The sequence below is a fragment of the Nomascus leucogenys genome, chromosome X, assembly GCF_006542625.1.
Source record: "Nomascus leucogenys isolate Asia chromosome X, Asia_NLE_v1, whole genome shotgun sequence".
In the NCBI taxonomy this organism is placed as follows: Eukaryota; Metazoa; Chordata; class Mammalia; order Primates; family Hylobatidae; genus Nomascus; species Nomascus leucogenys.
Genome location: NC_044406.1, coordinates 43,422,714 through 43,494,802, shown reverse-complemented (window position 1 = coordinate 43,494,802; position 72,089 = coordinate 43,422,714). Strand labels below are relative to the sequence as shown.

The 72,089-nt window shown below is 42.5% G+C and overlaps 2 protein-coding genes across 7 annotated transcripts; one reads left to right on the top strand and one right to left on the bottom strand.

The window, feature by feature from the left end:
• Positions 1-18,157: 18,157 nt before the first annotated feature.
• On the bottom strand, positions 18,158-50,405 carry ZNF182 (zinc finger protein 182). Of its 6 annotated transcripts, none has more exons than XM_012498752.2 (6): positions 50,251-50,405; positions 49,845-50,039; positions 48,908-48,966; positions 26,614-26,740; positions 26,278-26,367; positions 18,158-21,105 (listed from the first exon to the last, which is right to left on the bottom strand). In XM_012498752.2, exons 3-6 carry the CDS (start codon positions 48,920-48,922, stop codon positions 19,475-19,477), a joined length of 1,863 nt encoding a protein of 620 aa, XP_012354206.1. In that variant the 5' UTR covers positions 48,923-48,966; positions 49,845-50,039; positions 50,251-50,405; the 3' UTR covers positions 18,158-19,474. The 6 variants fall into 6 exon arrangements, with proteins under 6 accessions (XP_012354206.1, XP_003271103.1, XP_030663124.1 ...); XM_003271055.2 differs by having other exon boundaries at positions 50,256-50,383; XM_030807264.1 differs by having other exon boundaries at positions 48,908-48,961; positions 50,251-50,328.
• Positions 50,406-50,692: 287 nt separating this feature from the next.
• On the top strand, positions 50,693-56,096 carry SPACA5B (sperm acrosome associated 5B). Its single transcript, XM_003271059.3, has 5 exons — positions 50,693-50,774; positions 54,000-54,230; positions 54,659-54,817; positions 55,648-55,726; positions 55,831-56,096. The coding sequence occupies exons 2-5, from the start codon at positions 54,086-54,088 to the stop codon at positions 55,925-55,927; spliced, it is 480 nt and encodes a 159-aa protein (XP_003271107.1). The 5' UTR covers positions 50,693-50,774; positions 54,000-54,085; the 3' UTR covers positions 55,928-56,096.
• The last annotated feature ends 15,993 nt before the right edge of the window (positions 56,097-72,089 follow it).

Below are 72,089 nucleotides of genomic sequence, written 5' to 3'. Positions count from 1 at the left end.
TGCTGAAGGTGAGGCTGCCTTGGAAGCAGAGGCCTGCCATAGCTGTCCCCTCACCCTGGCTCGTTATTGTGTTGTTGCACTGATTTATCAGAGCACATCCGATTTGGGATCCTCTTGTCCCTTAGGGCTCCATACAACCCAGGATGGTGAATTTTACATGTCAACTTGCCTGGGCCACAGGGTGCCCAGACATTGCATAAAACTGTTCTGGGTGTGGCTGTGAGTGTGTTTCTGGGTGAGATTAACCTTTCCCTGGAAGGCTGAGTGAAGCTGAACTCCCTCCCAGATGTGGGGGGCCCCACCCAGCCAGTTGAAGGCCTGAGGAGAGCATGAGTCAGAGGGGACTCCTCCTGCCTGAGTGCTGGGGCTGGGACATCAGTTTATTCCCGCCTTGGAGCATGAACTAAAACGTCAGCTCTTCCTTGGCCTCAAGCCTGCTGGCCATCACACTGGACCTGCACCACCCGCTCTCCTGGGCTCCCAGCTTGCCAACTACAGGTCTTGGGACTTGTGGGCCTCTGGGCCCATGTGGGCCAATTCCTTATAATAAATCCTGCATATCTCCACATAGACGTAGATGTATTGCCTCCTATTGGTTCTGTTGCTCTGCAGAACCCTGACTAATAGATGACCTCTTCCGTGCATCTCAGGGTTCCCGCTCAACTGGGGGCCTGGCTGGTGGTGGTTTATTTGCACTACGAGGGGGCGGCCTTGCCGGTGATGTTCCTTGTGATTTAGGCCAGGCGGGGTATTGTTTTCATAACTGCAGGCAACACTAGGCTGTGAGTTTGTCCTCCATGAGATTCTATTCCATCCAGGGCAGCCGTGGCCTGGTGGATTGTTTAGCCTTAGCCATCACTGACAGAAATCAGGACTTGTACTTGTCAGCTGCTCCCTGAGAAACTACTGTGTGGGCTCAGCACTCCATTCAGCCTCCTCAGACTGTAGAGCCCTCATGCCGCGCCATCTGTCACCAGATAATCCCACTGGAATGTGCAGTGCTGATGGAGGACATCTTTGGCCTCAGCTAACGTTTTCCATCACCAGTCTGCCCAGGGGGTTGTGAGGCCTCATGTATGGTGGGCAGCTTTCCAAGCCACCAAAATTCACAAAAATGCAAAATCCATACTGACCAGGTGTACATGGACTGCAGTGCAAAGCCTCCTGGGGGTCACTCCCAGCTTCTGCACTAACTGTGCAGAATCCTTTAGTAGGGAAGCCACTTTTCCATACCGTCCTGGGGCAGCCAAGTGCTTCACTTCAGCCCCTGTCAGGTGGAGCTTGCTTTCCTGGTTCTTCCTCCCAAGCGGGCCACCTCTTGGGGACGGCCCTTTAAAGCTTGAATGTTGCCTGGGAGAGGGAGATTGTAGCACCCGTGTTGGCCCGTGGTGTTGATTTGCTGGAGGGCAAACCACAGTTAATGTGGTAAAGGCTGATTGTCTGCCAGAGGCGCCTGTTGCCTTTCGAATACATTCTCTGTAGCCAGGAAGCCACTTTTTCATTTGGTTCCTGGGCTAGGTTCTTAAGAACAGGCATGGCCTCCGGGTGAGACAGAGGGTGTCTCCTCCTCCAGATAAGAAATGGCCTCTCCTTCTTGACCCTCCCCTGTTGTCTCTTCTGTCCTTTTGACTTTGCAGGTGATCGCTGGTAAAGGTCAAGTTCCTCACTCTCCCATGGTGGTATTGTTCTGCCTTATCCTCTAGAGGGTGCAAATCCTCTTCTCCAGGGTCCTCTCATCCTTCTGGTCGTCCGTGGAGGTTGGGCTCCCACCTCCTCTCTGTGAGGCGTCCTGGTGAGAAGCAGCTGTGAGCAAGCCCAATACGAGTCCCCTGGTTTGGATTCAATAGGACAGCCACCTCTTTTGGAGGGCCTGGAGGCTCTGGGACTTAAACTTCCTGCCTTTGGTCACTTTAAGCAATGCTTTATCTGGCTTAGCCCAAGGGTTGGGGTATCGATATTCCTCTGCAAAGGGGCTACAAAGATGACATTCACAAGAGAATAACTGAATATCACAACAGCTGTGGCATGCTAACTGCTTGTAAAGGCATCTCCCCCAGCTGTGCCTATGGGAGTGGCCTCAGCCTGGCATCTCTGCCTGATCAGCTCATGTACCTGCCATAGTGGTCCCCAAAAGTAAGGATGTCCTCTTGTCTCAGAGTACCCCAAATCACTGGCCTGGCCACAGGGAACTCCTCCCACTCTAGCCCGTCATGGGGTGAGGGTAGGCCACCTTCATTCCAGAGATGTGTACTCCTCCCCTTTATGTGTGTGCGTCTATAGGCCTTATAGTGTTCAGCACCTGCCTAGTGGGGCCTCAGGCGGGCAAGCTGACCTCCTTCCCCAGGCAGTACCACACCTCTGACCCCAAAAGTCAGTTCTAATGAGATAAATTCACTCAAATACTGGCATGACCAGGTTAATGAAGCACAGGAAGAGACCACAAAAAAATAGTGTAACACAGGCTGGGTGCAGTGGCTCATGCCTGTAATCCCAACATTTTGGGAGGCCAAGGCAGGAGGATTGCTTGAGCCCAGGACTTTGAGACCAGCCAAGGCAACATAGTGAGACCCTGTCTCTACTAAAAATAAAAATAAATAGCCAGGCATATTGGTGCCTACCTGTAGTCCCAGCTACTCAGGACGCTGAGGTGGGAGGATTGCATGAGCCTAGGATTTTGAAGCTGCAGTGAGCTTTGAGTGCACTGCACTTTGAGTGCAGTGATCATGATACTGCACTCCAGCCCAGGCAACAAAGCTAGACTCTGTCTCATAAATATAAAACTAACTAAATAAATAGAGGCAGGAGAATAGACACAGTCAGTCCAAGACCAGCCTAGAGAGACTTAGAGATTATCTCTAAAATTATCACAACATTCTTAGAGAATATAACACAGCACAGAGCAATGTCATGCCAAACTGATATGGAGGCATTCCAGATTTGAGACCCAACTACTTGAAGCCATCCAGTATCGATTTGCCAAGTGATGATCCTACTGACCAATTCCTTGATCACTGCCAAAATCCCATCCTTATCACCCCATGTAGCAAGTTTGAAGATTTCAGGGCTGATCCAAGAAAAGACATGATCATGACATGTCAGTATTACAAAACAAGCTGTCATTTGGGTGGCACCAGGACACATTGCACAAGAGGGGAAGTTCCCTACAGCAGGAGACCTCCTGAGACAGTGGCATGGGGCCACTGCCCAAAAAGGGAAGAGGGCAATGGAACTCCCAGTGGAGAAGGGAATTGGAGAAGGGGTTATGTGTCCAGGTGATGTGGCTCAGCAGCAAGATGGGGAGTCTGTCTCAGAGAGCTCTGAGGGGCAGCAGCAGCTTGGTGTCTTTTATAGCCCCAGAATTTGTTGTATCTATGGCTGGCAGAGGCTAGGTGCAGTTTTGCAGGGTATGCAAAGCAGGGAGGTTCTGAATGGCTAAAAATATTACTTGGGCTATATTTAAAGCAATTGATGTGTAAGAATTTGAATTTGGCACCAGCCTGCTGTGAAGAAGTGAACAACAAAGAGTCAATACACAGGGACCATCTTTGGCTCATTTATGTAACAACCTTTAATTCTTGCAATATGAGGTAGAGATCAAGATTATTTTTTCCAAGGCTATTCAGTTGCTCCAGCACCAAAAGAGTATCTGTTCCCCATTGAATTTTACTGTGGCCTTTGTTGTAGTTCAGCCAATAATCTATGTGTACATCTATTTCTAGATTGTTTATTCTGATCCATTTATCTATTTGTCTATCCTTGTCCCAGTACTTGACTGTCTTATTTAGGCCTTTACATTCTTTCAATAATATTTTGTAATTTTTCTCTACAGTGGGTTTTGTACATATTTTGTTAAATTTTTTCCTAGTTTTTTTTGGTACATTTCTTGATGTTCTAGTAAGTAGCCTTAAAGTTTCATTTTCTTATTGTTGTTCCTGATATGTAGAAATATAGTTGTATGTATACAGTTTTATACGTTGACATTTTATCCAATGATCCTGATAAGTTCACTTATAAATTGTACTAGATCATCTGAAGATACTTTTAGGCTTTTTTACATTCACAAAAATGTCATCTGCATATTATGGCAGTTTTATTTCCTCCTTCCTATCCTTTACATTTTTAATTTCTTTTTCTTGATGATTGCATTGGCTAGGATCTTTAATACAATGCTGAGCAGAAATGGTGATAGTAATAACAGATATTCTTTCCTTGCTCTAATCTATGGAGAAACTTTCACTCATTCACCATTAACTATGATGTTTGCTGTAGGTTCTATGTAGATACTCTTTATCAGATTAGGGGAGTTTATTGGGGGAACCAACCCCCAACATTTCAACGTAGGTTCTTTTCTATTTTCCCTAAGTGTCAGCCAGTCTGAGAAATAAAGGGAAACAGTACAAAAGAGAGAAATTTTAAAGCTGGGTGTCTGGGGGAGACATCACATGTCGGCAGATTCTGTGATGTCCCCTGAGCTGTAAAACCAGCAAGTTGTTTTAGCAATTTTCAAAGGGGGGGAGTGTATGAATAGGGTGTGAGTCACAGAGATCACATGCTTTAAGGGCAACAAAAGATCACAAGGCAGAAGGTCAGGGCGAGATCACAAGGTCAGGGCAAAACTAGAATTACTAATGAAGTTCCATGTCCTGCTGTGCACGCATTGTCATTGATAAACATCTTAACAGGGTTCAAGAGCAGAGAACCGGTCTGACTAGAATTTGCCAGGCTGGAATTTCCTAATCCTAGCAAGCCCGGGGGCACTGCAAGAGGCCGGGGCGTGTTTCATCCCTTATCTGCAACTACATAAGGCAGACACCCCCCCCACAGCGGCCATTTTAGAGGCCCACCCGGGAATGCATTCTTTTCCCAGGGCTGTTAATTATTAATATTCCTTACCGGGGAAAGAATTCAGCAATATTTCTCTTACCCACTTTTGGCAATAAGAGAAATATGGCTCTGTCCTGCCTGGCTCCCAGGCAGTCAGACCTAATGGTTATCTCCCTTGTTCCCTGAACATTGCTTTTTCAAGGTGCCCAGATTTCATATTGTTCAAACACACATGCTTTACAAACAATTTGTGCAGTTAATGCAATCATCACAGGTCCTGAGGTGACATACATCCTCAGCTTAGGAAGATGACGGGATTAAGAGATTAAAGTAAAGACAGGCATAGGAAATTATGAGTATTGATTGGGGAAGTGATAAATGTCCATGAAATCTTCACAGTTTATGTTCTTCTGTCACAACTTCAGCAGGTCCCTCCATTCGGGGTCCCTGACTTCCCCCAGCATGAGTTCTTAACGATTTCCAGTTTGCTAAGTTTTTTAGCATGTTGTGCACATGTACCCTAAAACTTAAAAGTATAATAATAATAAAAAAAACATGAATGGAAATGTCTCTCCCAATCCCTTCATTCTGGTGGGTTTATAAATTTTTAAAAATACATATTATTTTAAGGGCAGCATATTTGTGTCTAGGGAGAGAGAAGACTAAAGGTTTGTGACCAATTCCCCTTTCTAATTGGAAGACTTAGATTGTTTCTTTTTTATTTTTAATCTCCTTGTATGTGTAATAATGTTCCCTTTCTCATTCCTAATGTTTCTTTTATCATTTTTCTTAATCAGATGTCTTTGACCTATTACTTTTAAAATCTACCCTAGTGATTTTGTTAATGAAACCTAATATTTTGTTCTATGTGTTAATGTCTCATTTTATCCTTAATTCCTACTTTTTACATTATTTGGACTAATTTTGCTGTTTTTATATTAAACGTTTGGTTCATTTCTTTCTAGATTCCACTTATAATGTATGCAATAGGCACATTTTTTAATTCAGTTTTTGCCACATTCTGCATATTTTTATATTTGTGTACTCATTGTTGTTCATTTCTAATATGTTCATACTTTTATTTTTGATTTTTTTCCTTAATAAAATAATAATTTGGGGGGAGACTTTTTCCATTTCTAATTTTATCACATTGTGCTTAAACAAAGTGTCTCTACGATTTGTTGGGATTCTCTGAGTCATCTATGTTTGTAAATGTTTCCTGTGTATTCCTCATTGGATTTAAATATGTGTATGTATACCCATATCCATGTATCAGACATAGATCGAGCTTAATAATTGTGCTATTCAAATGAGTCATTATTTTTTGTCTGTTTAAGAGATGTGTGATAATTTCTGTCTCTGTAATTGAGGGTTCATCACTGACTTTAAATCTATGTTGTTAGGTACATAAACATGCATTACCACCATGTCTTTTGATGAATGTCACCTTTTATTATTATTAAAATATCCTTCTTTGTCCCACTTAATGTTTTTGTTTTCAAATTTTATGTCCATTTTTCATTTTGTTAGCATTTTCCTAATATTTTTTGAGACAGGGTCTTGCCCTGTCACCCAGGCTGAAGTGCAGTGACACAATATCAGCTCACTGGAGCCTCAACTTCCTGGGCTCAAGCAATTCTCCCACCTCAGCCTTCCGAGTAGCTGGGACCACAGGCAAGCAACATCATGCCTGGCTGACTTTTATATTTTTTTTGTGGAGATGGGGTTTTGCCATGTTGCCCAGGCTGGTCTCGAACATCTGAGCTCAAGCAATCTACCTGCCTCAGCCTCCTAAAGTGCTGAGATTATAGATGTGGCCACCGTGCCTGGCCTAACTTTTTATTTTTAAAGTTATTTTTCAAAATTATGAAATATTTCAAACAAACCAAAAGGTATAGAGAAAAGTACTTGGATAGTGTGCAGATCACATGTTTGTGTCCCCTTCCCGTGCCCAATTCATATGTCAAAACCCTTAACGTTAACCTTAATGGGATAGTATTAGGAAGAGGGGCCTTTGGAAAGTAGTTAGGATTAGATGAGGTCACAAGAGTGGAATCCCCATGATGAGGTTAGTGTCTGATATGGTTTACATGTCTATCCCCTTCAAATCTCATGTTGAAATGTGATTCTTGATGTTGGAGGTAGGGCCTAGTGGGAGGTGTTTGCGTCATGGGGGCACATCCCTCATGAGTGGCTTGGTACCATCCTTGTGGTAATGACTGAGTTCTCACTCTATGAGTTCATGTGAGATCTGGCTGTTTAAAAGAGCCTGGCATACAGAGTGATATAATAGACTTTGGAGACTCAGAAGGGGGAGAGGGAAGGGGGGCCAAGGATTAAAAAAAAACTACACATTAGGTACAATATTTGCTACTTGGGTGATGGGTGCACTAAAATCTCAGAATTCACCACTATAAAATTCATTCATGTAACAAAGAAACACTTGTACCCCAAAAGCTATTGAAGTAAAAAAATAAAAGAGCCTGGCACCTCTCCCCTCCCTCTCTCTTGCTCCCTCTCTCACCATGTGACATGCTGGCTCCCCTTTACCTTCCATTATGATTGTAAGCTTCCCCAGGACCTCACCAGAAGCAGATGCTGGCACTATCTTCATGTACAGCCTGCAGAACCACAAACCAAATAAACCTCTTTTCTTTTTTTTTTTTTTTTTGAGACGGAGTCTTGCTCTGTCTCCCAGGCTGGAGTGCAGTCACTGCTGCGCCTGGCCAAACCTCTTTTCTTTATAAATTACGTGAGTCTCAGGTATTCCTTTACAGCAATGCAAAAATGGACTAACAGAAAATTGGTATTGAGAAGTGGGGCATTGCTATAAAGATACTTGAAAATGTGGAAGCAGCTTTGGAACCGGGTAACGAGCAGAGGTTGGAAGAGTTTGGAGGGCTCAGAAGAAGACAGGAACTTTAACGTTAGAGACTGGTTAAATGATTGTGACCAAAATGCTGATAGATTGTGTTGAGTCTTGACAATGAAAAAAAAATGCTGATAGAAATGGACAGTGAAGGCCAGGCTAAGTCTCAGATGGAAATTAGGAATTTATTGGGAGTTGGAGCAAAGGTCACACTTGTTATGCTGTAGCAAAGAATTTGGCTGCATTGTGTCCATGCCCTAGGGATTTATGGAAGGTTGAACTTAAGACTGATGACCTAGAGTATCCAGCAGAAGAAATGTCTTTTTTTTTTTAATGTTATTTTTTATTGCCAAGAGAGTAAAGAAGACATATTACTGGTTTGTGGATAAGAACAAGTAATATGCTGCCTAGCCGCCCAACTGTCTGGGAAGTGAGGGACGCCTCTACCCGGCTGCCTACCGTCTGGCAAGTGAGGAGCACCTCTGTCCAGCTGCCCAACTCTCTGGGAAGCGAGGAGCACCTCTGCCTAGCCACCCCGTCTGGGAAGTGAGGTGCCCCTCTGGCCGGCTGCCCACCATCTGGCAAGTGAGGAGTGCCTCTGCCCGGTTGCTGCCCTGTCTGGGAAGTGAGGAGCACCTCTGCCCAGCCTGCCGCCCTGCCTGGGAAGTGTGGAGCGCTTCTGCCCAGCTGCCCCGTCTGGGAAGTGAGGAGCGCCTTTGCCCAGCCGCTGTGCAACCTTCCAAGTGTGAAGTGACAGCCTTGTGTGTGATCTTTTCTGTCTTCCCCATTTGCATTTTCAACATTAAAGTTTACTTTTTAGTTAAAAGTTAAAAAAAAAAAAGATCAAATAATACAATCGAAGGAGATGACAAATATTTTCTCAGTCATATGTGATCTTTCTCTTTCTTTCCTTTCTTTCTTTCACTTTCTTTCCTTCCTTCTTTCCTTCCTTCCTTCCCTCCCTCCCTCCCTCCCTCCCTCCTTCCTTCCTTCCTTCCTTCCTTTTCTCTTTCTTTCTTCTTTCTTTCCTCTCTTTCTTTCTCTCTTTCTTTCTTTCTCTCTCTCTTTCTCTCTCTTTCTTTCTTTCTTTCTTTCTTTCTCTTTCTTTCTTCTTTCTTTCTTTCTTTCTTTCTTTCCTTCTTTCTTTCTTTCTTTCTTTCTTTCTTTCTTTCTTTCTTTTTCAGACACATTCTCACTCTGTTGCCCAGGCTGGAGTGCAGTGACATGATCTTGCCTCACTGCAACCTCCACCTCCTCCAGCACAAGACATTTCTAAGCAGCAAAGCATTCAAAAAGAGGCATATGGATAGATATGGTAGCAAAGAAATGACTTAAAAGTTGGAACTCCCAGGCACGGTGGCTCACGCCTGTAATCCTAGCACTTTGGGAGGCCGAGGTGGGTGGATCACCTGAGGTCAGGAGTTCGAGATCAGCCTGATCAACATGGAGAAACCCCATCTCTACTAAAAATACAAAAAAAATTAGCCGGGCATGGAGGCACATGCCTGTAATCCCAGTTACTCGGGAGGCCGAGGCAGGAGAATCGCTTGAACACAGGAGGCGGAGGTTGCGGTGAGCTGAGATCGCACGCCATTGCACTCCAGCCTGGGCGACAAGAGCGAAAACTCTGTCTCAAAAAAAAAAAAAAAAAAAGTTGGAACTTATATCTAAAAAGGAAGCAGAGCATAAAAACTTGGAAAATTTGGCTGGGCGTGGTGGCTCATGCCTGTAATCCCAGCACTTTGGGAGGCCGAGATGGGCAGATCACCTGAGGTCAGGAGTTCGAGACCAGCCTGGACAACATGGCAAAACCCCGTCTCTACTAAAAATACAAAAATTAGCCGGGTGTGGTGGTGGGTGCCTGTAATCCCAGCTACTTGGGAGGCTGAGGCAGAAGAATCACTTGAACCTGGGAGGCAGAGGTTGCAGTGAGCCGAGATCGTGCCATTGCGCACTCCAGCCTGGGTGACAGAGCAAGACTCCGTCTCAAAAACAAACAAACAACAACAAAAATAAACTTGGAAAATTTGCAGCCTGGCCATGTGGTAGAGAAGGAAAGAGCATTTTTCAAGAGAGGAATACAAGTGGGCTTTGGAACACCCACTTGCTAGAGAGATTAGCATGACTGAAAAGGAGCCAAGTGCCAATAGCCAAGACAATGGGGGAAAGGCCTCAAAAGCATTTCAGAAACCTTTGGGACAGTCCCTCTCATCACAAGCCCAGAGGGCTAGGAGGAAAGAATTGTTTCATGGGCCAGGGCCGGGGCACCACTGCCCTGCACCACCTTAGGAGGCTGTTCCTCACATCCCTGCTGCTCCAGCTCTAGCCTTGGCTCAAAGGGCCCCAGACACTGCTCTTGCCACCATTCTAAAAGGCACAAGCCATAGTCTTGGTGGCTTCTCCATAGTGTTAAGCCTGTAGGTGCACAAAATCCAAGAATAGAGGAGGCTTGGCAGCTTCCAGCCAGATTTCAGAGGATGTATTGGAAAGCCTGTAAGGCCAGGCAGAAGCCTTCCACAAAGGTAGAACTCCTGCAGAGAGACTCTACTAGCACAGTGCCAAGGGGAAATATGGGGCTGGAGCCCCCATGCAGAGTCCCCACTCGGACACTGCCTAGTGGAGCTGTAGGAATGGGGCCACTGCCCCCCAGACCCAAGAGTGGTAGAGCTACCAGTGGCTTGCACCCTGAGCCTGAAGGCACTTAACTCCAACCTGTTAGCGCAGCCAAGCCACAGATGCAGAGTTGCCCAAGGCCTTGGGAGCCCACCTGTTGTACAAATGTGCCCTGGATGCAGGACATGGAGTCAAAGAAGGTTATTTTGGAGCTTTAAGGTTTAATGTCTGTCTTGCTGGGTTTCGGACTTGTGTGGAGCCTGTTGCCCCCTTTTTTTTGGCTGCTTTCTCCCTTTTGAAATGGAAATGTTTACCCAATGCCTGTACCACCATTGTATCTTGGAAGTAAATAACTTGTTTTTGATTTTTATAGGCTCATAGGTGGAAGGACTTACCTCGTGTCTCAAATGAAACTTTGGACTTCTGAGTTAATGCTGGAATGAGTTAAGACTTTGGGGGACTATTGGGAAGAATAGTTGTATTTTGCGATGTGAGAAAGACATGAGGTTTGGGGGGCCAGGGGCAGAATGATATGGTTAGGATGTTTGTCCCCTCCAAATCTCATATTTAAGTGTAATTCCCAGTGTTGGAAATGAGGTCTGGTGGGAGGTGTTTGGATCATGGAAGTGGATCCCTCATGGATGGCTTGGTGCCATTCTTGCAATAATGAGTGAGTTCTTGCTCTATGAGTTCATGCAAGATCTGATTGTTGAAAAGGGCCTGATAACCTCCTCCTCTCTCCCTGTGGCACACTGGCTTCCCTTTACCCTCCACTATGAGGTCCTCACCAGAAACAGGTGTGAGCACCATGCTTCACGTACAGACTACAGAACCATGAGCCAAACCTCTTTTCTTTATAAACTACCCGAGTTGCAGATATTCCTTTACAACAATGCAAAAACAGACTAATACAGTGGGCTTATAAGAGAAAGAGACTAGAGCTGTTTCTCTTAGCCATGTGAGGACACACGAGATGATGCCATCTGCAAACCAGGAAGGTGGCCCTCAACAGACTTCAGATCAGCTGGTGCCTTGATCTTGGAATTCCCAGTCCCCAGGACTATGAGCAATACATGTTTGTTGTTTAAGCCACCCAATCTACAGTATTCTGTTGTGGCAGCATAAGCTAAGACAGGTTCTCTCTGCCCAGTGTTGATAGATCTTTATATATTTTTTGCTATATTTGCTTCAGATATACACACACACACACATATATATATATGCACATACATACATATATAGATACACATACACCATTACAGATAAATGCAGTTGAAGCTCCCTGTATACACCTTCCTTCTTTCGCCTCATTCTTTCCATAGAGTTCATGGCTATCCTGAATTTGGAGGTTCACTTCTCCATGTCTGATATTGGTATAAACATACCTACTTTCTTAGGTTAGTCTTTGCGTAACATATCTTTCTCCATCTTTGCTCTCTACTTTTTTGTGTACTCATAATAAAGGCACCCTGCTGTCCTCAGATGCTGGAGATCAAGGCAGCACTACAGTTATAACGTTAACAGATGAGCCAATACATGAGCCCACACATGTATCTCAAGCCCAAGGGTTGGTGGCAGACCCTTTAAAATAAGCCCAAAACATATCCTGTGCTCAATGTGAGCCTCACCCCAACTTGGCACATAAGCACCATTCTGGTGGCTTAATTTCACAAAATCCTATGACAGAAATATGGGACATGCAGCAAGAGCAATCTTCTTGCAGTACTAGAACCAGGTCCAGTGACCTGTCCAGATGGCAACGGCCCAAGCTAGTCTTAGGCATTGGAGAGAGACTTAGAAAACTTAGAGGCAGGCTCTTGCACAGGGACTGGAGCCCCGACTTGTGGGTAGCACTGAAAAAAGCTATGACTCTTAAGGGTAGCACATGCTATAGTCAGGCTTAGTCTTCATTTGCTCTGACAACCTTGGTCTTTTAATTCTCTGGCTTCTTGGGCTCTCAAATCTCAGGTACCTCAGCAGCTTTCTGATGCCTCCAAATAGTTTTTGTCTTTTATCCAGTTGCTCTCAGTAGGAACATTGGTATGCCAAGAGCTTGTCTGTCATCACCAAAATAAGTTTCTCTAATAAGATTTTTGTTTCTCCTCCAACGTGTAACAAAACCCAGTTTGAGTGCAGGCATCTTTTGTGTGAACAGAGAATAATAAAGAAGTTCCCATATATCTTTTCCTTATCACCCAGGGATGGAACCATCATGTGTTGTTGCAGGATTAGTGGCATTGGAGGATGAGGAATGAAGGTAGCTTTCAAATCCTCAGTCTGCAGTGGGCCATCATGTGTTGATGCAGGGATCAGTGACATTGGAGGATGAGACTGAGGACTTCACCTGGCAGCAGTGGCACCTGGACACTGCTCAGAGGACTGTGTGTGCAGACGTGATACTGGAGAATTACAGTCAGCTAGTGTCTGGGGAGGGAAGGTAATTTGGTATTTATGATTATTGTGTCTAGGTTGACCCCTTTGGCATGCCATTGACATACCATGTCTTTCTTAAAGGAAGTGGGTCTCTGGTGATTACAGGACATGGATACGAGCTCCTCGGATGAAAGGACATCCCCATGTCTCCCCCCCATTCTTTGCTTAGCTTTGAGAAGGAACCCTGCTTCTCTTCCTTGTCCTTAGGATCTGATCCCTGCCTCCTTCAGCTGGAGCAAGCCTTTCTAGGTCATCCTCCCTTTCCCTAACCCTTTTCACTTTCCCTCCAGCCACTTGTCATCAACTCCACTCCTTATGCACTCAGACATTTATAGATCTGTCCTTTTTCAAATTTGTGACTTGTACTTCTACTTCCTTTTCTCATTCTTGTGAAAGGCTCAGGTGTTTTCTACTTGTGTTATAGAACCAGATTCCACCCTACCCCAAAACTCCTCCTTTCAAGGATCTCCATTAGGTGGCCCTATCAGTTGTTTCTCTCTGTTCCCTCCAACTGAAGTTATGGTGTTGTATTAATCTACTCTCGCACTGCTACAAAGAACTAAGACTGGGTAATTTGTAAAGAAAAGAGGTTTAATTGACTCACAGTTCCACAGGCTGTACAAGAAGCATGTCTGGGAAAGCCTCAGGAAACTTACAATCATGGCAGAGGGCAAAAAGGAAAGGGGCACATCTTATACGGCTGGAGCAGGAGGAATAGAGAACAGGCGGAGGTGCTACACACTTTTAAACAACCAGATCTCATGAGAATTCACTCACTATCACAAGAACAGCAAGGGGGAAATCCACTCCCATGATCCAATCACCTCCCCCCAGGTCCCTCCTCCAACATTGGGGATCACAGTTCGACATGAGATTTGGGTGGTGACATAAATTCAAACCATATCAGGTGTCTTTATTTTCTAGTTGTTTGTTGCTGACGCAAAGAAAAACAATTTCTATAGTTTGAGTTTATATTTAGCAACTTCACTAAATTCACTTATTAATTCTAACAATGTATCTGTAGATACTTTGGATTTTTCTATGTACACATCATCTGCAGAAATTGAAAGTCTTACTCACTTCCAGTCATTACTCGTTTTCTTTTTCTTGCGTTAATGCACTGCCTCAGACCTCCAGTACGATGTTGATTAGAAGTGAGCATACCAGGTGTCCTTGTTTCATTTCCAATCTCAGGAGGAAATTTTTTCCATGTTACCATTAAGTTTTGCCATGCTTCTTTTAAACACACCCTTCATCAGGCTAAGGAAGTTCTCTTCTACTTCTAGTTTGCTAAGAATTTATGTTGTGTTGAATTTTCTCAAATCCCTTTCTCTTTAGAGAAATTAATAATTATAATTTATTATTATGAATAAATGAATTCATATATTCATATACATTCAACACAATATCATTAAAATAGGTTATATGATCTCTAAGATCATATAACCTATTATTACATTGACTAAATTTTTAAGTTTATTGGCATATTTTTCATAATTTCCTGTCCTTTTAATGTTTATAGAATCTGTAGTGATGGACATTTATCATGGACATTTGAAAATTTGTATTTTATTTGTTGATCAGTCTAGAGTTTCTTGCATATATTAATCTTTTTAGAGAACTAGCTTTGATTTTTGCTATTGTTTGTCCTCTAGAGGTCATGAAAACAAATGTGAAGGAGGAAACTCACAAGAAGTGCTAAGCATAGATAGTAAGTAAGCTAGACACTTATGAGACATGAAGAAAATGCATAGGATGTATGAAGTATAGATAAGTAAACAAGTAGCTTTTGAGACAGGCAAAATTCATAAGATGTGTTATAGTTAGCAAGCAAGTAACTTGTAAGATGTACTAAAGATAAATAGAATACATAGAATATGATAGAACAAACAAGGATATTACTTATAGATAAAAAGGGACAGGAACACCAACTCATAAGGTAACCTACCACCTTGGTTATATTATACTTAAATTAACCACCAACTGGTGACACTTAGTATTGTTCCACTGAACACAGATAAAACCCATCACTGTTCAGGCTAATTGGTAAGCTATAAGCTGAGGTAAGCAAGGTATGTCATTGACCTTGAGCACCTTCAGTCTGAATGGGGCCCTTTTTCAAACCTCAGCTCTGGTCCTCGTAACCAATAAGGCTGATGGAACAGAGACAGACAGAGACAGAGGCAGGGCCTATGAATATTGCATAACACAGGACTCAGGAAATGTAGTCCTTCATCCTGTTTGTACCCTCTCCTAAGTCTGTCAACTTCATCTCTTTGATTCTTCGTGTATATATATACACATATATATACGTATCTGTATGTATATGTATATATATACATCTGTCCTATACATATATACACACATATGTATACATATGTATATACATATGTGTATATATGGATATGTGTATATATGAATATGTATATATATTTGCATTTTTCAAAAAAATTGATTTAATAAGCCATGTGACTCAACCATTTTATTTCATTTATTTTTTTTTTTTTGAGGCAGAGTCTCACTGTGTCACCCAGGCTGGGGACAATCTTGACTCACTGCAACCTCCACCTCCTGGGTTCAAGCAATTCTCCTGTCTCAGCCTCCCGAGTAGCTGGGACTACAGGCATGTGCCACCACACCTAGCTAACTTTTGTATTTTTAGTAGAGATGGGGTTTCACCATGTTGGCCAGGCTGGTCTTGAGCTCCTGACCTTAAGCAATCCACCTGCCTCGGCCTCCCAAAGTGCCAGGATTACAGGCGTGAGCCACTACGCCCGGCCTGACTAAAGCATTTTAATTTGGTCTGTGAGCCTTTCTATTCTGAGACTTCTAGGGTAGCTTGCCTGGTCGCATATTGAAGACTATCATTGTATCAAGGGAACTTCTCACATTAACAGACCCCAAAGGATAAAGTGAGAAGGGATCATAATTCAAAGTTTGGAGTTTACCGAAAGAAATAGGACAATAATAAGAAATAATTGGCTAAAATATTGGGGGCCCAGTATTGATCTGGGTGGTTATAGGGTCAATCAAGGGACACAGGGCTGATCTTAGGAATCCAGGACAGTTTCGGGAGCCCTAAGAACAAGGTGAAGAAGGACCATAATTAATTTTATTTTAGACATTTTAGCTAAAGCAGTAAGACAAATTAAGTAACTGGCATAATGTGGGGGTGGGACTTAGGGCTGGCCAAGGGGGCACAACAGAGCTGATTTGGGGGAGGTGTCAGGGACACCTCTTGCAGTGGGGCCTCTCCCCCTCTGAGTATATATAAGTAACAATGGCAAGGAGATTGTATTAGTCTGTTCTCACACTGCGAAAATACCTGAGACTGGGTGATTTATAAAGAAAAAAGGTTAAGTTGGCTTACTGTTCTGCAGGCTGTACAGGAAGCATGGAAGCATCTGCTTCCAGGGAGGCCTGAGGGAGCTTTCACTCATGGCAGAAGGCAAAGAGGGAACAGGCATCTTACATGGCAGGAGCAGGAGGAAGAAAGGAAGAAGGTGCTACACACGTTTACACAACCAGATCTCACCAGAAGTCACTAACTATATGGTACCAAGGCGGGATGGTGCTAAACCATACATGAGAACTCCACCCCCAAGATCCAATCACCTCCCATCAGACCCCTCCTCCAACACAGGATTACAATTCGACATGAGATTTGGATGGGGACACAGATCCAAACCACATCAGGGATGGAACAGAGAAGTGACATTCATTGAGCACTGTGTCCAGAACACAGGCTGATCCCATCCCATACACCTGTGGTCACTGCAGGGTCTTCAGCACAGTTCCTCTTTGTGCAGAAACCCCAGGGATCACCTCCCACCTCCACCCAACTCCCCATCACCACCAACGCAAGGTCATGCATCACTGAGACACCAAGACCCTATAACCTCTGACACCACAGATCCCCATCACTCACCTCACAGAGTGCCTCCCATTCCAGCACAGTCTTCTCACCTTGACTGCCCGGCATTCTTCCCCTCTTCACTCATTAGCGTCATGCCATGCTTTGCCACTTTCCTGCACTGCTCCTCACCCAACCCATTAACCACTGTCATTCACACTGTGCCTCATCTCACTCCCAATTTCCTCCACTCTCCACTCACTCACTGCCACTCTACTCCCTCCTTCTCTCCCCAACACTACTCATGTTTACTTACACTCAACTGTTTCTTCTCCAGTAACTCACACCACTGGATATTTCCCCCATTTCGCCCTACTCTTCCCTGTTCACCACCCTTCTGCCCCTCTTTACTCCATTCACTCCCCACTTGGCCCTTCATTACCCTCCTCTCTCTTCCTCCAATCCCAATCCTTTTATTCACATGCTGATGTTCATCTCCATCCATTCCCCTGTCTGTGCTTCACTCACCTCCATTCACCCACATGTGGGCCATCAGCTTGCCATTTGTGTCCCAGGAAGCAGGAGTCCAAGATCTACCTGAAATGGTGAGATCTGACCCTCACTCCCACCCCACTACAGGATGGCCTTCAATGGACCTGGAACCCTAGCAAGATTCTCTATAAGTAGAAAGGCAAAATAGCTTTATTTCCAGTGCCCTTGGGCATCTTTCAAGGAGACTGCACCAGGAGCAAGCCAGTCTGCCCCACGTTTCCTCTCCCTGGAAAGGCACTGAATGTGACATGTTTACCTTAAATAGTTCATAAAGTGAACCCATGGCTTGTTTCCTTGCAGGATTACTCAGGGAAAAAAGAAGACCCGGAAGGGCACAGGCAGGGTCTCAGGTCTAACTCACCCACCCATTTTGATAAATCCAAACATTGCCCATCCCTAGTTTTTCATAGCTTAAGTTGTCCAGTTCCAGCAGAGATGGCCCCAGTGAAAAGCCACAGAAGCATGAGGGCCACAAATACAGTAATTCACAAGCAGGACCTCTCGTTCTGAAGCAAACGTCCTGTTATGTGGTCTTTGGCTATGTCCATTCAGACCATCACTCTCAATCTGTCTCTCACCTTGGAAAATATGTATCACCAGCACTAGTGCAACCTTAGAGGAGCAAGTTATTCAACCTCTCTATGGATTCGTGTTTTGCAGCACTTGTAAAAAGTGTTTGTATGAATGATGTAATAAAAATCATTTCGTTAAGATATGGAAAGTCCTTGGTGGGCTTTAGTACAGGATCTTTTCACAGATGTCACTGTGCATGTTCCAGTCTCAATTATTTTAGTTACCTAATGTGGTCCCAGCTGACCGGAGAATCACTTTATTTGGCAGCCTCAGGAAAATAATGCCTATGTGCCTCTGGAATTGATTGAATAACTGTTGTTCTATCTGCTTGGTTCTTCGATTTATTCACTAAAAATAAACTCTACATTGAGCATACCTATATTAAATGTTATAAAATCCTGTACCTAGACTGTGACTTTACTATAACAGTAGAACAAAACAGCTTTTTAAATGTTTTATTTTTGAAAAGGTAGTACATCCACATAGTACATAGTACACCCACATTTTCAAAAGCTATGAAAGGATACAGTTGTCTCCCTCTCAATTCCATCCCCCCAGCCACCACTGCTCCTTCCCCTCCCAAGGTAATCAGGGTTACCAGGTTCTCTTGTCTCTTTCCAGAGATAACTTATGAATTCACAATTATGTACTTACCATTTTTCTCCTTTTTATATACAAATGGCAGCGTATTATACTCACTGTCCTCAACCTTGTTTTTCCTACCTAATAACATAAACTGAAGGTTATCCCACATCACTACATAAATGGTATCCAAGTTCTCCTTATTTATTCATTGTTGTCTACCCAGGAGTAGGCTGTATGAATATACCACAATTTAGGGAACCAGAACCCTGATATGGTGTCATTTAGACAGCTTCCAATCTTTTGTTTTCACAAACAGTGCATTAATGAATACTTCTGTATGTTCATCATTTTGTACATGTGTATGTACATTCCTAAAAGTGGAATTGCTGGCCCAAAAACCATATGCATTTGTGGTTTTGATTACTTTTGAATAATTCCTCTTTGAATGAGAAGAGTTTTCCCTGGACTTGCTATTTGCTGGAGGTTCATGTGGGAAAAGAAACCAGGACCACATTCTAAGCAGATCCGTTTTTTTTGACAACTGAGAATTTTTTCCCCCACATCTGTTAGTTCTTTCTGACTTTACTTCTCCCAAGTCAGTAAATAGGGGCAACTGTAGGGCTCTTCACAAGGAAAAGTCCCTTCTCTTCCCCCAGCACCCCATAACTGTTGCTCCCATCAGTAGACTACTTTCTACAAATATGGCTTGCCTGAGTGACTCCTTCTCGAGGCCCCAGCCTGTTTCTCCTCAGACCCCAAATGGTCTAGGAAACATCCTACCTCCTACCTGCCCATGCACTGTTACCACAGTTATATCTATGGTTCCGCGCCTCAGGGTATATCCCGAACCTCAGCTAGGAGTCCTTACCAGTGCTGTCTCACATCTGCAGCCTTGAGCACGCTCACTCTGAAATCCTCTGCACCAGTGCTTCATTTCCTCTGCCTGTGGCAGCCCTCTCATTAGGGTTGCAGCTGTCTCCTAATTTTGTCAGATACAGAGATTATACTTCTGCTTTTTCTCCCATAGCTTTTGGGTTATGACTGAGATGAAAAGAAGAAAGGCTGAATTTACTCCCATATTTAAACCACAAGTCAGAATATACTTTTAAAATGTGAGTAAAACTGACACAACTTTCTTTCAGTGTCCATAATAGATACTGCTGATTAGCTCTCTAATGTGCCATGAACTTTGACTTCCGAGTGTGGCCTCTTCCATGGGCTTTCTTTCCTGTATGGGTTCGCTGATGTACAATAAGGTTTGATTTTTGGGTAAAGGCTTTCCCACATTCTGTACATTTATAGGGTTTCTCTCCAGTATGAGTTCTTTGATGTACAGTGAATGTTGACTTTTCTCGGAAGGCTTTGCCACACTCAGTGCATGCATAGGGTTTCTCTCCCGTGTGCGTTCTCTGATGTATTATGAGCTGTGACTTCTGGCTAAAAGCTTTCCAACACACAGGACATTCATAGGGTTTCTCTCCTGTATGAATTCTCTGATGTATAATGAGCTTTGACTTTTCTCTGAAGGCTTTGCCACATTCATTACATTTATAGGGTTTTTCTTCCGTATGAGTTCTTTGATGTATAATGAGATATGATTTCTGTGAAAATGCTTTTTCACATTCATTGCACTCATAAGGTTTCTCTCCTGTATGACCTCTCTGATGTAGCATGAGGTAGGACTTCTGAGAGAAGGCTTTCTCACATTCATTACATTCAAACGGTTTCTCTCCTGAATGAGTTCTCTGATGTACACCAAGGTTTGACTTTTGCGTGAAGGTTTTCCCACACACATCACATTCATAGGGTTTCTCTCCTGTATGAGTTCTTTGATGCACAATGAGGGTTGACTTCTCATTGAAAGACTTCCCACATTCAGTACATTTATGAGGTTTCTCTCCTGTATGAGTTCTCTGGTGTATAATGAGAGTTGACTTATCACTGAAAGTTTTCTTACACTCATTACATTCATGGGGTTTCTTTCCTGTATGGGTACTATGATGTATAATTAGATCAAGCTTCTGTATGAAAGATTCTCCACATTTAGTGCATTCATAGGTTTTCTCTCCAGTGTGGGTTTTCTGATGGACAATGAGGTTGGACTTCTGAGTGAAGGCTTTTCCACATTCATTACATTCATAAGGTTTTTCTCCTGTGTGAGTCCTGTAATGTATGATGACAGTTGACTTTTCTCTGAAGGCTTTTCCACATTCAGGACACTCAAAGGGTCTCTCTCCTGTATGAGTTCGCAAGTGTATAATGAGTTGAGATTTTTGACTAAAGGCTTTTCCACATTCGGTACATCCAAAAGGTTTCTCTCCCGTATGAGTTCTCCAATGTACAATGAGGTGTGACTTCTTGCTGAAGGTTTTCCTACATGCAGTACATTCAAAGGGTTTCTCTCCATTTTTAATTCTCTGATGTAGACTAAGGCCTTTCTTTCGCCTAAGACCTTTCCCACACTCTTTATAGCCACAGGGCTTCACTCCAGGATTTGTTTTCTCATACTCAGTATGGAAGAACAATTTTGCACATCCATTATCATATTTATTTTCTGCAGAACGTCTACTAAATAAGTCTAAATTATCTACCATATTATTTCCAAATGATTCGTGTTTATCAGGTCTTTGTATTGAAGCAACAAGGTTTGTACTCAGATGAAGTATGTTTCCAAACTCATGACAGTCACGAGCACTCTTGGTGGTAATTGTTTTCTTGTCAGAAAATCCAACTTGCATCAGCAGACATTTATCTTGGTCATCCTGATGTTCCCTCTCAATCTGTTCATCAACTTGACAGACTTCTAGAAAGAAGTAAAATAAACCACCTTCATGCTTTGACATTATGGAGCAGACCTTCTTTAGAATTATTCTGCCATATGAAAGCTGATACTATAATCTCATTTTATCAGAGTTCCTGGAGAGAGAGTTTTTTACTAAACTCCCACCTGCTGGTCTTTTTGTTACCAAGAACAATCTTACCCTGACACCTCAGTCTTTCTTACCTCTATTTATACATCATACCTGACTTCCATCAACTCTGGGAAGCTTATACCCTCGATCTCAAAAAGCTAAAAATATTTGCCCAATTTGATCTTCAATTATCATATAAACTTTTTTTTTTTTTTTAAGAAACAGGATCTCAGCTCTGTTGCCAGGCTGGAGTTTAGGGGCAAAATCACAGCTTACTGCAGCCTTGACCTCCTGAGCTCAAGCAATCCTCCCACCTCAGCCTCCTGAGTAGCTGGGACTGCAAGCGCAAGCCACCACATCTGGCTAATTTTTGTATTTTTTTGTAGAGACAAGATCTCACTGTGTTGCCCAGGCTGGTCTCAAACTCCTGGTCTCAAGCAATCCTCCCAACTCAGCCTCCCAAAGTGCTGGGATTACAGGTGTGAGCCATCACACCTGGCCAGTATCATATGAAGTCTTAACTGTACCTGACTTACAGAATTTCTGTCTAGGTGGAAATGCAACAGCATGATTCCCAGACTCATGTCTTACAATAGTAACACTGAATCCATATTCTCAATGAATGAAAGAAAAATATAGAATGATTAGCTTGACAACAACAAAAAGTGAAAAATATTTGCCCAATCTGGGTTCACCTGTGTATCCATCAAAGCTTGCATTCACAGTTCTTCAACACCACCGTCTCTGCTCCTGCCTATACTATTTCCACTAAAACCTCTGCCTATTCTGTATTCCAAACCCTTCTTCATGTTCCATCACCCACATAGCCCTGTGTTCCATATTTTGCTATATTCAGAATCTAGATAACTTTCAAAAGGCAGGTCAGTCTTTTCTAAAAAGCTTACTCTGATCTTCCTATATAACTTAAATTTTTATTAACTTCTGGTCAGTCATCTGTATCACTCATTTAAACAGTTAAAATTGCAAAGCTTTGCCTTTAATTTCATCAATTGCAAGCAGCACATTATTTCACATTTTAACATCTCTGAATCCAGATGCACCTTACAATCAATGTCATAGGTTAATTGGTGGCAATTTTTCTTTCTTAGTGGTATGTCTTTAAATCTATGGCATCTTGAAGTTAATAAGATACGGCAAGTACTTTTTGTACATATGGTGAATTTTAAATCTTTTTTTATAGTTTACTTTTCTTCTTACTTTTCCGCAAATTTTTACATGAAAATTTTCAAGCATAGAAAAAGTTGAAAGAAGAGTACAGTAACTACTCATATTACCACTTAGATTCAATAGTGTTAACATTTTGCTATAGTGATACTGAATTTTAACATGGATTGTGCAGCTGTGGTTTTTCTTCCTGTGACTTCCTTTCTTTGGCTAGCTAAGCATTAGTTCTTAACCAGAGATGAACACAAAATCACATGAGGAACTTTTTACAAAATGCTCTCCATGGGACCCAAGCTCCACCAAAGATCTGCTGAATCTGAACCTTCTTAGGTGGTAAGAAGCAGTTTGGCCCATGTGGTTAGGGTCCTGGGCTCTCTAGCCCAGGAGAAAATCCTGGCTCAACCTTTCACTTGGTCTGTGACCTCAGGCAAGTGATCTAAACTATTTGTATCTTACTTCTCCACCCATAAAGGAATTATAACAGTGCCCACCCAAATGGATGTTGAGAGAATTAAATTACTTACAACAGGGCTTGCAGGGTACACAGGAAGTGCTTTAAATTGTTTACCAACACTACTACTATTACAAGTACTACTATTATGATTTTTAAGAATCACTACATTACTGTAAAAAGAAACAGTATATTTATATATTTAACATGTTCTAGAATACTAAGTGAAAAATGGTGAGTAAAACTGTGCATACACTGTTACCTGAGGTAGGAAACAAAGGGAAAAACTGGGTGATGCTGGAGGTTATTTTGAGCCATAGGAAAGGGAAGCTGAAGGGTTTTTAAAGTGTGTGTGTGTGTGGGGTGTGTGTGTGTGTGTGTGTGTGGTATGGTATACGTTTCATCACTTTGCTTCTCTAATAGCAAGGAATGAGATGAGATCATTCGCCAAAAGAGGGAAAAACAACTTGGAGTGGAGGTTTGAAGGAAGCAAGCAAGAAAGGTGTTATAAGACATGGAATCAAACCTAAGTGTCCATCAAGGAATATCAATGGATAAATAAAATGTCATCTATTTACAAAATGGAATACTGTTCAGCCATAAAAAGAATTAAATACTGTCATTTGCAGCTACATGGATAAGCCTGGAGGACATTATGTTAAGTGAAATAAGCCAGGCACAGAAAGACAAATACTGCATGATCTCGCTCATATATGGGAGCTAAAGGAGTTACTCTCATAGAAGTAGAGAGTAGAATAGTGACCAGACACTGGGAGGTGAAGAGGGGAGGAGAGGATAGGGAAAGGTTGGTAAATGGGTGCAAAGATACAATTAGACAGGAGGAATAAGTTTCCGTGTTACATTGCACAGCAGGCTGTCTATAGTTAACAATACAGTGTATCTTTCAAAATAGCTAAAAGATTTTGAATGTTCTCACCACAAAGAAACAAACGTTTGATGTGATGAATATACTAATTACCCTAATTTGATCATGACACACTGTATATATGTATCAAAACATCACACCATACTCCATAAATATATACAATTATGTGTCAACTAAAACTTTTAAAAATGTTTAAAAAACTGTGCATAGTAGGAAATGAATAAATATATATTCTTATAGGCTCATGTTGTAAAAAGTGATGGAAGAATAAACCTTTAAATTTTAATAAAGGTTACCTATGAGGAAGGAAGGAAGGAAGGAAGGGAATGGAATGGAAAGGGAAAGAAGCTGGACTTTTCTGAATATACCTTGTTTTCTGTTTTGGACTTTAGAACCAATAAATCTTTTGTAACTATTTTATATAATCATAAAGCAAAACTGAACATAAAAGGATTCCTTAATAATAGTAAATATTCTTTCTGCTGCATTTCCTAATGACCATGCTGAAAAGTCTTGATTCTCAATGGCACCAAAATGATTACCTCAATTCATTCAACTCGCTATACACAAGCAACAGTCTCAAAAAGAATACTAACAATACCACTGTCAGATGTAAGATTAATAAATTAAAAACCTTTAAGCTCAAAATTTGATTTGGAAATATTAATTTGAACATGAGATATTTTTTCTGTAAAAAATGTATACATAATAGTTCCTAGCTTTGTCAATGAAAAGGCCTCAAAACAATTCTCTAACCTCTAAATCGTGGGCTTAAAACATTATTTTCCACCAAAAAGAACCAGGGCCCCTTGAAGAAATCGCCAATTCTAGGTCAGAGGCAGGAAATATACAAAAGGAGCCTGGGACATGTTGTAACACCAGAAAGCAAGGAAGCTACCAAAGACTCAGGAGCCAACTTAAAGGAGATTCCACTGGCCAAAGATGAGACAGTGTCATGTGTAACATGGAAAATAAGACAATGGATTAAAACATAGAAATGTATACACCCATAAGTCCATAAATGATTCACAAAAAAGATATAACTTATTGGTCACCTTTGGATGATGCTACAAAATCAATTATTTTGAAAACTAGTAAATAAATGGAAAAGCTCAATCACTGAGCCTGTCTTTTCTGTACAATATGTAACTCATGGTAGCCAAATAATAGATGAGAAGCAATTTCTCTTTATAGAATTATTCCAGTGGGGCAGGGCACGGTGGCTCATGCCTGTAATCCCAGCACTTTGGGAGGCCAAGGCAGGTGGATCACGAGGTCAGGAGATCGAGATCATCCTGGCTAACACGGTGAAACCCCAACTCTACTAAAAATACAAAAATTTAGCTGGGTGTGGTGACACACACCTGTAGTCCCAGCTACTTGGGAGGCTGAGGCAGGAAAATTGCTTGAACCCAGGAGGCAGAGGTTGCAGTGAGCCAAGATCACACCACTGCACTCCAGCCTTGGCAATAGAGCAAGACTGTCTCTCAAAAAAAAAAAAAGTTACACATACAGTTCCTTTTATACCACCACATGGTATAATTCCAATCCTATGTATCTACCTGAAAGAAACAAAAACATACATCACCACAAAAATGTGCACATCAATGTTCACAGCACCATTATCCATAATAACCAAAAAGTTGAAACAAGCAAAATTTCCATCAATTGATGAATGGACAAACAAAATGTGTTCTATCCTAACAATGGAATTTTATTCCTCCATAAAAAGGAATGAAATACTGATACATGGTACAATGCGGATGAACCTTGAAAACATGCCAAGTGAAAGAAACCAGACATAAAAGGCCACATTTTGTCTGATTCCATTTAAATAAAATGTCCAGAATAGGCAAAACCATAGAGACAAAATAGATCAGTGGTTGCCAGGGAGTGAGGGGAAGAGGGATGAGAGTGACTGCTAGGGAGTAGGGGCTTCTTTTCAGTGTGATGAACACGTTCTAGAATTAGGTAGCGGTGATGGTTGTACAACTCTGTGAATATACTAAAAACTACTGAATTCTGTACCTTAAAAGGGTGAATTTTATGATATGTGAATTATATCTCAATAAAGCTACTTTTAAAAAATAGATAACCAAGATGTTTTAGGAAAGCAAATCTGACAAATATCTAAACTGAACGAGAAGACTGGACTCAGGTTGTTCAATCTGAAATTAGAGCATTAGAGTCCAGGCCTGTGACTAACGTGGGCCTGGCTTTAGATAAGTCAGTGACAGGTGAGAGTCGTGAAAGTGGCAAGGCCAGGGGGTTGTGGCATTTAAAAGACACTTTCATATGGGACAAAAGGAACTGTGCAGAAACTTGCAGGTAAGCACTAACTTAAGGAGAGTGGTCTGGTATATGGGGAACAGCGGGAGTGTCAGTTTTGTGTCTGAGGTGTTCATGTCCCTTCTCCTCCAACAGTGCCAAGGGCCAGAACCTTTTCCTAAGATATTCCTGAAAGCCCTGTCAGAGGGCCTCACCTCTGACTAATAGGGTAGAACTTCATGTCCCCAGAGCCTGGGTCAAAATTCCCCTTACCTGGAAAGTTCCAGAACGGGATTTTTCCTTCTGCCGGGCATTCTTCTACCTCCAACTTGAGGATGAGGTTTGGTTTGGTAACCTGCTGCCCTGTTGATGAGAAATGACAGTGATAACTCCTTGGCTTTCAGAGCCTCTGAGACAGAATAAGTTACATATTGGGGGCAGCACAAGGAATCTATTGCTTGACATAATGGTAAAGTCAAACCATTTAACCTGCATTTTGAGCTCACAAACACTTTTTCAGGAGAGAAAAGGGGGAACTGAGAAAGGAAATGCCTTCCATTGGATGCAATAATCATAAACAGCAAAATTACCTAAGGAAGCCATTCTTACCCACAAAGACCAAGTTGCTGTAGGTCTCCAGCATCACGTCTCTGTACAGGGTCCTCTGTGGTGGGTTCAGGTACTGCCACTCCTCCTGGGTGAAATCCACAGCTACATCTTCAAATGTCACTAGCCCCTGTAATGGTACATTCCTTTTATTTTAAAATGCTGACCACTAGATGATGAGGATAAAATGCACGGGAACTTTTGATTGGGTTCCTGGTTCATCATGATGACTCAATACTGGATGTCTATTTCATATCAAGTTAGTGATCTACTTTGTGGGAGAATCACAAATCACAGTTAAAAAAAAAAACTAAGTAAGAGAATACTTGAGACAATGTCATATCAGCACAAGGATAGACAAACAGTCCAGTGGAACTAAAAAGGGAATCCACACATGTATAGACACCTGATTTATAACAAAGTTGGCACAGTAAAGCAGTAGGGAGAAGATGACCTTTTCAATAGATGTGGATGGGTTATTAGATATCTATATGGAGAAAATGAAATTTAACCCCTCTAGCCACACATAAAAATCAGCTACAGGTAAATTGTAAATCTAATGTGAGAGGTAACCAATTAAGTGTCTATAAAATAATATAGGAAAATGTCTTCATAAGCTTTGGAGTAGCGAAAGAATTCTATAACAAAACATGAAAAGCACTCCTCATAAAGGAAAAGACAAGTGTTACAAGATCAAAAGTACTACAATGAAAAGGCAAGCCACAGATGGGGAAATTACTGGCAATATTCTTGGGGAATAAAGGTATCATATCTAGAATATATAAAATAACCCCTTCAAATCAATAAGAAACACACACAAAAGAATGGATAAGAGAAGTGAATAGGTACTTCACTGAAAAGCAAAACCAAATGATCTATGAACATAAGATAATGTACTCAACCCCATTAGCAATCAGGTAAGTGAAAAATTAAGCCACATTGAGACACCACTGTACACCCACAAGAAAGGTTATAATTAAACAGATTAAAATAACATAAGCAGGAATATAAACTGGTATAATCGCTTTGGTAACAGTTTGGCATTATTTACAAACGTTAATGGTTTGCATATACCATGACCCAGCAATTCTACTCCTAGGTACACATCTTAGAGAAAATCAGGCACATGTGCTCTAGAAAACAAATATATGGATGCTCATAGCAGCACTATTTCTAATACTAGATCACAGATAAAATCCAAATGTCCATCAACAGTAGAATGGGTAAATTGTGGCACAATCATTCAATGGAATGCTGTACAGTAATGAAAATGAATGAACTGCATGTTGTGAAGCAGGTTCACCGTGCACTCGAAAAAGATTGAAGAAACACTTTTTAACCTTGGGTTAGACAAATATTTCTTAGATTGACACCAAAATTCAAAAATCACTTGTTAAGAGATTAAAAAGACACAGAATGGAAGAAAATATTTGCAAATCAAATATCTGGCAAATAACTTTTATTGAGACTATATAAAAAAAACTTTCAAAATTAAAACAAAGTGGGCAAAAGAGATACTTCACCATGGGAGATAAACAGATGGCAAATAAGCACATAAAAAGATGCTCAACATCATTAGGCATGAGGGAACTATAAATTAAAACCACAATGAGATACTACTACACACCTATTAGAATAGGGAAAAAACTGACAATACTAAGTGTTGGTGAGGATGTAGAGCAACTGCACCTCTCCTGTCATAAGCAGGAATGCAAAATGGCACACAGCTACTTTGGAAAATGATTTTCCTGTTGTTTATGGAGTTAAGCATATACTACCATACAACCCTGCAATCCCACTCTCACATTTATTTACCTCAGTGAAATGCAAACTTAGGTAAACCCAAAAGCCTGTACATGAACATTTATATAGCAGCTACATTTTTAATGATCAAAACCTAGAAACATATCAAAGGTTTTCCAACCAGTGAATGGATAAACAACCTGGAATCCTCCATACAATGTAATACCACTTGGCAATAAAAATGAGAGAACTAATGATTTATGCAACAACATGGATGAACCTCAGATGTATTACGCTAAGTGAAAGAAGCCAGACTCAAAGGCTGCATACTGCATGATTACATTTATATATTACATTTCTGGGAAATAAAAACTACAAAGACTGAAAATACATCTATATTTTCCTTGTCAACAATAGTACTTCCCTGGTCAGCAATACTGTGCATATTGTCACATCTCAATGTGCTGGGAGGGTGACATGAAAGTGAACAACAGATGCTTCATGGCTGGGACCCTCTGAGACCTCACCCTATGCATCTCTCCCTTTGGTTGATTCTACTTGTACCCTTTTGCTATAATACAACTGTAATCATAAGTATGTACTTTTCTGAGTTATATGAGTCATTCTACCAAATTATTAAACCTGAGTGTATACTGAGAACCCTTAAGTTGAATCAAGGTGTGGAAGTGGAAGTGGCACCATTCACCATCACCCCTAGTGACCCACTAGCAAAATTTTTGCTTCCTGTTCCTGCAACATTATGTTCTGCCGGTCTAGAGATCTTAGTTTCAGAGGGAGGAATGCTGCCACCAGGAGACACAACAATGATTCCATTAAACTGGAAGTTAAGACTGCCACCTGGTTACTTTGGGCTCCTCCTACCTGTAAGTCAACAGGCTACAAAGAGAGTTATAGTGTTGGCTGGGGTGACTGACCCACACTATCAAGATGAAATCAGTCTGATACTCCACAACGGAGGTAAAGAAGAGTATGTGTGGAATACAGGAGATCCCTTAGGGCGTCTCTTAGTATTACCATGCCCTGTGATTAAGGTCCGTGGGAAACTACACCAACCCAATCCAGGCAGGATTACAAATGGCCCAGACTCTTCAGGAATGAAGGTTTGGGTCACTCTACTGGGTAAAACACCACAACCCACTGAGGTGTTTGCTGAAGGCAAGGGGAATACAGAATGGATAGTAGAAGAAGGTAGTTATCAATATCAGCTATGACCACATGAGCAGCTGCAGAAACGAGGACTGTAATTGTCATGAGGATTTCCTCCTTATTTTGTTAAAAAATATGTCTGTGCTTTTCACATAGTCCCACATTTCTTGGAGGCTTTGTTCGTTTCTTTTTATTCTTTTTTCTCTAAACTTCCCTTCTCGCTTCATTTCATTCATTTCATCTTCCATCACTGATACCCTTTCTTTCAGTTGATCGCATCAGCTACTGAGGCTTCTGCAATCTTCGCGTAGTTCTCAAAACTTGGCTTTCAGCTCCATCAGCTCCTGTAAGCCCTTCTCTGCATTGGTTATTCTAGTTATCCATTCGTCTAATTTTTTTTCAAAGTTTTTAACTTCTTTGCCATTGTTTTGAATTTCCTCCCGTAGCTCGGAGTAGTTTGATCGTCTGAAGCCTTCTTCTCTCAACTCATCAAAGTCATTCTCCGTCCAGCTTTGTTCCGTTGCTGGTGAGGAACTGCGTTCCTTTGGAGGAGAGGTGCTCTGCTTTTTAGAGTTTCCAGTTTTTCTGCTCTGTTTTTTCCCCATCTTTGTGGTTTTATCTACTTTTGGTCTTTGATGAGGTGTTTGTAGTATTCTGTGATGGTAGATTGTATTTCTGTGGGATCAGTGGTGATATCCCCTTTTTCATTTTTTATTGCATCTATTTGATTCTTCTCTCTTTTCTTCTTTATTAGTCTTGCTAGCAGTCTATCAATTTTGTTGATCTTTTAAAAAAACCAGCTCCTGGATTCATTAATTTTTTGAAGGGTTTTTTGTGTCTCTATTTCTTTCAGTTCTGCTCTGATTTTAGTTATTTCTAGCCTTCTGCTAGCTTTTGAATGTGTTTGCTCTTGCTTTTCTAGCTCTTTTAATTGTGATGTTAGGGTGTCAATTTTGGATCTTTCCTGCTTTGTCTTGTGGGCATTTAGTGCTATAAATTTCCCTCTGCACACTGCTTTGAATGTGTCCCAGAGATTCTGGTATGTTGTGTCTTCATTCTCGTTGGTTTCAAAGAACATCTTTGGTTAATGGGTGCAGCAAACCAACATGGCACATGGATACGTATGTAACAAACCTGCACATTGTGCACATATACCCTAAAACCTAAAGTATAATAATAATAATAATAAAAAAAAAGTCTGTGCATGTTTACACCTTTATTAAGAAAATATCTTCATGTTATTTCCTTTTTCCTTTATCACGTGACATAAGATTTATTGACTTCATATCAGCACTGAAGTGTTGTTAACTTTATGTAACAGCATTTAGGTTAAGAATTAGTGTGCTTCCAGTTGTAGGAGGGATAGCTGTATTATGTTAGGCATAATTATGACCTTATTATTGTCTTTACTTGAAGATTTATGTGTATGTGTGATTTCAGGAGATGTGTACAGTTTTAAGTTGACAAGGGGTAGACTTATAATGGTTAATATTGAGTGTCAACTTGATTGGATTGAAGGATGCAAAGTATTGTTCCTGGGTGTGTCTGTGAGGGTGTTGCCAGAGGAGATTAACATTTGAGTCAATGGAATGGGAAAGGCAGACCCACCCTCAGTCTGGGTGGGTACCATCTAATCAGCTGCCAGGGCAGCTAGAATAAAGCAGGCAGAAGAAGGTGGGAGGAGCTGACTTTCTGAGTCTTCCGGCCTTCATCTTTCTCCCATACTAGATGCTTCCTGCCCTCAAACATTAGACTCCAAGTTCTTCAGCTTTTGGACTTTTAGACGTATACCAGTGGTTTGCCAGGGCCTTCGGCCACAGAATGAAGACTGCACTGTCGTCTTCCCTATTTTTGAGGTTTTGGGACTCAGACCAGCTTCCTTGCTCCTCAGCTTGCAGAAAACCTACTGTGGGACTTCATCTTGTGATCGTGTGCGTCAATACTCCTTAATAAAATCCCCCTCATATATTCGTCTATCCTATCAGTTCTGTCCCTCTAGAGAACCTTGACTAATACAGAAGTCATTGCAACTTAATATACATAATGATTATAAAATAAAACAACATGTCAGAGTTTAGACCAAACATACCAGCCAAATCAATTAATATTATTAGGCCTTAAGAAGGCTTATTAAAAGATCTCCAGATTGACTCACAAGCAAGATCCAGCTGTATGTTGTATGCAAAAAATACAACTAAAACAAAGTGATTCGAGAAGGCTAAAAGTAAAGGGATAGGTAATGGTCAACCAGACAAATAAATGGAAACAATAAGAAAGCAGAGGTTGAGATCCTGACACTATACTTAGTCTAAAGATAAAAGGCATACAAACAAATTGTGTATTATATTCAGTAGGTTGGTTTTCCACAGTGATGTGGGTGCAGCAATTCTGACTCTACTTTCTGTATATTGTAGACTGAACAAATGAGTGAATTATTGATGCTAGGAACCAATGCTCTCACTGTTAAAGAAGGGAGATGCGAATATGCAACACGGGATGACTAAGATTCCCAGGATGCTGTATGAACTCAAAGTATGTATGTATGTGTGTGTGTGTGTGGTGTATGTGTGTACACATATAGATGTAGACACACAGATGTAGATATATATGTACATACACACATCTCTGTTCACCGAAAGGGCCTAGAAGTAACATGCCCCAGCAGCAATGAGCACAGCTAGCACCCAGATTTTGGTTTCTAAATATAATTATCCATTAAGAGGAACCAGAGCTCCTTGGAGAAATGGCTGATTCCAGGGCAAGTAAAGTTAAAGATGAAGGCCGGAACATCTTGTGCCAGAAAATAAGAAAATGCTCAGAGCTCAGAAACGGACCAAACCTACCAAAGCCTTAAAATTCCACTTTCAGGACTGATATAGTTTGGCTATCTCTCCCTCCAAATCTTATGTTAAAATGTGATCCTGGCTGGGTGTGGTGACTCACGCCTGTAATCCCAGCACTTTGGGAGGCTGAGGTGGGTGGATGATTTGGGGTCAGGAGTTCGAGACTAGCCTGGCCAACATGGTGAAACCCCATCTCTACTAAAAATACAAAAATTAGCTGGCAGTGGTGGCGCATGCCTGTAATCCCAGCTACTCGGGAGGCTGAGGCATGAGAATTGCTTGAACTCAGGAAGCGGAGGTTGCAGTGAGCTGAGATCATGCCACTGCACTCCAGCCTGGGCAACAGAGTGAAAGATTGTCTCAAAAAAAAAAAAAAAATGTGATCCCCAGTGTTAAAGGGAAGGCATGGTGGGAGGTGCTTGGGTAATGGGGATGGATCCCTCATGAATGGCTTGGTGTCACTCCTTTGGTGATGAGTGACTTTTCACTCTATTTGTTCAGATGAGATCTGGTTGTTAAAGAGTCTGGTGCCTCCCTCCCCCACTCTTACTCCCACTCTTGCCATGTGACATACCTGTTCCCTCTTTGCCTTCTGCCATGAGTAGAAGCTTCCTGAGGCCTCACCAGATGCAGATGCTGGTGTCATGCTTCTTGTACAGCTTGCAGGACTGTGAGCCAAATAAACCACTTTTCTTTATAACTTTTTTTTTCTAAAGAAAATGTTCAGAAAATTATAGGGATGTCTCAAAACGACACAAAAGCCAGCTTAAAGGGACTCTCACTGGCCAACTCAGGGACAACTGAGCATCGAAATAAATAATGACAGTAATATTCACTGACTAAAATAAAAACGCATAAAAATAAAAATTTTCTATTCCAGATTATAAATAAATAAAGGAGATAAAGAAGGTCTGCTTCATAGTAAAATGACAATAAATACAGAAGAAATAATAAGAGAAAATTGTCATTTGGCACCCATCACAATAACTGATTCAGGCAAGATTAATCAATGGATAATAATACTAATCGGTGAAAAGTTTGATGAAGAATGGGACAATTATGTAGCCTCAAAGTATCATCCACAAATTAGTTATTAATTACAAAGGAAAAATAGTAATGTTATGGCAGAGAAACGTGGCTAGTGAGAGAAACAAGTGATCAAAGTTAATATCATAAAAAATGAGACAAGTTGGGCTGGGTGTGGTGGCTCACACCTGTAATCCCAGCACTTTGGGAGACCGAGATGGGCAGATCACTTGAGGCCAGGAGTTCAAGACCAGCCTGGCCAACATAGTGAAACCCCATCTCTACTAAAAATACAAAAATTAGCCAGGCACAGTGGTGCACACCTGTAATCCCAGTTACTTGGGAGGCTAAGGCACAAGAATCTCCTGAATCCGGGAGGTGGAGGTTGCAGTGAGCTGAGATGGCGCCACTGCACTCCAGCCTAGGCAACAGAGTGAGACTTCGTCTCAAAAAAGAAAAAAAAAAAGGCAAATTGACATCATATGCCCCTGATGTGATACAAGGACACATCACTTACATTTTTTTCCTGCCAGAAATGCATGACCTCAATCAAACCATGAGGAAACATCAGACAAACCTAGAGTGAGGGACATTCTACAATACGGATGGCCTATGTGCTTTAAAAATGTCACAGACATGAAAAACAAAGAAATGCTGAGGAAGTCTTCCAGATTAAAATATAAAGAATATACACTGCATAATAGTATTATATCAATGTTAACTTTCTGAGTCTGTTCAGTGTAATTTAATGATATAGGAGAATGTCCTTGCTCTTAAGAAATTGAGGAGTCCAGCTCCTGGCTAAAACTCTATGTGTGATTTTTAATTATTAAGGCCTGACCAATGACAATTACAAAGACTTCAGCTGTCAGGCTTTGTAGGAGAAATCTGCCCCCACATCAGACTTGGAATATATAGCCAAGACGTTATAGTCTCTAAAGAGACTGGCCAGCCCCACTCTTACAAATATCTGTATTCCTAGGCCAGGCACCTTCATTGGAGAATGATGATCATTAATTCAAATTTCTAGGTTTGTTCATGCCACTCCTGCTGATTATTGAGCCAGAGTAGCCTTCATCAGGAGGTCAGGTCAACTAGTCCACAACAAAATCCAAATCATACCTGACAAATTCTCAGGCATTAAAAAAAACAGCTACTGATGAAATAACAAAAATTAATCACCAACGTCTACTAATATATTTTTGTTGATATCTACAATATCAATAAAAATACAAATCAGGCACCCTCCCCTAAATAATCTGGGCAAGAGCCTTCCTCCAAAAATCTGGGTCTGGTTACTCAATAATGGGGTCTCTAAGAGACTGATGGGCTTCTCACTAAAAAATTAATGGAAAGGTACTGGGCTACACAGGGCTCAACATACAGCCCCATTAGGGTCTGCACAGTGATGACTAACATAAAGACTATCTGAAGCGGCTAGCAGGAGTAAGCTGTCATTATGCTATTGTGTCTGCCATTAACTATCAAACTGTCACCCCCAAAATAAATGCATACATATGTGTTTATGCAGACACACACATACACATATACATATAGAAATAAAGTAAAAATAAATGTGGGAAAAGGTCAAAAATTGGTGAATCTAGATGAAAGCTATATATTTATTCATTGAACTATTCTCGCAACTTCTCTACAGGAAATGGCTAGCACATGTGTGAATTTGGTCAACCTCATTAATAAATAAATGAAAATGAGCAATCATCCATCAATTATATAATTGGCAAGGTATAAAAACACTGATAATATATGCTTGTGGGGACAATATTCAGAAACAAGCATTCTGTTGCACTCTTGGTGACAGCATGACCTTGTTAAGCCTTTTTAGAAGATAATTTGGCAAGTCCTCTTAAAAATTAAAACAATTTCTTCATTTCAGAAATTCCAGTTATAGGAATCTGTCCTACAGAAATGTCTCCACAAGAATACAGACATGTACATTCATTCCCTTCCTAACTCTGTGATAAAACAAAAGTGGAAGCAACCCAAAATTCTATCAATAAGGGAACAAATATAAGAAAAATGATGGTTTATGCTTGAATTATAATTGTTATGGGTTGAATTATGTCCCCCCCAAAATTCATATGTTGAAGTCCTAACCCCCAACATGACTATATGTAGAGGGAGAGCCTTTAAGGAGGTAATTAAGGTTAAATAAGGCCATAAGGGTAGGTTCCTCATCCAAGAGGACTGGTGTCCTTATAAGAAGAGAAAAAGACACCAGAGCTCCCTCTCTCTCTCCCTGCACCCAAAGAAGAAAGGCCATGTGAGGCCACAGCAAGAAGACAGCCCTCAGCAAGCCAGGAAGAGCAGCCTCACCAGAAGCCAACCCTACTCGTGCCTTGATCCTGGACTTCCAGCCTCCATAGCTGTGAGAACACAGATTTCTGTTGTTTAAACCACCCAATCTCTGGTATTTTGTAATGGCAGCCTGAAATGACTAATACAATAATCTTCTGCAACTGTTAAGAAGGAAAAGGTGACCACACTTTGGTTACTCATTTGATGAGTATTTGTTAAATTACCACACTGAGTGAAAACCACGAGGTGGCAAACTGTATACTTACAAGCCTTCCTTGTTTCAAATAAATGGATTAGATAGAAATGGTAGACTTCTAGTCCTGACATGATGGCAGAGACTCCTCTTTCCCTGCTCTTCCCCACTAAGTACAACTATAAACCCTGAAAGTGATGCAAGAGACAACCAAAAGAGGACTCTGAAAGGAGGAAAGTGGAAAGCACACAGGTTAGGGACCCAAGGACTTAAACAGTGGCAGGACATCTTATGATCCCCCCACCCCAACAACGGAAGGCGACCCAGGCCTGTGTCTCTAAACCCCCAACCTAGCAACAGAACACAGCCTAGGTAGTCTCTGTCTTCCCCCAAATCAGCAGGAGTCCTTCCAACAACACCAGACAAGCCTGTGACACCAGCGAAGGAGATTAATCTGGAGTCTTGCTGACAATAAGCAGCCACCGGAAGTGCTTCTTCTCCACTAAGCCTGAGACTTCCTTCCCCTATCTAGACACTCCCTCTCCACTTCAAGACACCTGGCAGTCAGGTAGGATGGCAGGGGGATCCCCACACAACAAGCACCCAGCCAGGAAATGCTCTTCATCCCTGCTGGCCAAAGAATCAGCTCTCTCACCCAGAGAACAGACACCATACAGATGCAGCAGCGGAAAATCTGGACACAACAGGCACCCAGCCAAAGAAGCACTGTTTATCCCCTGTGTAGTGAATTCCTGGAATTTTATGTTGCTTTGGTATCCACTTTGAATGTAAGCTGGACTTTCTTGTACAAGAAGCAGGACTCAGTCACCCTTGACAGTCTCCAGTCCTCTACCTCCTCCCTGTTCCTAAACATGGTCGACTCAGATATCAGCCTTATACAACCACCTACTGGTGACCACCTCCCTAGGGGACAGCTAGACACAACCCACTTGACTCGCCCCTCTGATCCCCACACCCCACATGGACTGCACAGATATGCTGCAGTGACCACCTTCCAGTCACAGCGTGACTCCATGGAACTTGAGCCTGCTTGCTCTAAACCCATCAGTTAAAACTCTCCATGAAAAGGCTTCACCCCACAGGTCTGTCCCCCCGTGCCCCTCTCTGTCCCCACTCGCTGGCTGAGCACATGTGTCATGGTCAGCTCTCTGTGTCCCGTTGGCCCTGTGAGGTGTGCTGCCCTCTTCCGTCTGGACCTGTAAGGAATGTGCTACCTCCTTGACTTTCCGTGTTCTGTCGAGTTGCCTCCTCTGTGTCTCACCTACCCCAAACACCCAAACCTAACTTCTCTCCCAGTCACGGCTCTCCTAGAGAGTGGCTATCTTGGTAGGAATAAGCTTGACCCAGATCAGACAAGAGCCACAAGGGTGTCTGCCAGAATAAACAGGTTTCCTGGGAGAGGGACACCTGGTCATGGGTCAGACACAGGCACTAAGCTGCTCACGGGAATAAAGAAGAATTCTCTGAAAGGCACATTTGTAAACACCCACAACCACATTCCCTGGAGCCCCACCAGGATGAGGTTAGAATTTAAAGCCAAGCACATTATTAGAAGGTTAGAACTTTCAGGCCCACGCCCAGACCTCTAGAGAGGGGACAGGGGCTACAGACTAAGTTAATCACCAATGCCCAATGATTTAATCAATCATGCCCATGTTATGGAACTGCCATAGAAACCTCTCAATGGCAGGGTTAGGGAGCTTCTGGTTCAGTGAACACACTGTGTTGGAAGGGCAGCACACCCAGAGAAGGCACGGAAGGAAACTCTGTACCCTCCCATGCCTTGCTCTGTAGAACTCTTCCATTTGATTGTTCCTGAGTTGTATCCATCATAATAAACTAATAATCATAAGTGCTTTCCTGAGTTCTGTGAGTTGTTCTAACAAATTACTGAACCTGAAGGGTACATGAGAATCTCTGAATTTGTAGTCGACCAGGCAGAAACACAGGTAGCCTGGGCACCCCACTCGTGGCTGGCATCTGAAGTGGAGGTAGTCTTGTGGGAATGAGCCCTTAACTTGAAGGTTCTGCACTAATTCTGGTACCTATATAGGAATTTGAGGAGGACACAATTCAGCCCAGTAACAATTTACAAAGATTTAAAGCAACCAACACAAAAATGCTCCCATGATTACAAGTTCTTCTGAGATAAAAACAAAATCTCAGCAAAGAAACAGAAGTTATAAAACAGAGAACAAAATGGAGATTATAGAACTAAAAAATACAACAAGCAAATAAACTCACTGAATGAGGTCAATAGTTTAGTGGCGATGACAAAGGACAGAATTAGTGAACCTGAGAAAAGATCAATAGAATTTACTCAATCTGAAAAACAAGAAAAAGAAAACTGAAAAAAAAAATGAATAGAATCTCAGGGATACATGGGACTATAACAGAAGATCCAAATTCATATCATTGCCATTCCAGAAGGAGATGAGGAGAAACAGAAGGCGGTAACAAGAGTATTTGAAGAAATAATACCTGAAAACTTCCCAAATTTGGCAAAAGACATAAACCTACAAATTCAAGAAGCTGACCAAATCCATAATTCATGCCAAGACATGGCAAAATTAAGCTTCTGAAAACTACAGAAACAGAAAAAATTTGGAAAGCAACCACAGAAAAACAATGCATTACCTATAAGTAAAAAATCAAAACAAAACAACAACAACAACAACAAAAAATTTGAATGATAGCGGATTTCTCAACAAAAACCATGGAGGCTAGAAAAAAGTGGCATAATATTTTTCAAGTGCTAACAAAAAGGGACTGTCTACCACCAATTCTATATCTGGCAAAGTTATCCTTCAGGAATGAAGTGGAAATTAAGACATTCTCAGGTGAAGGAAAACTGAAAGAATTTGTCTCTGGCAGACCTACTCTTAAGAAAATGCCTAAAGGAAGTTCTTCTAACACAAGGGAAGTGATAAAATAATGAATCTCAAAGCACCAAGAAAGAACCAGGAACAACAGAGCAGAAAAATGACCAATTCGATATAAATACATAGGGAGGAGAAAGGGAATCAGAGGAAGGGGTGGAAAGAGAAAGAATGAGAGACAAACTTCCCCAGGGACATTTAGCAAACTGTGAAGATGAGTCCCCTTCTCTCCAGAGGGTGATTTAACCAATCATACTTTTTTTTGTGTGTAAGATGGAGTCTCGCTCTGTTGCCCAGGCTGGAATGCGGTGGTGCGATCTCTGTGCACTGCAACCTCCGCCTCCTGGGTTCAAGCGATTCTCCTGCCTCAGCCTCCTGAGTAGCTGAAATTACAGGCACCTGCCACCACACCTACCTAATTTTTGTATTCTTAGTAGAGACAGGGTTTCACCATGTTGGCCAGGCTGGTCTTGAACTCCTGACCTCAGGTGATCCACCTGCCTCGGCCTCCCAAAGTGCTGGGATTATAGGCGTGAGCCACTGTGCCTGGCCAATCGTGCCTTTTTATATTCACATCTGTTTTAGATTCCTGAGTGGTTTGTGTGCAACTGTTCCATCTGCAATGAGAAAGAGTTCCATTTCTTTTACAAGACCAGCAGAAGAGGCCGGGCGCGGTGGCTCATGCCTGTAATCCCAGCACTTTGGGAAGCTGAGGCGGGCAGATCACAAGGTCAAGAGATCGAGACCATCCTGGCCAACATGGTGAAACCCCATCTCTACTAAAAGTACAAAAAAATTAGCTGGGTGTGGTGGTGTGCGCCTGTAGTCCCAGCTACTCGGGAGGCTGAGGCAGTAGAATCACTTGAACCCAGGAGGCGGAAGTTGCAGTGAGCCAAGATCGTGCCACTGTACTCCAGCCTGGCAACAGAGTAAGACTCCATCTCAAAAAAAAAAAAAAAAAAGACCAGCAGAAGAGAAAAAAAATCCCACAATGAAACTACAATAAAAAGATATGTGAGCGCACAGTCAACCTTCGAACTGCTTGCAGAATCTGCCTGGCAGTTCAGCAGTATGGCAACTATGGTTTGTCAAAGGCCCACAGTGATGGTGGTAAAAAGCAGCTGAGATGGCAGACAGGTTTGGTACAGTGCCTTCTGGCTGGTGCTAGGCAGCTGGAGCACGCAGGCACATACCCAAGATCTTGGTCCCATGGGCAGTGCAGGATGGCACAAGGAAGGTGGAGGCAGCACATTCTACCCTGTCTTTCCCACTGAATACAAGTATAGAACTTGGACAAAGGCCAGGCGTGGTGGCTCACACCTGTATTCCCAGCACTTTGGGTGGCTGAGGCGGGCAGATCACCTGAGGTCAGGACTTAGAGACCAGCCTGCCCAACATGGTGAAACCTTGTCTGTACTAAAAATACAAAAATTAGTCAGGTGTGGTGGCAGGCACCTGTAATCCTAGCTACTTGGGAGGCTGAGGTAGGAGAATCGCTTGAACCTGGGAGGCGGAGGTTGCAGTGAACCAAGACTACGCCACTGCACTCCAGCCTAGGCAACACAGCGAGACTCCATCTCAAACAAAACAAGACAAAACTTGGACAGAATGCATGAACTAGCAGTTTGATGCCTCTGAAAAGTTAAAAAAAAAAAAAAAGGAGCAGGTAGATTATGGGAAAACATCAGAATTTAAAGTACCACTAAATGGACTGTGAGTTTGCCACTTATTATCTGGTATCTCCTGGCCCAGGATCAAGGCATTATCAAACCAAGAAGAGAGCACTGAGATGCAGAGAGGGAGAGCTCAAGAAGCAGCCCTCTGGATCTGGCTTGGAGTGGTAAAAAGAACCGGGCACAGTTGGGGGAAGTGTGCAGCATAGCGCAGTAAGTGGAGTCTCAGTTTTCTGTCAGGAGGACGGACAAGGAGGGCCACAGAGAACCAAAAAGTACACAGGAAATCATGGAGAGGAGGAGCTCACCCCATAAAATCATTTATCCACTCCCGGGCTCATCCTCAAGCTGTGCATGGATGGATCCAATCCTAAACAGAAAAGCGAACACTTTGAGAACTGAACTAAGGGACAAACCACTGCCTGCCTAGGTCCCAGAATGGCCACAGGGTCGCACACAGACAGGACAGGTCTGAATGGCACTGCATAGGTTTGAAAACTGAACTGACATTGAAACCACAAACCACAAAAGGTTGATGAGAACTTGCAGGCTGAACTCAACCAGGCTGACTGCCTATCACAAACAAAAACATCAACTTTCTCCTCAGGATTTAAACATAACCCCAACTTATAACATCATCTTCAAAATGTCCAGGACAGGATCCAAAATTACATGGTACACAAAGAACCAATCAAATCTCAACTCACATGACAGAAAACAATCAACAGACACCATCACTGAGATTACACAGACGTTGGAATTATTTGAGAAAGTATTTAAAGTAGCTATTATAAAAACACCCCAAGAAGTAAGGGCAAACACTCTGGGAACCAACAAAAAAATAGAAAGTTTCACCAAAGAAACAGAAGATACAAAGAAGAACCAGCCGGGTGTGGCAGCTCACGCCTGCAATCCCAGCACTTTGGGAGGCTGAGATGGGAGGATCATGAGGTCAGGAGTTCAAGACCAGGCTGGCCAATATGTGGAAACCTCGTTTTTACTAAAAATACAAAAATTAGCCAGGCGTGGTGGCATGCGCCTGTAGTCCCAGCTACTTGGGAGACTGAGGCAGAAGAATCGCTTGAACCCAGGAGGCAGAGGTTGCTGTGAGCTGAGATCGCACTACTGTACTCCAGCCTGGGCAACATAGCGAGATGCTGTCTCAAAACTAAAAAAAAAAGAACCAAATGAAAATTTTGAAACTGAAAAAGATAATAACTGAAATAAATCCCCAATTGATGGACCCAACACAACAGAGATATCAGAGAAAAGAGCAAGTAAACTTCAAGGTAAACCAGTAAAAATTACCTAATCCCAAAAATAGAAAAAACACTGCAGAAACATGAACAGATTCTGGGACCTGTGGGACAATACCAAAAGGTTCAAAATTCATGCCATCAGAGTTCCAGAAGGAGAGGAGAAAGAGGATAGTACAGAAAAAATCTGGAAGAAATAATTCCTGAACACTTCCCCAAATTCGGCAAAAGACAAAAATCTGTATGTTCAAGAGGCTCAGCAAGTCCAAAACAGGATAACCCCAAAGAAATCCACATTCAGACACATCATCACCAAACTGCTGAAAGCTAAGGACAAGTGAAAAACAACATATTATTTACAGGAGAACAACTATTTAAATGACTGTGGATTTCTCATGAGAAACCAGGGCATGCAGAAGAAGTGGAACAGCATTGTGAAAGTTCCAAAAGAAAACAACAGTCCACTGAAAAATCTATATGCAGTAAAAATCTCCTTCAGAAATGAAGGTGAAAGAAGACATTCTCAAGGAAGGAAAACCAAGACTATGCTGCCAGCAGACTTGCTCTGAAACGACTGCCAAAGGCAGTTCTTCATAACAGGCAATTGATATCAGAAGAAAATTTAAGACTGTGAACAATGAAGGAAGAACATCAAAGTGGTAAAAATCTAGGTAAATAGAATAGATTATCCTTGAGTTCTTTAAAATACATTTGACAGTTGGAAGAGAAATAACATTTTCTGGTAGAATTTTCAATGTATGTGAAAGTAATATTAATACATAAGACAACAAAAACATAAAGGGGAAAGGGAAAAGGGACTTATAAGATGGTAAGGTTCACACACTCCATTTAAAGAGGTAAAATATTGATGCTAAGCATGTTGTGTAAACTTAAATATATATGGTAATTTGCAGGGCAACCACCAAAAAAAAAACTATGTAACTCTGTAAATAGATATAGTTTAAAAACACAATAGACAAATAAAAATGTAATCCAAGAAAATGTTCAAATAACCCAAAAGAAGGCAGAAAATGAGAAACAGAGGAATAAAAAGGGAGAAAAACCAGAAAACAAATAATAAAGTGGTAAATACCTAAATCCAAGAGTATCAATAATTACATTAAATGTCAATGGACTGAATGTACCAATTAAAAGGAAGAAGTTTTCAAAATGGATTAAAAAAATATTACCCAACTGTTATGGACTGAATTGTACTCCCACCCCACAAATTCATACATTGAAGCCCCAACCTGCAATGTGACTCTATTTAGAGACTGGGCCTTTATAAAGGCAATTAAGGTTAAATGAGGTCATAAGGGTGGGGCCCTAACCCAGCAGAACTGGCGTACATATAAGAGAAATGGACATCAGAGCTTGCTCTCTGTGTGTGTGAGCAGAGGAAAGGTCTTGTGAGGACACAGCAACAAGGTGGCCATCTGCAAGCCAGAAAGAGTGCCCGAGGCTAAAACCAAATCAGTCAGTACCTTAATCTGGGACTTCCCAGCTTCTGGAACTGTGAGAAAATTAATTTCTGTTGTTTAACCCACCCAATCTGTGGTACTTTGTTATGGCAGCCCGCACAGACTAATATACCCAGCTACATGCTGTCTAAAAGAATATACTGGCCAGGCACGGTGGCTGATGCCTGTAATCCCAGCACTTTGGGAGGTCGAGGTAGGCGAATCACCTGAGCTCAGGAGTTCAAGACCAGCCTGGGAGACATGGCAAAACCCCATCTCTACAAAAAATTAGCCAGTCGTGGTGGTGTGTGCCTGCGGGCCCAGCTACTTGGGAGGTTGAGGTAGGAGGATCACTTAAACCCGGGAGGTCAAGGCTACAGTGAGCCGAGATCATGCCACTGCACTCCAGCCTGGGTTAGAGAGGGAGATCCTGCTAAAAAAACAAACAAACAAACAAACAAAAAAACACAACATACTTCAAATATAATAATACAGGTAGGATTGGAAAAAAGTAAACCATTGAAATACCAACCAAAGAAGACTGGAGTGACCATATTTAATAACAGCCAAAGTAGACTTCAGAGCCAAAACTCATCCAGGATAATGAATGACATAAGGATAAAAAAATTCACTGGCCGGGCACAGTGGCTCACACTTGTAAGCCCAGTACTTTGGGAGGCCGAGGTGGGCAGATCACTTGAGGCCAGGAGTTCAAGACCAGCCTGGCCAACATGGCAAAACCCCGTCTCTACTAAAATACAAAAATTAGCTGGGCATGGTGGTGGGCGCATGTAATCCCAGCTACTTAGGAAGCTGAGGCAGGAGAATCGCTTGAAACTGGGAGGGGGAGGCTGCCGTGAGCCAAGATTGCAGCACTACGCTCCAGCCTGGGTGACAGAGCAAGACTCCATCTCAAAAAAAAATTAATTAATTCACCAAAAAGACATAACACTCCTAAAAGTGTATGCATCTAGCAACAGAGCTTCAAAATATATGAAGGGAAACTAATACAACTGATAGGAGAAACAGGCAAATCTGCAATAATAACTGTATACTCAATACTCTTTTCTCAGTAACTGATAGAACCAGTAGACAGAAAATCAGCAAGAATATAGAACTAAACACCATCAACCAACTGTATGCAATTGAGATATACAAAACACTCCACTATAAAACAACAGAATATACATTCTTTTCTTTTCTCTCTCTTTTTTTTTTTTTTTTTTGAGACAGAGTCTCGCTCTGTCACCCAGGCTAGAGTGCAATCAATGGCGTGATCTTGGCTCACTGCAACCTCCGCCTCCTGTGTTCAAGCAATTCTCCTGCCTCAGCCTCCCGAGTAGCTGGGACTACAGGCACGTGCCACCACGCCTGGCTAATTTTTTATATACATTCTTTTCAAATGCACATGGAACATTCACCAAGAAAGGCCATATCATGAGTCAGAAAACCAAATTTAACAAGTGTAAAAGAACTGAAATCATGCAAAGTATAATATGTTATTAGACTATAATGAATTTTTTTATAGTAATAGATAACAGGAAAATCCCTAGGTACTTGAAAATTAAACATCATTCTTCTAAATAATATATTGGTCAAAGAGGAAGTCTCAAAGAAAATTAGAAAATACTTCAAACTGAACAAAAATGAAAATACAACATATGAAAATTTATGGGATGCAGCTAAAGATGTGCTTAGAGGAGGCCGGGTGTGGTGGCTAACGCCTGTGATCCCAGCACTTTGGGAGGCCGAGGCGGGTGGATCACCTGAGGTCAGGAGTTCAGGACCAGCCTGCCCAACATGGCGAAGCTCTGTCTCTACTAAAAATACAAAAAAATTAGCTGGGCGTGGTGGCGGGCGCCTGTAATCCCAACTACTTGGGAGGCTGAGGCAGGAGAATTGCTTGAACCCAGGAGGCAGAGGTTGCAGTGAGCCAAGATCACACCACTATACTCCTAAGTGACAGAGCGAGACTCCATCTCAAAAAAAAAAAAAAAAAAAGAATCACCATATGATCCAGTAATATCACTCCTGGGTATACATACAAAGGATCTGAAATTAGTATGTCAAGGAGATATCTATAGTCCCATGTTTATTGCAGCATTATTTGCAACAGTCAAGTTATGGAATCAACCTCAGTTTCCATCAGTGGATGAACAGATAAAGAAAATGTGGCATATATATACAATGGAATATCATTCAGCCTTTAAAAAGAAGGAATTCAGGCCAGGAGCGGTGGCTCATGCCTATAGTCCCAGCACTTAGGGAGGCCAAGGCAGGCAGATCACCTGAGGTCAGGAGTTCAAGACCAGTCTGGCCAACATGGTGAAACCCCGTCTCTACTAAAAATACAAAAATTAGCTGGGCGTGGTGGCAGGTGCCTGTAATCCCAACTACTCAGCAGGCTGGGGCAGGAGAATCACTTGAACCTGGGAGGCGGAAGTTGCAGTGAGCCAAGCAACCTGGGCGACAAAGCAAGACTCCGTCTCAAAAAAAATAAAATAAAGAAGGAAATCCTGCCATTTGCAACAATGGATGAACCTGGGGGACATTATCCTAAGTAAAATAAGCCAGTTACAGAAAGATAAATACCGCATGTGCTCACTCATATGCAGAAGCTTAAAAAATTCTTCTCATACAAGTAGAGTTGTTCTCATAGAAGACTAGTGGTTACTAGAGGCAGGGAAGGGTTGGGGAGTGGGTAGCCAAAGGTTGGTTAACAGATACAGAAGTACAGCTGGATAGGAGGAATAAGTTCTAGCATTCTACAGCACTGTAGGGTGACCATAATTAACAACAATTTAGTGTATATTTTCAAATAGCTAGAAATTTTTGAATGTTCTCAATACTAAGAAATAAATGTTTGAGATGGATATGCTAATTATCTTGATTTGATCATTACAGATTGTAGACATTTACCAAAACATCCCAGTATACCCTATAAATATGTATAATTATGTCAATTTAAAATAATAAGGCTGGGCACAGTGGCTCACGCCTGTAATCCTAGCACTTTGGGAGGCTGAGGCAGGCAGATCGCCTGAGGTCAGCGGTTCGAGACCAGCCTGCCCAACATGGTGAAACCCCGTCTCTACTAAAAATACAAAAATTAGCCAGGCGTGGTGGCACATGCCTGTAGTCCCAGCTACTCAGGAGGCTAAGGCAGGGGAATTGCTTGAACCTGGGAGCCGGAGGTTGCAGTGAGCCGAAATCGCACCACTGCACTCCAGCCTGGGTGATACAGCAAGACTCCATCTCAAAAAAAATTAAAACATTAAATAATAAAATAATAAAGCAAAAAAAAATTCTCAACAATTGGGGTTAGAATAATTAGAAATCCATATGCAAACTGATGAAACCTGACCTAATCCTCATAACCTTATACAAAAATTAATGCAAAAGGGCTGGGCGCAGTGGCTCACGCCTGTAATCCCACCACTTTGGGAGGCCGAGGTGGGTGGATCACCCGAGGTCAGGAGTTCAAGACCAGCCTGGCCAACATGGTGAAACCCTGTCTCTACTAAGAATATAAAAATTAGCCGGGTGTGGTGGCACTTGCCTGTAGTCCCAGCTACTCGGGAGGCTGAGGCACGAGAATCACTTGAACCCAGGAGGTGGAGGTTGCAGTGAGCCAAGATGGCGCCACTGCACTCTAGCCTGGGCAACAGAGTGAGACTCCATCTCAAAAAAAAAAAAAATTAATGCAAAAGGAATCATCTATCTAAATGTAAAATCTAAAACTATAAAATTATACAATAGGAGAAAATCTTCATGACCTAGTGTTAGGCAAAGTTCTTAGTCATGACACCAAGGGCATTACCCATAAATAAATGATTCATAAATTGGAAATTTTCCAATTTAAAAATTCTTGCTCTGCAAACAACGTTATGAGAAGAAAAGGACAAGCAATACACTTGGAGAAAACATTTACAAACCATGTATCTGACAAAGGACCTGTATAAAGGATATATAAAGAACTCTTAAAACTCAACAGCAAGAAAATCCAATTGAAAAATGGGCAGAAACTTTTGAACAGACATTCATCAAGAGGATAGATAAAAAATAAATAAGCATATATAAAGATGCTTAACATCTTTAACCATTAAGGAAATGCAAATTAAAATCATTATGAGATAAATGACTACATAAAAAATACTGACAATACCAAGTACTGACAAAAATATGGAACAATTGGAACTCATACATTGCTGGGAGAAATGAAAAATTGTTCAACTACTCTAGAAAATAATTTGGCAGATTCCTAAAAAGTTAAACATACACTTACCATATGACCCAGTAATCCAATATTTACTCCACAGAAATGAAAACCTATGTTCACACAAAACCCTGTGCATGATTGTTTAAAGTAGCTCTACTCATAATTGCCAAAAACTGGAAATAACCCAAATGTCTTTCAACAGGTGAATGGATAAATACACTGTGGTACATTTATACCATGGACTACTATTCAGCAATAACAAAGAAACAACTACTGACACACACAACTTTGATGAATCTCCAGGGAATTGTGCTGAGTGGAAACAAACAAACAAACAAATCCCAAAAGGTCACATACCATACGATCCATTTCTATTACATTCCTGAAATGACAAAATTCCCAAAACGGAAAACAGATTTGTAGCTGCCAAGAGTTTAGGAATGGGTATGGGGGAGGAAGGGCAGTGGCTGTGGCTATAAGGGACAATTTGAGGGATCCTTGCGATGATGGGGCTCGACCATATCAATGTCAACATCCTGACTTTGATATTGTACTATGGTTTTTGCAGGATGTTATCATTGGGGGAACCTAGAAAAAGAGTACACAGGATTTCTCTGTATTATTCTTTCAATTGCATGTAAATCAATCATCTCAGAAAGAAAAGGTTACATGACACCTCACTTATATGACATTCTTGGAAAGACAAAACTATAGTGACACAGAACAGACCTGCTGCTGCCTGAGGTTACAGGTTGGGGAAGATATGACTATTAACAGAGTAGCATGAAGGAGTTTTTTTGGGGTGATGAAACTATTATCTATCCTATAGATTAGTTACACCAATCTAACACAAAAATCAATTTCACTGTATGTTAATTTAAAAAATAAAAATGTTTAAAGTGAAAGAAAAAATATGGTGGGCTGCAGGTATCTGAAAAAATTTTGTCTCTTGGACAAAAGATAATTCAAAGTCCAACTAAGAAAATTGCTTCAGGAAAATCATTGGAAAAACAAGCAGGTTCCCTAAGAGATTTCATTCCCAAGTTACATTTTGACATGATGTCTCCAGCTCATTGAGGAAAGCTGTAGCACATATCTGAAGGAAAGCAGTTGTCACCAGGCTGTAGTTGAGGGCAACTGCACTATCCAAATGAAGACCCAGCAAAGAAATACCTTTAAACACAATTCCAGGCAACCTTGACTTCCCATGAAGGCTGTGTGCTCTCTCCTGATGAGTAAGGTGAGCCAAGGTACTGGATATGTTTCCCTTTGGCTACCAGAAGGCTCAAAGAGAAACTGACAGCCCAACATCAATATCTGTTACACCCTGAGTCCTGCACACCTCTACATTCTAACTTGGCCTTGATCTGTTGTCTCTTATTTTGCCTGATCCTAATCCTTATTTACAAGTACTTTCCTATTTTATGGCAGGGATTTCCACATATTTCGTCACATCCACGGTAAAATAGAGGAATGAAGAAAGAGACAACATACTTACCTGGGGTTTGGCCATTTCCTGCTCTTCTTGGGAAAAAGCAGAGACGTGTGACGGCTGAGCTGGAACAAGTGGAGAAGAGTACAGCAGATGAGGAGACCCCAACAGACTTTCAGTGCCCAGAATTAGCTGCCTAGCAATCCCCTCACATCAGCTGGCCATCAGACTGCTCTCTGGAAGAGTCTGGGCAACCGTGTGATTTTAACAATCTGTGTATTATTCACTCTTCATGTGAACATTGAACACAAAAGGTTTTATATACACGTATATTAAACTGTGTTCTGACCCATAAAGTGTATTTCTAGGTATTTTCCTTAAGGAAATAATTTATCATAATGTATCATAATTTCTCTGTACGTACCCACGTCTCAGCATTGACTTTAATAATGCCAAACTTAAACGATCCTCTATGACCCATAATGGATTAATAATAACAAAATATAAAAGATAAAATGCTACAAAGCTGTTAAAAGCATTATATGGAACTGTACAGTATCTATGCACTTTGTGGTATATGTATCTCAACCAAACGTTTTTAAAAGATGTACAAAAAAATCTTAAGCTGAATTACATTAAACTTTTATATGAAAACAAAGTAGGTTTTAAAACTGCGGGAATCCATTTTAAAGCTATATGTTAAATGTTTAAAAGGCATACCCCTATACACACCAAAAATGTCTAAAAATGGACATTTAAATGTGTGGGGGAAGAATTAGTTCCTTTTGATTTTCTTTTCCTCTATTTCTGAATTAATCCATAATTCAAATGTTATTTATTAAATGCCAAAAAAACTACACTCTAAAACTATTATCCCAATTACATTTTACCCCTATCTCCCTCAGACCCCGCACCTACCCCTCCTCCCAGGCCCCCAAATCTGGGCGAGGCCCGGGGTCAGGTGAGACCTCGCAGGTGCCTCTCCTTCCTTCTAAAAGCTCACCTCACCGGGGCCGCCTTGCCCAGGAGCCGGAAAGAGGCCTTCGGGTGCGGGGGTGCAGGTTCACTTCGGCCGGAGCATTCACACCAGGCCCCCACCTCGGGGCTTGGGCAAGGGGAGAGGGCAGAGGGAGAAGCGGGGCGCGTCTAAAGAGGGGTCTGAGGGATGCGCATGAACCCTTAGGGGCAGGTCACTGTGCTGGAAAATGTGTAAAAGTCAAAGTTTAATAAGCCTCACTTAATCCTGCTTAGCCCCCATAACTTTGTTCACCAGTGAGCCCCTAGAACCTCGTCCACTGACCTCTCGGTCCCCCATCACTCAACCCCCAACTCCCGCAGAACTCCCCATCACTCATCCCGCAGAACTCCCCATCACTCAGCCCACGACCCCTAGCACTTGCCCCCTCAACCTCACTCTCTCTCGATAACAGATTTTCTGCTCGCTGCTCAGGAGACCGTTACAAAGCCTGGCCCCAACAAGCACTTCCGCTTCGGGACCGACTCTTCGGCACCGCAGCCTAAAGGGCTGCAACGGTCGGTTCTGCGCACGCTCAGTGGCGCCTTTGAGACCCCCCGCTCCCGCGTCCGCCAATAGTCAACATGGGGCCGCAGCGCAGGCGCAGAGGGAAGGTAGCCTTGCCGGTGACGTCACTGCTCCAGGCGAGATGGCCGCGCCCACCGTGTCTTTTTGCTTCTGGGGCTGCGTCGCAAAGCGGGTGTTTACTTCTTTCTGCACAGGCCGGCACTCCTAAGACTTCAAACACCAATTTTCTTACGGCAGGGCGGGGAGGGGAAGTGCCCAACTAAGGAAAAGATTCTAGCAGGCGGCAATTTCGCACTTTGAACTTGGAGGGCAGCAACAGGGTTGCAGGTGTAAAATAACGGGAAGGCGGGGTGCGTGGGTAAATTGCTCTGCGTGCACAAAGAGTAGGAGGTAGGGAAAAGCCACTGGCTTCATTCAGTGGCCAGGGCTGGGAGTTTACGTTGTAGCGTTTGAAGGACGGTAGGTCGGTATGCAGACAAACAAGCTGAAAAATAAACGGCAACGTGGGACACACACACCGGGGGTGAAGGGGTGTATTAACTGGTGGCTAACAGGTTGCTTTTTCTGGATGAGTAGACAGTGTCAGTGTGTTGGGAGTGTAGAGGGTGTAGGCTGGGGCCAGGTGCTGTAGGGCCTCCTTGGCCAGGGAGCTCATATTTCATTCTGGACATAATGGGATCTGATTTGAAAAGACCAGTCTGAAGCAATCTAGCATTATATAGTAACGTTAAAAATACACATATATTGGGCTGGGTGCGGTGGCGCGCGCCTGTAATCTCAGCACTTTGGGAGGCCAAGGTAGGCGGATCACCTGAGGTCAGGAGTTCAAGACCAGCCTGGCCAACATGGTGAAACCCCGTCTCTACTAAAAACACCAAAAATTAGCCGGGCTTGGTAGCATGTCTGTGATCCCAGCTACTCTGGAGGCTGAGGCAGGAGAATCGCTTGAACTCGGGAGGCAGAGGTTGCAGTGAGCCAAGATCGCACCACTGCACTCCAGCCTGGGCAACACAGTGAGACTCCATCTCAAAAACAAAAAACAAACAAACAACAACAACAACAAAAGGAATGGAGCTTCCCAGTAGACAAGACAAAGTAAAAAAGGAACTCACATCTGTTGCTCCCTGACACATCAGCACCTCCTGGGTATACAATTTATCCACTCTCTCAATGCATTAGGAGGTAGAAAATAGAAAGGGCTGGTCCTTTAGGGCCCATCACAGTGTTGCCCCTTCTGGCACCTAAACGTCATCTCCAACCACCTTGTACACACACACCAACACAAAGGAGGAAATCCTTTAGGGTTGGTGGGAGTTGAGGGGCAGAGGAGCCAGTGATACAGCCCCTCAGAAACTATCCGAGGGCCTACAGTGTGCATGCACAAGCTATGCGAGGCTAACTTTGCTGCCGCAGAGCGAGGACCCCCACTCTCTGTCCTGGGTATCCTCTACCATCAGTCCCTACAGGTGTGACCTCCTCATACAGTAACCTAAGCAGCACGTGGCTAGGTGGAGAGTGAGAAGCTGACAGGTGGCTGGTCCCACCACAGAGTCTGCACGATAATGACATTCCCACCCAAAGACAATGAGAGAAGCCCCCACGTGGCTGGCGAGTTATCATTACAGTTGCTCTTATGATACATTTTATCAAGACCACAAAAGCCTTGCCAATTGTGAGCAGTCATTTTGGACCAGAAGCAGCAGGTGAGGTTGACAGCAACAGCACAGAAGGAGCCAGGTCTCTGGTGACCTTGGAGCCACCACACTAGCCCTGGATTACCTGCCTCCAAAAGAGGAATCTGCTTCCCTCCTCTTGAAGCCACTGGTGTTTGTGGTGGGGTTGGTGCGTGCAGCCAAATCAAATCCTGAGCAATCCATCAGACTTTTCTGTGTTGGCCAATGTGAGTGTCAGCGAACAGGAGACACATGGGACTGGTGGGTGAGGGGCATGAATAATGGTGACTGAAGGGTAAATTGGGAGTAAATGAGAGCAAGGAGAGGCAAAGGGCAATGGAATGGAGGTGAATGAACACCAGAGTGGAGTGGATGTGGGCCAAAGTGAGGGAATGATTATGCATGCTTTCAATTATGAATGAATTTGAGATTATGATGAGATTAAGTAAATGATGGGAAATGAGGCACAATCTCAGCAGAAAAAAGGTGAAAGTGGGAGCAGACTCAATGAATGGGGCAACTGAAGGGGGTGAATGTGAGTGGAGTTTATATGAGTACTAAGGATTAGAGTGTGAATGAATGGTGGTTTTATGAGGCACAAGATGAATGAAAAGAGGGGAATTTAGGGAGACAGCAGGAATGAATGGGGTAATGTGGGATGGAAAGGGAAGAATGGGATGCGGGAGGGACAGAATAAAAGAGTGGAGATGGATACATGGTAGAATGTGAAGCAGGCGGAGTTTGAGTGTGGGTGCTATGAGGGAGAAGGATGACTAGAGATGACTGGGATTAGATGGGCGTACGTAATACAGGGTGGTAGCCCAGGAACGTGGGTGCACAGGGATCCCAGTGGGAATTGGCAAATGTGAATGAGCTCAAGAGTGCACATGAATGGAGGTGGTGTTGGGCAGAGTGAGAGGGAATGAAAGTGAAGAGCAGAGGATGGGTGAAGGTGAGTATTGTGAGGCAGAGAGTGGATGAAGGCCTTATGGCCTCGGGTGAGTAGAGCGAGGAAACATGGGGAGCCCGATGTGAGCAAAAGTAACGAATTTGAGGCACAGTGTGACAGAATGCGGGTACTGGGAGGCAGAATGGCAGCCATGAATCAGGAGCAGAATATGAGCAAGAAGAGGGTGATAGGGGTTACAATGGGAATAGATTTAAATGAATGAGGCAGTGAGAGGCAGAGTAAGAGTAAATGGAGACAATGAAGAGAAAACTGAGAAAGAACAGTGACTGGAGTGCAGTGGTGCGATCTTGGCTTAGTTAGCACAGGCTAAGTCTATGTGGGTAACTTCAGCTGGTGTTTGGGAGTAATAGGGACAGAGCTCCAGGAAATGGGGGTGTTCCTGGGACAGCATCTGAGAGAATAGAGGTGAAGGAGGGGCAGAAGGGGAGTGAATGGGGGAAATAATGAGGCCCCGGGTCAATGAAAGAAGCTGAAGGCTGGGCCACGTGCGAGTAGGCCAGAGTCATTTGATGCAGGGGCGGGAAATAGAGGTAAAGATAGGAAATGAGTCCGAGTGAGAGTGAGTGGGGTGAAGAAGGAATATGACATGAAAGAATTTGGGTAATGCTAAGTAGACTGTGGGGAACTGCGATAATATGAGGCCCAGTATGGGTGAATATAAGTGGCTGAAAGGCAGTGTAAGTGAATGGAGGAACAAAAGGCAGAATGAGAATGAATTTGAAAAAGCAGTCAAGCATAAGAATGTATATGTAATATGCCATTTGTAATATGAAATGTGGGGCACATTCCAGTAAATTAGGATGGAACAGCACTTTAAGTGCAGAGAGGTGAACAAGGTACCAACGATGAGTGCTACGGTTTGAATGTGTCTCTTCGAAATTTCAGATGTCAGAAACTTAATCCCCAATGCAACAGTGTTGGGGCTTCTGTGTTGCGTGTTCCAGAATCTACCACTTAGACCTTTGCTCATAGAGCCCAGAGTTCCAGAATGCCCCTAATTCCGAACACCACAGGGTGAGTCTGGAGCAAGTCACCTGGGAGGGCTTACAGGTACCATAATGAAGGCCTGGGGCACTGTGGTAGTGACCTTGGCCATGCTGATGGTTGTCACTGTGGATGCCAAGATCTATGAACGCTGCGAGCTGGCAGCAAGACTGGAGAGAGCAGGGCTGAACGGCTACAAGGGCTACGGCGTTGGAGACTGTGAGAATCCAGTTGCCCCACATCCCATCCAAACCCTGAGCCACCCACCACATTCAGACCCAGGCCCCCTCTTGTCCTTTATCACCTCTCCAGGCCTGGGCATGATCCCTTGAGTCACTCCCTGACTGACTATGCTGAGTAGTTTAACTAACTCTAACACCACCACCATTATTGCCTTTACAACCATCACCTCCATCTCTGCCATCAACACCATCACTACAATCAATATCATCACCACTGTTACCATCATGAATACCATCGCTACCACCATCACTGATGTCTCACCAGAATCACCAACATCACCACCACTAAACCAAGATCACCACCCTCACAACTAAGATGACATCCATCCCTGTCCTCCCCCCATCCTATCCTTCCCTATTCCCAGACTCTATACCTACTCCCTGCCTCCCTTCTCCCTGCCCCAGGGCTGTGCATGGCTCATTATGAGAGTGGCTTTGACACTGCCTTCGTGGACCACAATCCTGATGGCAGCAGTGAATATGGCATTTTCCAACTGAATTCTGCCTGGTGGTGTGACAATGGCATCACACCCACCAAGAACCTCTGCCACATGGATTGTCATGGTAAGTCAGCACTGGGGACACACTGAAGCCCTGCTGGGCCCTACTCTCCCACACATGGAGGGCAAGGTTGTTTAAGCCATAATCTCCTGCAACAAGAGAAAAATGATGGGAAAAGGAGAAAAGTTGCCTGAGCTATTAGAGACACCATCCTGTATCCCTACCCAGACTATCCTGTGAGGTTGTTTAGGACAGAAGAGCTCAGAGCTCCCAATCCTCACCCAGAATGGACACTGCAGTTTTCTTAGACTCAGGAAACAGGAAACTTACCTCCATGTGGAACAGAGATAGAAACTGTCCTGATTTGGGGTCGAGGTTACCCAGGCCCCGAGGAAAGAAGCAGAGTGTCTGGTTCTAGAAACAAAAACAGATAACCTCCATGCAGAAATGACAGAACTTTCCAGATAAGACTGATGTTGTTGAGGACAAAATAGAATAGCAGTTAAAGTTGTTCATTGTGGGCCAAAATGGTGGTTGAGGTTGTCCAAGACAGGAAAAAATGGAGACTGAGGTTATTTGGGGCCAGCCCAAATGGAGGTTGAGGTTGTCCCGGACCAGAGAGTGTGGAGGTTGGGGTTATTCATAACTAGCCAACATGACAATCTAGATCATCCAGGATCAGTCAACATGAGTTAAGGTTGTACAGAACCAGCTAACGTGGTGATTAAGATAATTCATAACCAACTGACAAGAGAATCAAGGTCATCAAGAATCAGTCAACATAGTGGTTGAGGTTCTTCAGGCCCCAAGGAACCCAAAACCCTTGGGCCCTCCATTCACTGTTACCCTATCCCCAATGCACCAGATCACCATGTCCCTCTCTTCCCCCTCAGACCTGCTCAATCGCCATATTCTGGATGACATCATGTGTGCCAAGCAGATTGTGTCCTCACAGAATGGGCTGTCTGCCTGGTAAGTTCATGGGGATGGCCCAGACCATGGGCAGCCAGGGATAGTGTCACTGCCACCCCATCAACCTGTCCACTTCATCCTCTCTTCTTTCCTTCATTTTCCAGGACTTCTTGGAGGCTGCACTGTTCTGGCCATGATTTATCTGAATGGCTCAAGGGGTGTGATATGCACGTGAAAATTGATCCAAAAATTCATCCATGACTCAGATTCGAAGAGACAGATTTTATCTTCCTTTCACTTCTTTCTCTTGTTCATTTAATAAAGGATGGTATCTATAAACAATGCAAAAGATGCTCTGATGTCTGACTCTCTTCATTTATTCAATGCCTGGAGTTACCCTCACTCTGTCACTTCCTCCATATATTCAAAGCTCTAATTAAGAAATACCAGATCACTCAGGGTGGGGAAGGAAGGGAGGATAGTGTTGTGAATCAAGAGCATATTGTTCTCCTGGGTTCAGAAACCATCTCTACCACCGACTAGCTGTGTTGCCTTGGAAGAGATACTTAAATTCTCTGTGCCTCAGTTTCCTCATCTGTTAAATAAGGATGATAATAATAGTAACTACTTGATGGGGTTACTGGGAGGATTAAATGAATTAATATTTGTAAAACACATAAAGTGCTTGGTACACAAGACAGTTATAGGTTTGGAGATAGAGGAGTGGGATGGGAGAGATGAAAATTGGCTTCCCTTAAAAAGAATCACTCTCAGTGGGGTGCAGTGGCTCACGCTTGTAATCCCAGCACTTCAGGAGGCCAAGCCAGGTGGATCATGAGGTCAGGAGTTTGAGACCAGCCTGGCCAATATGGTGAAACCCATCTCTACTAAAAATACAAAAAAAAAAAAATTTAGCCGGCTGTGGTGACATGCACCTGTAGTCCCAGCTACTCGGGAGGCTGAGGCAGAAGAATTGCTTGAACCCAGGAGGCGGAGGTTGCAGTGAGCCAAGATCGTGCCACTGCACTCCAGCCAGGGTAACAGAGCGAGACTCCATCTCAAAAAAAAAAAAAACCCACAAAATCACTCTCAGTTCAGGTCACTACAGGGTCTTTATTTAAGGCAGATACAGTCTCTTCAGGGGAGTATGAATCCAATAGGATTGTGCTTACATAGGAAGCTCAGTGGGAATTAGGAGTTAAAGGTACATTTCCCCACATCCTCCCACATAACACCATTCTTCCAGCCCCCAGCCCCTCTTTCATGATCAAAGTCTGAAGTTTAAAATGACAGAGCGGGAATGTAGGCAAAACATTCAATGGACACACGTGGTAATAATTTCTTCTTACAGAGTGCCTGAGTGTCACTTTGTGTCTCGAGCAGAGAATTTAGGAATTTCACTTTGCCATTCTTTGCAATGGCCAGCACCTTTGGAAGCAGCCACTCCCATAAGGAAGCAGTCCCTCATGTTCTTTGTACTCTTTGGCTGGGGTGGATACTCAAGCACCTGAGACCTTGAAGTGTTCACTTCAACCAAGATAATCACAGATGATCATGAAAACAGCTAGCTGCCACTGCATGCCAAGGAATGCCAGAGCCCCCTTCCTTAATGCCAACTGGATTTCCCCAGCCTTGCACCCCAACCAGCCTAGGTAATGAAATCTCACATCTCCCTGTGGGTCCATAAAGGGTGCCAACACTTTGGGTACTGATTTCTTGTTTTTTCTTATTTTCTTTCCTTCTTTTCTTTCTTTTTTCTTTTCTTTTCTTTTTTTTTTTTGAAATGGAGTCTCGCTCTGTTACCCAGGCTGAAGTGCAGTGGCTCACTGCAACCTCTGCCTCCTGGGTTTAAGCGATTCTCCTGCCTCAGCTTCCCGAGTAGCTGGGATTACAGGCACCCACTACCGTGCCTGGGTAATTTTGTATTTTTAGTAAAAACGGGGTTTCACCATGTTGGGCAGACTGGTCTTGAACTTCTGACCTCAGGTGATCCACCCGCCTCAGTCTCCCAAAGTGGTGGGATTACAGGCGTGAGCCACCGCACCCGGCCTAAAATATATTTTTAGTTGTTGTTTTTTAATGGCTATCTTTAAATCTGTAACTTCCTATAATTTGATAAACCCTTTTGTTCTTGTATGGCACTTATTCTCCATTATGACAAAACAGCGATTTTTAATAATAGTAGATTTTATTAATTTTTCTATGAGAGTTTGGTATTAAATCTGGAGACATTTTTCCTGAATATCATTTCCAAGGACTATGCTTATTTAATTAATTAAATTGAGTTTCCTTTAATACCTGCATCTAGATTTATGGTGAGGTTTGGCTTCCAACTGACAGCCCTCATATCTTCAAGGCCTCAAAAGCTGCCTCTTTAGCTGGTCATCAGCTTGCCAGGCTTCTAGAAAGAATAATAATAATCTACACTCTAGCCTGTGAATACAGCTTTGTCAGAAGCAGGTCTCCGGTGGGACTGACTTTTCTTTCAAGCCTATATACCAGTCAGAAAGAAATTCCAAGTACATTACACCCTGAGCTTGAGAAAAAAAAACAACAAACAAACCCAAGTTGCTCTAATAGAAATTGGAATGGGAAAGTGACGATAAATATAAGTGAATTTGATTGTTTAAGAAAAATACTTTAAAACTGGGGAGAGGCTGGGCACGGTGGCTCATGCCTCTAATCCAGCACTTTGGGAGGCCAAGGCGGGTGGATCACTTGAAGTCAGGAGTTCAAGACCAGCCTGGCCAACATGACAAAAACCCGTCTCTGCTAATACACACACACACACACACACACACACACACACACACACACAGAGCCATGCGTGGTGGCATACACCTGTAATTCCAGCTACTCAGGAGGCTGAGGCATGAGAATCACTTTAACCCAAGAGGCGGAGGTTGCAGTGATCCGAGATTATGCCACTACACTCCAGCCTGGGCGACAGAATGAAATTGTGTCTCAAAAATACATAAATAAATAAAAATAAAATAGGGGAGAGAAGGTAAAAATAGGTTTAGGGAGCCATGAGCAGGGGAAAGGGAGACTAGAAGGGTAGCAGATCCACGATTTGTGGGGAGAAGGACTCAAAGAACACAAAGAGCCTTTTAGGAAAGCTGGAAACAAATGAGGTGACCAAAAGAATAAGCAGAAGGACGAGGCCAGATTGTGGTGAGGCTAGCTCTTCACCATCTCACTCCAACATTACTGTGAGAGAATAGCTCACAGAACTAACAATTTACAGTTAGCAACAGAAGTTCATATCCTTTAAGAAGATATTTCTGGCCGGGTGCGGTGGCTCACGCCTGTAATCCCAGCACTTTGGGAGGCCGAGGTGGGTGTATCATGAGGTCAGGAGATCGAGACCGTCCTGGCTAACATGTTGAAACCTCGTCTCTACTAAAAATACAAAAAATTAGCCGGGCGTGGTGGCGGGCGCCTGTAGTCCCAGCTACTCTGGAGGCTGAGGCAGGAGAATGGCATGAACCCGGGAGGCGGAGCTTACAGTGAGCTGAGATCGCGCCACTGCACTCCAGCCTGGGGGCAACAGAGTGAGGCTCCATCTCAAAAAAAAAAAAAAAAAAAAGATATTTCTAAGCTTTCAAAGATGTCCAGCCCTCACTGACCCACTGCAGTATCCTTCTCATCACTTCCCATCTTTTTCTTTCTTTCTTTCTTTCCTTCTTTCCTTCTTTCTTTCTTTCCTTCTTTCCTTCTTTCTTTCTTGTTTTTGACAAGGTCTCACTCTGTCACCTAGGCTGGAGTGCAGAGGTGCGATCTCGGCTCACTGCAACCTCCGCCTCCCGGGTTCAAGTGATCCTTGTGCCTCACCCTCCCAAGAAGCTGGGACTACAGGCGTGGACACCACACCCAGCTAATGTTTGCATTTTTAGTAGAGAAGGGGTTTCACCATGTTGGCCTAGCTGGTCTCAAACTCCTGACCTCAAGTGATTCACACGCCTTGGCTTTCCGAAGTGCTGGGATTACAGGCATGAGCCACTGCGCCTGGCCTGCTCATTTCTTTCTTATCTGTACAACTCAAACTTGGGACTTCTCTCTCTGTGATCCAAAGTCCTCCCTCCTCCAAAGAGGCAATCACATCTGGTTTTGTCACGGGATACCCTGTAACGGAAAATGATACAAGACTTGGGCACATCTGTGAGGGCTTTGGGACCTCGAAAAGTTAGGAAGGCACATATTCATGAGGGTAAATTTCACATAGGAGATGAAAATAGAAACACCTTGTTCAGTCTAGGAGGGATTAAGAATCTTTAATCCCTAGAACCTGAGGTCAAAATATTGAAGCACTTCAGAGATGGAAAGTTATTCTACTGGATATACCATGAATTACTCAGGGAAGCCATCCTCACCCACAGAGACCAGATGGCTATAGTTCTGTAGTATCACATCTCTATATCTCTCTATAGTTCTCTAGCATCACAGGGTCCTCTGAAGAGGATCCAGTCAATTCCACCGCTCCTGGGTGAAATCCACAGACACATGGTCAAATGACACGATCCCTGTAATTGAATGCTTCTATTCAATTGAGTGGATAAAAATTAAAATGATAATACTTTTTAAAATAAAGAAAATATTATTCAGAGAGAAGCTACTCTTTAATCATTTCAAAAAGGCCTTTTCTGAGATATTCGCAGTACCTATACATAGCAAAGGACTTTTATACTATAGAAACTATAAAGAACTCCTACAAACAATAAGATAAATATAGATAGATAATCCAGTAGAAAAACCAGAAAAAAAGATTTGAACAGGTAATTCACAAAAGAGGATATCCAAATGGCCAATAAATATATGAAAAGGTGCTCACCATCATTAGTCATCAGAGAAAGGCAAACTTAAACCACAGTGAGATACCACTATATGCCAACAGAAAACTGAAATTAAGACCAACAACCTGCAGCTTTCCTGAAAGGCTCTTTGAATTCTTTTTTCTGAGATGGAGTTTTGCTCCCATCACGCAGGCTGGAGTGCAGTGGCACGATCTCGGCTCACTGCAACCTTCGCCTTCCAGTTTCAAGAGATTCTCCTGCCTCAGCCTCCGAAGTAGCTGAGATTACAGGCGCCCGACACCACACCCGGCTAATTTTTGTATTTTTAGTAGAGTCGGAGTTTCACCATGTTGGTCAGGCTGGTCTCAAACTCCTGACCTCGTGATCCACCCGCCTCGGCCTCCCAAAGTACTGGGATTACAGGTGTGAGCCACCCCACCAGGCCTGGCTATTTGCATTCTATTTGAGTCTTTCTCCCCCTAAATCCTGGATCTGCTACCCTTCCAATTTCCTTCCAAGTGTTGGCCGGATGTAGAGCAACTGAAGCTCTTATACATTGTTGGTGGAAGTAAAATGGTGTAGGCACTTAACAGATTGGTAGAATCTACTGAAGCTGAACATCTAAATTAACATCTAAGTTAGTTTATCTAACTTATCTCATCTGCAAGAGGTAGATGATACACCTAACCCAGGATCCAGCAACTCCATTCTTAGGTATATATCCAATGGAAATGCACACATATGTTCACCAACACATGCACAAGAATACTCACAGAAGCATTATTTGTAATAGCTAAATGGAATATCCACCAGCAGGGGAATGGATTAACAATTGTGATATATTTATACAAAAGGAATAGTGAATAGTATGGAAAAAGAACAAACTACTGACACATAAAGTAACAAGGATGGATCTCAAAACCATTATGGTAAGTAAAAGAAGCCAGACTCAAAAGACTAATAATGTATAATTCCACTTATATGACATTCAAGAACTGGCAAAAATAATCTATGGTGATAGAAATCAGAAAGTCGTTAGCCGTGAATCAAGAGATAGTGATTGGAAGTGGCATGATGAAGGCTTCTGGGTGGCTTGTCATTTCCTGCTTTTTGATACAGGTATGGGTTACAAAGATGTTTTCACTTGGCAGAAGTTCATTAAACCCTATACTTTATACACTTTTCTCTGTATGTTCTGCTTCAATAAAAGGTCTGACCCAAAACATTTTTATCTAAGTTAGTTTTCCACACAAGGTTTTAAAAAACAGTAAGAGGGCCGGGCACAGTGGCTCACGCCTGTAATCCCAGCACTTTTGGGAGGCTGAGGCAGGTGGATCACATGAGGCCAGGAGTTCGAAACCAGCCTGGCCAACATGGGGAAACCCCGTCCCTACTAAAAATACAAAAATTAGCAGGGCATGATGGCACATGCCTATAATCCCAGCTACTCAGGAGTGTGAGGCAGGAGAATGGCTTGAACCCGGAGGCAAAGGTTGCAGTGAGCCAAGATTGCGCCACTGCACTCCAGCCTGGGTAACAGAGTGAGACTCTGTCTCAAAAAAAGAAAAGAAAAGAAAAAAGGAAAAAGGCCAGGCGTGGAGCTCACGCTTATAATCTCAGCACTTTGGGAGGCCAAGGCAGATGGATCACCTGAGGTCAGAAGTTCGAGACCAGCCTGGCCAACGTGGTGAAACCCCATCTCTATTAAAAATCCAAAAAATATTAGCTGGGCATGGTGGCGCATGCCTGTAACCCCAGCTACTTCGTAGGCTGAGGCAGGAGAATCACTTGAACCTGGGAGGGGGAGGTTGTAGTGAGCTGAGATCGTGCCATTGCACTCCAGCCTGGGCAACAAGAGCTAAACTCCATTTCAAAAAAAAAAAAAAAAGTAACAGAAAGATTCAAAAATCCCACAGGAAAAAGAGTAGCATTTGTGAAAGAATGATTCACAAAAGCAATATAAAAAGAAAAACATATGAAAAGATACTCAATTTCATTGACAAACACACACAAAAGAAATGAGATATTTTCAACTATAGAATGGCAAGGATTAAAACCATGACAAGAAGATTAGAAAGGGCATTTTCATTCATTATTAGTGGGGGGTGTCAACTTGTACTAACTTTTCAAAAGGCAGTTTGGCAATGTCTATGAAAGTTCAAAACGTGCCCACCTTTTGAACCAGACATTCTAGAAATGCTCACCACTGTGTACAAAGATAGATGACAAGATAAAAAAAAAAAACAGATACTGCTGAGGTTGTAGAGAAAAGCGAATGCTTATACACTGTTGGTGGGAATGTAAATTAACTCAACCATTGTGAAAAGCAGCATGGCAATTCCTCAAAGAGCTAAAGAGAGAATTACCATTCAACCCAGCAATCTCATTACTGGGTATACAGCCAAAGGAATATAAATTGTTCTACCACAAGGACGCACGCATGCATATGTTCATTGCAGCACTATTCACAATAGCAAAGACATGGAATCAGCCTAAATGCCCATTAATGGTAGACTGGACAAAGAAAATGTGGTTCATATACTCCATGGAATACTATGCAGCCTTCAAAAAGAATGAGATCAGGCCAGGTGCAGTGGCTCATGCCTGTAATCCCAGCACTTTGAGAGGCCAAGGTGGGAGGATCATGTGAGCCCAGGAGTTCAAGACCAGCCTGGACAGCATAGCAAGACCTCATCTCTAGACCTCGTCTCTACAAAAAAAAAAAAATAATAACAATTTCAAAAAGAACAAGATCATGTCCTTTGCAGCAACATGAATAGAGCTGGAGGCCAGAAACATAAATAGAGCTGGAGGCCATTATCCTTAACACACTAACACAGGAACAGAAAATTAAACACTGCATGTTCTCACTTATAAGTGGGAGCTAAATGATGAGAACTAATGGACACAAAGAGAGGAACAACAGACACTGGGGCCTACTTGAAGGTGGAGGGTGGGAGGAGGGAGAGGATAAAAAAAATAACCATTGGGTTTAGTACCTTGGTGATGAAATAATCTGTACAACAAAGCCCCGTGACATGAGTTTATCTATATAACCAACTTGCACATGTACCCCTGAACCTAAAATAAAAGTTAAAGAAAAAGACAACAAGAGAGATCACTGCCACACTGTAGCAGAAATTACACAGAAGTCCTTCAATATAGGGCTGATTAATAAATCGTAGTATACGCATACAAGAAAAAAAAGCATCTCTTAAAAATATCTCTATGTCCTGATACTGAAATACCTTCCATCAACAAGTGTTCATTAAGTAGGGGCTATTCCAGCTATGCCAGTGAGCAGCTGTGCAAGCCCATGCCATCTGCTTATCCACTTTGGTACTCAGCTTCCTTATCTGTAAGAGTCAGATAAAAATGGTACCTACTTCCTAAGGTCATTGTGAGAATTAAAAGTGATCTTGCATATATAGTGCTTAGTATGGTGTCAGGTGCAGTGTGAGCTCACTACATGTCGGCTCCTGTTGTGTCACTTTTGTTATCATTATCATTTGTATTATCATTATCATTACTACTATGACCATTATTAATATTATTCCGGAAAGAGCAAATGGAATGGCAAAACAGTTTTACATAATGAGCAGATTCTAGCAAAAGGAAGACATTTACATACGTATATATTTATATGTGTATGTAAATATAAAGAGAAAGAACAAGGGGGAGAGAGAGGTGTGTAGGTGGAAATTAACCAAATTCATCAGAAATTGGTTATTTGGAATGAGTGGTGATATGAGATTATAAGTGAATTTCCCCTTTCAGATTGTATATTCCTCAAGAGTTTGGATTTTTGGTGTGCCACTTCTAAATCACTTCTGTAGGAAGAGAAAAAAATTACAAAATAATATAGACTTTCTTAAAAAGGGCAGAAGGGAAAGTACTGAACATGCTTAGGGACATCACGAATTCTGAGCCTAAAAAGGAAAAGGGCAGACCTTTGGGTTGCTCAGGCTGTATTGAAACCCCAGATGTGGAAAAACTACATATAGATCAGAAAAGAATTTGAAGAGCATGAGGTTTACTGATTCTTCCTGATGATCAAGGTCCATATATTGAGCCAGAACATAAGAGCTATTTGCGCAGACATGGCTTTGATTTCCTGAAGAGTCACATATTTTTAGTTCTGCTTTAGCAGGACACCTTTGGTTGACATGCAGACATATTTTAAGTCACAGCAGAGCAATCCTATCTCTGTATTTATCACAAGATTGCTGATAAGGGACTTGGCTGACGCATCAGAGAACTGTCTTATCAAGGAAATCTTTGCTTCTGAGGAAGTGGCTTACTTTCTCTGTATGGGTGAGATAAATAAAGCAAATGAGCTTTTTTCCCCCTCTATGTTGTGGCTTCTAGGAAGCTCAGAAAAATAACTGTAGCTCAACATAATTATGTAGAATCCTATGATCTACATATGGACATTTCAACCTGGCCTTGGTTTTGCTCTACTTCCCTATTCCTTTTTATGTGTTTATATGTATCCATTTTATGGTATTAATAATAATATGATAACAGTATTAAACTCATATGTAAGACTTACGTATGTGCTAGGCATTGTCGTAAACACTTACATTGACTCAATTGATCTACACAACAACCATACAAGGCAGGTATTATTATTGTTATCATTAACATCATCATCCCTATTTTACAGTTAGAGAAACTAAGGCACAAAGAGGTTAAATGACGACTCTGCCCGCAGACCACCAGCCCTCTCACTTCCGTTCGATGTAAAACTCTCTGCCCCGCCTCATACCCTGCTCTGATGTTAAGATCCGAATGCTTATTCGAGCAAGGTCCCCCTGTGTTTCCAAAATCAGTCACAACTTCCTCTGACAGCCACCTTTTTCCGACCTTTACCCTGCATTAGGTACTGCCAGTCACTATACTTGCTCATGCACAGTACCGTTCCCAAAGCCATTGACGCTAGCAGCCAAAGTTGTTTTGTGGTTTTCTTTAATTTAATTATTAAATTTTTTAAATTTTACATATTTGTAGGGTGCAGAGTGGTATTTCAATACATGCATACAATGTGTAATGATCAAATCAGGGTAATTAGCATGTGCATCACCTCAAATATTTATCATTTCTTTGCGTTGGGAATATTCAAAATCCTCTCTTCTAGGTATTTGAAAATGTACAATAAATTATTGCTAACTATTGTTATTAAGCAGTGCTATAGAACACCAAAACTTTTTTGTTCCTTAACTGCAATGATTGTACGTCTTTGGCTGGCAAGAAAAATGGCCGTGCCAGTAAACCAGCTTGTCAAGGGAGCAGGCATCTTTACAGCCCTTACCATTCCGTACAGGAGAGTAATATGCCTTTTAAAGTTTGGAAAAGATAGAACTCCGAGAGGACTTTGAAAACTTGGCGATAAAAGTGGGGCCCTTTGTGCAAAGCTAGTGACGGGCAAATTATGGGCGTGTTTAGGGGGTTTCAAGAGAACGGGTATGTAAAAATGTTGACTTCAGGACCACAGACCCCTCCGCCGGGAGATACCACTGCGGAGATGGGGGAGGCCTGAAATGGTACGGACCTCCCTGGTACCTATTACCGAGGGGAAAGGATGCAGAGCCAGTGATAATACATTCCTCCACCGGTCAGTATCACTGGGGAGATGGGGAGAACGTGTGGAGCTGGTAGTCCTCTCAAGGAAAAAACAGTAGGGAGATAGATACTATTAAGCTAGCGGTGGCGAAGGCTCAGGTTGGTACAGTCCGTTGTGGGAGATACCACTGGTGCAAATAGGGAGGTGTGGTACAATCTGCCCTCGGAGAAAGAAACGTGAAGAAAGTGACACTGGTAAACATAGGCGCAGGGAGAGTTGGAGACAGAAGCCCAGGGATAAAGGGGCCTGGGTGAGGTGGAATCTTAGTCGGAGACTAGGTGAGAAGACAGATCTGATCGTGACCCCGCCAGGCCTACATTCCATCCTCCTCCTGGGAACCTGTTGCAGAGAGATTTGAGAGGGCAGAGATTCCAGGGTCCCAGTTCTATGAGGCCTCCCTGAGGCCTAGGGGAATAAACAGGAGACAGACAGTGATCAGGTTCCGGACCTCAAACACTCTGCCCTATTAATCACATTCTACCAATTGATCACCTGAAAGAAAATGCACAGGTGATCCCTTTCAAGCTATTGCAATAGGGAAAACTTTTCTTAATGAGGAACATCCCAAAGCCAAGGAAGGAGACCTCGGGTTGTATAGAGGCAGGTAAGCAAAAGAGTCATCCTTGAGTCATCAGGACAGATAGAGATAGGTCTTATCTCAGAATATGTAAATACTTTAGGGACTACTATAGACTGAATTGCGCCCCTCCCCCCCATTCTTACATTGAAGCCCAAACTCTCAATGTGATGGTATTTGAGGATGGGGCCTTTGGGAGGTAATTAAGGCTATATGAGGTCATGAGGGTGGGGCCTTGGTCTAATGGGATTAGTGCCCTTATAAAAACAGATGTCCAAGAGTTTGCTCACTCTCTCTCCATTTGCACAAAAAAGAGGTGATGTGAGAACACAGTAAGAAGGCAGTTGTCTGCAAGCCTCATGGCTTTCTTTATAGAGAACCCTCACCAGGAACCAAATCAGCTGGCCCCTTCATCTTGGACTTCTCCCACCCTCCAGAACTATGCCAAATAAACTTCTGGTTTAACCCATCCAGTCTGTGGCATTTTATTATGGCAGCCCAAGCAGGTAATCCAGGGACTTTTGCAGTTAGCCCTTTGCTGAAACCCCAAAGGGAGCCAGGGGCTGTGGGAATTTTGTAACCATGACTGCTTTCCAGGGGCACAGGACCCACTCAGATATAAAGTAACACCATTACTCCCCTTCCAGCTCACTCTGCCCCTCATGGCTCCTACTCCTTCCCACTCTACCAATCATTCACATGTATTCTCTCCCACGGTGCCCCCAATTTCCCACCATTCAGTCACACTGCCATTTGCTTTCATTCATTCTGCTTCATGGCCACCATTCACACATCTTTTACACCATATAAATACCTTTTTTTTTATTGTGGTAAAATACACGTAACATGAAACTTACTATTTTAACTATTTTACATTGCACAATTCAGTGCCATTGAGGACATTCACAGTGTTGTGCAACCATTACCACCATTTAATTCCAGACTGTCTTCACCACCCCAAAAGGAAACCTCATCCCCATTAAACAATCATTCCCTATTCCCCTTTCCCCCCAGCCCCTGGCTACCACTTAATCTGCTTTCTGGTGCTATAGATTTGCCTATTACGGATATTTCATATAAGTAGAATCATACACTATGTGGTCTTTTGTGTCCGGCTTCTTTCAGGTAGCAAAATGTCTTCGAGGTTAATCAGTAACAGTACTTCATTCCTTTCTGTGGCTGAATAATATTCCATTGTATGGATATACTATACCATATTTGGTTTATCCACTCATCAGTTGATAGATATTTGAGCTGTTTCTACCTTTTGGCTATTATGAATAGTGCTGCTATGAACATTGGTGTATAAGTTTTTTTTTTTTTTTTTTTTTTTTTTTTTTTTTTTTTTTTTTTTGTGACGGAGTCTCGCTCTGTCGCCCAGGCTGGAGTGCAGTGGCGCGATCTCGGCTCACTGCAAGCTCCGCCTCCCGGGTTCACGCCATTCTCCTGCCTCAGCCTCTCCGAGTAGCTGGGACTACAGGCGCCCCCCACCACGCCCGGCTAATTTTTTGTATTTTTAGTAGAGACTGGTTTCACCGTGGTCTCGATCTCCTGACCTCGTGATCCGCCCGCCTCGGCCTCCCAAAGTGCTGGGATTACAAGCGTGAGCCACTGCACCCGGTGTATAAGTTTTTGTTTGAATACCTACCTGTTTCCCATTTTATTAGGTACATAACTAGGAGTGGAATTGCTGGATCATATGGTATTTCTATGTTTAACTTTTTGAGGAACCACCAAACTGTTTCCTACAGTGGGTGCACCATTTTACTTTCCAACCAGCAGTGTATTAGGGTTCCAATTTCTCCACATCCTCTCTAACACTTGTTGTTTTGTTGGTTTTTATTGTAGCCATCCTAGCAGATGTAAAGTGGTGTCTAATTGTGGTTTTGATTTGAATTTCCCTGATGACTAATGACAAATCTTTTCATGAGCTTATTGGCCATGTGTATATCATGTATATCTTATTTGGAAAAATATTTATTCAAGTCTTTGCCCAGTGTTAACTGGGGATTTTTTGGGTATTAGATTGTAAGAGTTCTTTATATATTCTGGATACCCTTATCAGATTATAATTTTCCCATTCTCTGGGTTGTCTTTTCATTCTCCTGATAATGTCATTTGATACACAAAAGTTTTCATTTTTATTAAGTCCAATTATTCATTTTTCTTCTGTTACTTATGGTTTTGGTATCATATCTAGGAAACAATTGCCAAGTCCAAAGTCATGAAGATTTATTCCTTCATTTTCTTCTAGTTATTTTACAGTTTTAGTTCTTGTATTTAGGTCTTTGATCCATTTTGAGTTAACTTTTATATATGGTATGGGGTCATGGTACAATTTCATTCTTTTACATGTAGATACCTATTTTTCCAGTGCATCTGTTGAAGGGACTATTCTTTCCCCATTAAATGATCTTGGCACCCTAATCAAAAATCATTTGAGCTGCATGGTTTTTTTTTCTGGACTTTCAATTCTATTCTATTGATCTATATGTTTATCCTGGTGCCAGCACCACACTGTTTTGATTACTGTACCCTTGCAGTAAGTTTTGAAATAGGGAAGTGTGAGTCTTCCAAATTTGTTCTTCTTTTTCAAGATTGTTTTGGCTATCCAGGGACCCTTGCAACTCCATATAAATTTTAGGATTAGCTTTCCCCTTTATGCACAAAAGGGATTTGGGATTTTCTTAGAGATTACATTGAATTTGTAGGTTGCTTTGGGGAGTATTGCCATCTTAACAATGTTAAGTTTTCCTTAACTATCCACGAACACTTTCCTTTTATTTAGTTTTATTTTTTATTTAGTTTTTCCTTTTATCTAGTTTTCCTTACTTTTTTTTTTTTAATGGAGTCTTGCTCTGTCACCCAGGCTGGAGTGCAGTGGTGTGATCTCGGCTTACTGTAACCTCCGCCTCCCAGGTTCAAGCAATTCTCCTGCCTTAGCTTCCTGAGTAGTTGGGATTACAAGTGCCCACCACTATGCCTGGCTAATTTTTTTGTATTTTTAGTAGAGACGGGGTTTCACCATGTTGGCCAGGATGGTCTTGAACTCCTGACCTCAGGTGATCCACCCGCCTCGGCCTCGCAAAGTGCTGGGATTACAGGCGTGAACCACCACACCTGGCCTTCTTTACTTTCTTTCAGCAATGTTTTGTACAGCTCTTGCATCTACTTGGCTAACTTTATTTCTCAGTATTTTATTCTTTTTATCCTATCATAAACAAAATTGTTTTCTTAATTTCCGTTTTGGCTTTTTCATTGATAGTGTATAGAAAAGCAATTGATAGTTGTGTGTTGATCTTGCATCCTGCCATTTAGCAGGATTTGTTTATGAGTTCTAACAGTTGTTTTTTTTGGCAGATTATTTAGGATTTTCTATATATATATATAAATCATATCATCTGGGAATAGAAATAGTTTTACTTTCTTTCTAATTTGGGCATCTCTTATTTCTTTCTTTTGCCTAAAAATTTATCTGGCTAGACCTTTGAGTACAATCTTTAATAGAAGTGACAAAAGCAGGCATCCTTATCTTGTTACTATAACTCTCTACCCTTAAACTTTTATGCCAGAATTTCTAAGGACCAGATAGGATGAATTACGCCTTTACTGTTATATAAATAAGCCAAAGATGGCCTCTATGTATTGACCCCCAGGTTGTTTATTTCTTCACTGCAGGCTGAGACCCCTTAACTCAAAAGTTTGCTGGCACCAAACAAATTTTTACACACCCAAATATTTCATAAATAGCCCAAACACATAGATTTTTAGGCATTGGGAGCCTTCCTGCTTTACATACCCCAGAAAACCTGGTACTACATCTTTCATCTTTGGGGAATAGATAAGTTAGGCCCCAGGCCATAAAATACCCAAAGCTGCTGCTGCTGCCCTTCGGAGTTCTCTGACCCAGAGACTTTTCTCTTTGCTGCTGAATGACATAATCTAGACAAATAAGCCCCCGTCTTGATGGCCCAGCAGTTCCCTTGTCGTTCTGCCCTTCCGAATAGTTGACCAGTGGCCATAACCTCTGTACAGGATCCTGCTGTGAGGGACTTCATGCAAACCTGTCACAGAATCACCCCATAACCCTTATTGTGCTACGCCACCTTGTGGTCATTTATTTCCTTCATCAGCGCCCTAAATCGCTCAAACTTCCTATAAGTGACAAGGAGGAAAAGGGAAGGATTTCTGGTAATCATGAAATAGATAGGAGACAGTAGGACAATTAATTGGTAAAACAATCCTGGATGGTCTCAAGCGGTGGAACTCTAAACTTGGAATGCCATTGCATCAGTTTGGCATGGGACTGCTTTGTGCTGTGTCACATACTCTACATTTGTGGGTTTTCTCTGTGCCTCACCAGCCTGGCCAAGCAGTAACACCAGTATTTGAATGAATCCACTTCATTAGAACTGACTTTTGGGATCAAGTGTGGAACTGCCTGGGGAAAGAGGTCACCCTGCCCGCCTGGAGCCCCACTAGGCAGGGAACCGCTGGGGCACCCACAGGGCACTATAAGGCCTGTGGGTCTGAACACAAAAGGTTGGGGGAGTACACATCTCTGGACTGAGGGTGGGCTATCCTGACCCCATGACTGGCTAGAGTGGGAGGAGCTCCGTGAGTTGGCCCTGTGATTTGGGGTACTCTGAGACGCATATGACACGTGTACATGGCTATAAAGCAGCGATGTTGGTCTGACGTGGATCCCCTAAGCACAGCTGGGAGAGGCGCTTTTGTAAACAGCTAGCATGCCTCTGTTCTTGTCGCATTTGAATTTGCTATTACAGGTGACATCATTTCTGTTCCTTTCCGGAGCAATATCAAGACCCCAAATTTGTTGAGGTGGGGCAAAACTGTTACTTCACGTGACTAAAGACAAGATGTTTATATTGCTGTCCCAACCAGGACTCCAAAGGAGGTGGCTGTCCTCTTGAATCCAAACCAGGGGACCCATGTTGGGCTTGCGCGCTTCTCGCCAGGACACGGCCCAGAGGGTAGGTCTCTCATTCATACTAGCCACATCAAGCCTGGCTGTCTAGTCTACGATCGGGGCATAGAATAATAATAACCCTTATTGTGCTACGCCACCTTGTGGTCATATAATCTTCTTTCATCAGAGGAGACCAGAAGGCGGAGAAGACCCCGGAGAAGAGGACCGGCGCCCTCTAGAGGATGACGCGGCACAATACCACCGTGAGAGAGTGAGGAACTTGACCCTCTCCTTTGCCAGTCACCAACAGCAAAGTCAAAAAGAAGAGACAACAGGGGAGGGTCAAGAAGAAGAGGCCATTTCTCATTTGGAGGAGGAGACACCGTCTGTCTCACCCGGAGCCCCTGCCTGTCCTTAAGGACCTAGCCAGGGAACCAAATGAAAAAGCTACAGACGGCCGGGCGCGGTGGCTCACGCCTGTAATCCCAGCAGTTTGGGAG

Excerpts from the sequence above, each read along its gene's own strand:
- ZNF182 (XM_030807263.1), bottom strand. The coding sequence starts at position 33,009 with ATGACACCAGCATCTGCATCTGGTGAGGCCTCAGGAAGCTTCTACTCA. Across the intron at positions 26,741-32,937 it reads AGAAGGCAAAGAGGGAACAG|GGGCTAGTGACATTTGAAGA; the intron begins GTATGTCACATG and ends GTACCATTACAG. Across the intron at positions 21,106-26,277 it reads CCCGTTCTGGAACTTTCCAG|AAGTCTGTCAAGTTGATGAA; the intron begins GTAAGGGGAATT and ends ACTTCTTTCTAG.
- SPACA5B (XM_003271059.3), top strand. The coding sequence starts at position 54,086 with ATGAAGGCCTGGGGCACTGTGGTAGTGACCTTGGCCATGCTGATGGTT. Across the intron at positions 54,231-54,658 it reads GGGCTACGGCGTTGGAGACT|GGCTGTGCATGGCTCATTAT; the intron begins GTGAGAATCCAG and ends TCCCTGCCCCAG. Across the intron at positions 54,818-55,647 it reads CTGCCACATGGATTGTCATG|ACCTGCTCAATCGCCATATT; the intron begins GTAAGTCAGCAC and ends CTTCCCCCTCAG.